Raw genomic sequence first — 60,948 nt, 5'->3', positions numbered from 1 at the left:
AAATAACTATAATTTTATAAATTTACTCTAAATAATATATTTATTCACAAATAAGGCTCTATATTTTTACTCATAAATATTATCTTTAAATATTTTTATTTTCTACGCATATTAATAATAGTACATCGAAGTTAAATTATAATTTAAAAAAAAAAAAAGAAAATGTCATTCATTAAAAAAGGAATATAAAATTAGGAAGTATATATATATATATATGTATGCACTAATATACTGTAATATTTAAGATGTAGCGTTCAGGATGAGATCAGATAGCGGAGCGACTGCACATTCACAGGCTCGCAGCAGTTGGATCACCAAACTTGCGCTACGCTGCTACCTCTACATTTATGACCTCAGGGATTTGACCGAAATAGAAAACCCTCCTTGGAATTTACAGTACAAGCTGCCGAAAAGGAAGCTTTCTCTTTTTTTTTTTTTTTTTTTTTTTTTGGGGGGGGGGGGGGTGGGTGGGGGGGGGGGTGTTGTGTGCGTGGGTAGCGGTAATTCCTTGTTTGGTTGGTTGCTTCTCGTTCGAGTTGGAAAATGAAAATGGACGGACTTGATTGGATTTTCAAATGCATCTGTCTTACTCTTAGGACAAGCAAACATATAAAACATTTATTTATATTAAATGGTCTTTATTCCAAAACAATTACTACTAACTTAATGCAAAAAGGAAAGCTTGATAAGATTGTTTGCCACCGCAAAAATTATCTTGTCCTTATATGTATCGGCTCCAGATTCCCACTTTAAAAGTGCTTTCCTTTTCTCATTTTCATATACAAATGCTGTCTTAGCAGAGCTGCTCTGCTTTCAGTTCGGAGAGAGAGAGAGAGAGAGAGAGAGAGAGAGAGAGATCTGCCTGTCACGATGGGTCTGCAATTGCTGAGAGTGTGGGTGTTGCTATTGTTGTTTGGACTCGTTGTCATTGTTGGCGGCGGAGGAGCGACTGTGGGTGACTTCAATATATGGCCAATGCCCGAATCGGTGACAAATGGGCACAGCAGACTGTACTTGGCTCCGGATTTTCAGCTCATCACTGAGGGGACTAACTATAGCGATGCATCTGGGATTTTGAAGGATGCTTTCACCACAATGATCCGTCTAATTCATATGGACCATGTCCTTGATGCCAATATCTCCGCTTTCCATCCACCTCTCATCCTTAAAGTACTTCAAGTCCTCATTTTCTCTCCAAACGATCAGGTTTTCCTGAATATTTTATATATTCTTTAATTTAAATAGCCCAACATTTTATTCCATTTTCTCGTTATATTGCAAGAGAAAAGGATTTTATTATACTTTTCGTCCCCTTGTTTACTATATCGTCCTCTTTTTTTTTTCTTTCTTTTTTTTTTTTTTCAAAATGCAAAAGATGTTGAATTTCTATAGAAATTTTGGCTTGTACGAGTCACCTTTTTGCCATATTGGGGCCCTTGTTATTAGTATGTTGCTCGTAAATAAATTACAAGTTTATAACGTGTGAAATGAAGGAAAATACAATTTAATAGATATACTAGACAAATTTAATAAACACCTTGAACTGAAAATTCTGCTGCTGCTTTACAACAGTTGCAATATGGTGTTGATGAGTCCTACAAGTTACTAGTTCCTTCACCTTACAAGCCAGATTTTGCACAGCTTGAGGTAAGTGCAACTGTTCCTTTTTCTACTTAGGATTCTTGGTTGAAATGTACTGTATTGTTTGGTGCCTGCCCAACTCCATAATTAGGTTGACGTCTCGTGACTCTGTCATGGTTTGGAGGTGTCAAATTTTATAAGATATTCAGAAAGTAGCAATATGGGAGTATCTGTTGGAAGCTATTGCACTCCTTTTCGACTTAAAACCTTCAAAGCTCTGTAGTTAAGTAGCTGTCCCAAGCTGCATGTTCATACTCTGTATTTAGAAACTAGAGTTGGATGTTATTCGATATTTCTTAAATTAGTAGGAAAAAACTGGCTACTTTTGACATATTTACACTAATTACATTGATTGTGTAGCGATGACAATGTTAGTGGAGGCAGTCTTCAGACTCTTGACCTTCGGACAATTAGAAATATTCCACAAAGGATAAGTTTGCATCCTATTCTAAGATACTGAAGGCATCATATTCACTGCCTCAAGAATTACTATGATACACGTTTCCTGGTAGAATGCTATTTCCAGCTAAAGTAAGATTAAAATAGTCCATATCTTTTTGTATTAATAATTCTTAAGAATCAAATTTCCATGACAAAACCACACTTGACGGTCTTTTTGATCTTCACAAACAAAAATTCGCTTGACCCATTTTCTGACACATTCAATACCTATAGAGCATATTCTACTTTCAATGAAATCTCTCTACAGTATACGCAAGCAAATTCTCTATTAGATTACTTTTGGTTAGCCTAAAATTGGATAACCTATCCATGTCTATATTATGAGTAAATGTTTTCCTCTCCTTTCCTCTCCTCTCTCTCTCTCCCAGACTCTTACAATTGCTATCAAGAGGCACCCTTAGGCCAAAAAAATTATACAGACTAGTGAGTCTATGAGGAAAAGATTACCAGTGGGACATGGTGGAGACAAACCACAGTATCCAAGGGCCTAATCCCAACTTAGCAATTATATCTGATTCAACAAAGCACAGAACAACACAATAGAGTTGCAACGAGGACGATGCAAAATTAAGTGGAGTAATGTGGGATTCTCATCCCACATCGATGAGGAAAAGGGGATATATAAAGTTTATATATAGCTAACTCAAAATTATTAAATAACTTGGATTAACCACTTTGAGTCAAGTGTAAAATGGGTCCAAAAGTTATTTAGGTCAGTTTAGCCAATTTTTTACCCTAACTCAATTTTCCAACTGATCATTGTTTCATGTTCTGACAATATGCCTTCCCTTATGTTGCCCTACATGGACCATTCTGAGATCTTTATCAGGAAATTGAGCTAAGAAGCCCTTTTAATTATCAATATCTACTAAACAAAAATGAAATTGATGTTTGTTATAAGTGTCTTAAATGCATTTTATGTTATCATGATGGATATGTTGGAGTAGCACTGCAGCAGATTGCAAAATCAATATGGAGTTTGGTCTACATTTTTAATTTCTGATTCATACGTAACTCTTTGATCAACTCAGATATTATTTTGTAACATTTCAGGCACGGACAGTTTATGGGGCTTTGCATGGGCTTCAGGTTAAGTGTGATTCTTTAAGACATGAACATATTGCTCGATATTATATTTAATGCCAAATTCAAGATTATCAACATATCAGATTACAATGTTGCAGACATTCAGCCAATTATGCCGTTTTAACTTTGACGCCAGAGTGATTGAAATTCTGATGGTCCCATGGACTATTATTGATAAGCCAAGGTTCTCTTATCGGGGGCTCTTGATTGGTGAGTAGTTTATTTATATGTCTGCGTGTGGATGTGTGTGCATGTCTAACTTATAGAAGGAAATTTCTGCAGACACTTCACGTCACTATCAGCCTTTGCCAATGATTAAGAAAGTGATTGATTCTATGGTCTATGTGAAACTGGTATGTGATGCATAATTAACTAAGGGTTTGTGATAGAAAGTTTTATTTGTATTTCTAGCTCTGAAATAACCACAGATAATCTGTTGTAAGTGTTACATGTAAGAAATAATTTCCAAATTGCCTTCACTGCAAAATATAATGCAGCTTCATTTTTAGCCTTTCTCTTTTACATGACTAGTGAAACAATGATGAAAAAAGAAAGAGAGAAAGAGATTTTGAGAGAAAGATACATGAGTATTTTCCTTAAGCCAATTGGGGTATATATACTACTTACAAGAATAAATTAATTCCCTAATTATAACTTAATCATATCCCAATCATATCACACAATCATATTCCTAATTATGCACACAATCACTGCAAATTTAGACTATTTACAGAAAGTATCTCAACAACTAGTATAGAGTGTAATGGCTGACGGAATTTAGAGTTTGGTTTCAATCCATTTGAATAAAAAGGGAGAGGTGACTAAGTGAATTTGGTTAATGTTTTAGTTGATATGATTAGTAAGTTGAGATATTCTAGAAGGCAAACTTTGGAAAAGAAAGAGTAAAACAGTGAAAAGAAAGCGAGAGCAGAGAAAATTTACATCAGGCATAATGCATTCCAAACCGTATCACAATACTCACAATTATGTTGTTAGGAATCATAAAAGTATAGTCAAGTGCGTAGGCATACTTATGAAAGTGCCAAAGACTATTCATTGTGATCTCATCATTTGTGAAATGCTAAATGAGGGATTCCTTATTAAAACCAAAAATTCAAGCAAACAAAACAAGTAACAACTGTACTTTGTTTAATAGGAGGATCCTAAATAATAGTTAAATAATGCTTGAGATAAAAAGAAAGGTCTAAATTTTCAAGATTAAGAATTAAATCAAGATAATTTCAATATTTCTTTTTGTTGATTCAAACAATAAGATTTAGATTTTTTTTGGATTATAACAATTTAGTCTTTGAGGAATGACAAAAACACAAATTTTCAGTTGCTTATTTTTAATGATAAATAAGTTGGTTCCTAGGGTGTGTTTTTTGCTAACATAATAGACATTCTATTAAAATTCATCATTAGTGGGTTAAAATTGTAATAAGGTAGTCTATCACGTTTAGCTTTTGTAATCATTTAACTCTGTAGTTTTAATATTTATAGTAATTGAATTCCCTTATTTTGGGTTGATTGCTTTGATTTATGGCTGACTAATGGTGAATTTCTTCAAAAGAACTATTCTGTCAACATATAAGTACCTTTCTAGTTGATTGGGTTCTTGCTTTAATTTCTGAGAAGTCTTCAGTTTCACCTTATATAGGTTGCAACATTGCATTCATTGTTATTATGGGATTACTTTATGCAAAGAATTAAGGTGGTTGTAATATCAACACAATTACGAGTTGTTTTGTGAAAACTTAAGCATATTGGTTGACATACCAATTCCCTGGTTCAGTGTGCTTCATGAATTGATCTTCATGCAGAATGTTTTGCATTGGCACATTGTAGATACACAATCTTTCCCTCTAGAGATACCCTCTTATCCAAAATTGTGGGATGGCGCTTACTCATATTCAGAGAGGTACACTTTTGCTGATGCTGCTGAAATTGTAAGGCAAGTAATTTCTGCTGTTTGCACCTTCCACATGTTTACATACTCATTTTCTCCCTGATTGTATTATCTCTAACAGTGAATAACAATGTTGCAGTTATGCCCAGAGGCGAGGAATTAATGTATTAGCTGAAATTGATGTTCCTGGACATGCACTCTCATGGTAGTAATAATGTTCTTGTTGTAAAGTTAATATTTTCCTCTAATTAATGGTGAATATTTTGTCAATTAGATTAAGGGTCTGTTTTGGCATTTCAGTTGGAATTACTGTTGAGAAAGGTATATTTTTAAATATATTAGTTAGAGAATAATAAAATATATTTTAGACTTTAACTTTGATAAGTTTTAGTAATAAGAATACTAAATTAACAAAACAGTTTTTTCAAACTATTTTTCTTCAACAGCATCTCAAATGCTTTTTTTTTCTTTTTTTTCTCTAAGAAATTGTTTTGAAACCCTAATGCCAAACGTGTACTAAAAAGTTTTTGACTCCAAAATTGACTTTTTTGTAGTAACTTTTTCAGATGGTAAGTCTATAGCTCCTAAGTTGAATTTAGGAATTCAGGCGTTGACTTGTGACCATGGGTGCTGCAAAATTAGAGAACCTTCAATTGAAACAATGGTTTAATAGATTTTTATGGATGATAACAGAGAATTTCTAATCAGCATGTTATAAGTTATAGAAAGTAAATATGTTAATATAGGAAGTAAATATTGATAGATGGATCAGTCCTCAATCTTAGGGATTGTATAATTATAGGCTTGATTTTCCTTCCTGTTTAGTTACCGTCTCTCATGTATAAATAGGTTGTAATCTCTATTGTGATATATAACAACAAAATATTATATTTCTACATGGTATCAGAGCCTTTCTCATAGAGATTTTTTTTTCTCTTCTCTCTTGTAAAGTTTTAAAATTTTTAAATTTTTTTTTGGAGACTTAGGGCTCCGTTCATTTGGGTTATCCATAAAGGGTAACATTTGGATCTCACCATCGCTGGAATCACCACACCGACTCCTTGTCAGATTTGAGGTTTGTTTACCGTTCGGGTGTTGGGTGGAGGTGTTTGATTTGGTACTGTTCATCGGCACTGTTCACGTGATACTGTTCATCGGTACTGTTCACGTGGTACTGTTCACATGGTACTGTTCACGCCGGATACTGTTTTCTGATTCTGTGTTTCCTTTGTTGCTATCGTTTTTGGGTTGGTTGTCCTTATGGCTGGAGTTAAAACCACCACCGTAACTAATGTGATTCCTATGATGACTAAAATCACGGAACACAAATTGAATGGATCTTCCGATCAGGGAATTTTGATATCTGCAGATGAGTATGCACAATTCATCCAATACCAGGCATCTATAAAATCTTCTAATTCCTCCTCTATCACTGCAATTGCCGAGTCAAGTAACTCTACTGCATGTCTTGTGTCTTCATCCTCCAAATGGGTTATTGATTCTGGTGCTACCGATCATATGTCAGGTAATTCTACCCTTTTGTCCAATCTTGAGTCTCATACATCGCTTTCTTATGTTACTCTTGCTGATGGCACTAAATCGTCTGTCATGGGTTCTGGTCATGTCAACTTAACCCCTTCTCTTTCTGTATCCTCTGTGTTATGTCTCCCTAAGTTCGCATTTAATTTGCTTTCCGTGAGTAAACTCACTCGTGCATTGAATTGTTGTGTCTCATTCTTTCCTAATCACTGTGTTTTTCAGGATCTTTCGACGAAGCAGATTATTGGTAGAGGAAGTGAGTCAGAGGGTCTTTACGTCTTGGATCAGCAACTACCTCGATCTCCTCGATCTCTGGTATGCTCCACGCGTTTAACACCTTTTGATGTTCATTGTCGTTTAGGGCATCCTTCTCTCTCGGTTTTGAAGAAGTTATATCCACAGTTTCATTCTTTGTCTATTCTAGATTGTGAGTCTTGTCAATTTGCCAAACATCATCGTTTACCTACACTGTCTCGAGTCAATAAACGGGCTTCGTGTCCCTTTGAGTTAGTCCATTCAGATGTTTGGAGTCCTTGTCCTGTTGTGTCTAAGTCTGGCTTTAAGTATTTTGTTACTTTTGTTGATGATTTCTCTCGTACTACTTGGTTATTTTTAATGAAGAGTCGTTCAGAATTATTTTCTATTTTTTGTGCATTTTATGCTGAAATCCAAACCCAATTCAATACTTCCATCCGTATATTGCAAAGTGATAATGCTAAAGAGTATTTCTCTGGGGAATTTCAATCTTATTTGTTACAAAAAGGGATTCTTCATCAGTCCTCTTGTGTTGCCACTCCTTCACAAAATGGAGTTGCTGAAAGAAAAAATCGACATCTTCTTGAAGTAGCCAGAGCCCTCTTATTCCAAATGAAGGTACCTAAATGTTTTTGGGCTGATGCTGTATCCACTGCTTGTTTTTTAATCAATCGCATGCATGCCTTCCTCCGTCCTTCATGGTGATATCCCTTATAACATTTTATTTCCCACTAAATCTTTGTTTCCTATTGAGCCACGTCTCTTTGGTTGTACTTGTTTTGTTCGTGATGTTCGTCCACAGGTTACTAAATTGGATCCCAAATCACTCAAATGTGTCTTCCTTGGCTACTCTCGACGTCAGAAAGGGTATCATTGTTTTTCTCCTGATCTGAATCGGTATCTTGTGTCTACGGATGTAACATTCTTTGAGTCCACTCCGTTTTTTCCGCCATCATCTGTTTATAACACCCAGGAGGAGGAAGATGACCTCTTGTTATACACTGTTCGCTCTTCGTCTCCTCAGACTACTACACCTTTCGCTCATGTGCTAGGTCGCCCTCCCATCTTTCATGTGTATTCCAGACGCTTAGAGGACTCTGACTCCATTCCGCTACCCGCTTCTTCATCGACCGATCCTGCTTCTATTGATCCTTCATTGTCTGATTTGGATTTGCCCATTGCTCTTCGCAAAGGTAAACGTACTTGCACTTATCCTATTTCATCTTGTGTCTCTTATGATCAATTATCCTCCTCTTCTCGTTGTTTTGTCACTGCTTTAGATTCTATTTCAATTCCCAAAACTGTTATTGAGGCTTTGTCCCATCCTGGTTGGCGTGCTGCAATGGAAGAGGAAATGATGGCCCTTGACACTAATGGTACTTGGGAGTTGATGTCCTTGCCCCCAGGAAAGCGGGCTATTGGGTGCAAATGGGTGTTTGCAGTGAAAGTAAATCCTGATGGATCTATTGCTTGCCTCAAGGCCCGTTTAGTGGCCAAAGGTTATGCACAAACTTATGGAGTTGACTATTCTGATACATTCTCTCCAGTTGCCAAGCTCGCATCTGTCCGATTGTTTATTTCCTTGGCGGCTACTCATGATTGGCCTTTGCATCAACTGGATATTAAAAATGCTTTTCTTCATGGTGATCTTCAGGAGGAGGTTTATATTGAGGACCACCTGGTTTTGTTGCTCAGGGGGAGTCAGGTAAGGTTTGTAGACTTCGAAAATCGCTTTATGGCTTGAAACAGAGTCCTCGGGCATGGTTTGGCAGGTTTAGTGAGGTGGTCCAACAGTTTGGAATGAAGATGAGTAAGTGTGATCACTCAGTGTTTTATAGAAATTCTGATAGTGGAGTAATTCTGCTTGTAGTATATGTGGATGATATCGTTATCACAGGAAGTGACATTGCTGGCATCACATCCCTAAAAGAATTTCTTAAAACACAGTTTCATACAAAGGATTTGAGTTCCTTGAAATATTTCTTGGGAATCGAAGTTATGCGGTGTAAGAAAGGCATCTTCTTGTCTCAAAGAAAATATGTTCTTGATTTGTTGGCAGAAACAGGAAAATTGGGTGCTAAGCCTTGTAGTGCCCCAATGACCCTTAACCTTCAACTTACCACAGAAGACAGTGAGTCATTTGCAGATCCTGGAAGGTATAGAAGATTAGTTGGCAAGCTGAATTATTTGACGGTGACTCGTCCTGATATTGCATATTCAGTGAGTGTGGTAAGTCAGTTTATGTCTTCTCCTACTGTTGCCCAGTGGGATGCTCTGGGACAGATTCTTTGTTACCTTAAAGGGGCCCCAGGGCGAGGCCTATTCTATGGTAACCATGGGCACTCAAATATTGAATGCTTTTGTGATGCTGATTGGGCAGGCTCGAAAGTTGATAGGAGGTCAATTACTGGGTATTGTGTTTTTGTGGGAGGTAACTTGGTCTCATGGAAAAGTAAGAAGCAAAATGTGGTCTCCCGTTCCAGTGCTGAATCTGAATATCGAGCTATGGCACAAGCCGTTTGTGAAATCTTGTGGGTACGTCAACTGTTGGAAGAAGTTGGGTTCACAAATTCGGTGCCTGCTAAGTTGTGGTGTGATAATCAAGCAGCTATCCACATTGCCTCCAATCCAGTATTTTACAAGAGGACTAAACACATCGAGATTGATTGTCATTTTGTTCGTGAAAATGTCCAACAAAAGATAATATCAACAGGATATATCCGAACTGGAGAACAATTAGGAGATATTTTCACTAAAGCTCTAAATGGGACTCGAGTTGATTATATATGTAACAAGTTGGGCATGATTAACATTTATGATCCAACTTGAGGGGGAGTGTTATAAGTTATAGAAAGTAAATATGTTAATATAGGAAGTAAATATTGATAGATGGATCAGTCCTCAATCTTAGGGATTGTATAATTATAGGCTTGCTTTTCCTTCCTGTTGAGTTACCGTCTCTCATGTATAAATAGGTTGTAATCTCTATTGTGATATATAACGATAAAATATTATATTTCTACAGCATAAGTAACAACAAACCATTAACCCTGGTTTCAGTTTGGGCTAGAACGTAGAAAGGTTTTTTAAGTGCCAAAAGAGGACCTTAATGGCTTAATTTTTTATCCGTTGTCAGTTTCTCATCCTTGCAATTAGCATCAGTAAAATTTATACAAAGTAATAACTGACAAGGGTGAATGATTTGCAGAAACAAACATGACAAGCAGTTAGTCTCTGTCTGGTTTTATTGTTAAAGTCTTAGGTCTGATACAAAGTTCACATGCTGGAAGGCAGTTAAATAGTTGTATCATACATAAACATTGACAGGGTAGGATTGTTCATATCACATACTTTGCAATTGAACCTTAAGCAGATATTGCTCTTTAATGGCCATCTTAAAGTGGGTAGATGATCTAGATTGGCACAAGTTAAAGGCATTGATTTCAGAAAACCCTATGGCACTTGGAATTTGGAAAGACCCAAAAAAAAGTTGTTTATCTTCTTCTTTGTATTATGACCATTAAGGTATATCACATACAAGATATTCAAGTAACATAATGGCAATTTTTCTTTTCCTTTATAGGGGAAGAGGCTATCCTTCTCTTTGGCCATCAAAAAATTGCCAACAGCCTCTTGATGTGAGCAATGAGTTTACATTTAAAGTGATAGACGGAATTCTTTCAGGTATTGCCTCACTGCCCTCACAAACATGATGGAATTTGATGTTATCATCTTATGAAGACATTAGGAAAATAAAGTGTCAATGAAAATTTTCTTGTAAGTGTGCTTAATTCGGTAAGGTTTGTATTTTTCATGTTTCAGATTTCAGTAAGATCTTTAAATTCAAATTTGTTCACTTGGGAGGTGATGAAGTCGACACAAGTAAGTTTAACACCTACATTTGAGCCCCTCACTATCAGTGGCACTCAACATATATTGTCCATTACATATGCCTAATCTCCCCCTAGCTCCTAAGGCCTCTAATTTTTTTTTTCCCTTTTCAAGGTTTAATGTGATAGTCTTTGTGATTGCAATCTAAAGTTATCTTTCTAAATCTTTTGGGATAAAAATTTGTTATGTAGTTGCAATGACTACTGTTTATTTTATGGGTCTTAACCAGTAATCAAATCTTGAAGCAGGAATAATTATCTTGAAGCTTAGCTTCACAGATTCTCAAGCCTTTGTGTGTTTTCTTAACATTCTTGCTTATTTAACTTGAGTGTGACGAAGCCACTTGCAAGGTGAGAAATGATGCAAGAAACTTTAGTGTAGGAAAGAGAAGTTGTAGAAAAATGTGGAGGTGGACATATAAATTTCAGCAATGGTCACAAAGGGTAGTGATCTCCTTTAGGGATATTAATCTTCCATCTGTTTTTCTTTTTCTTTTTTTCTTTTTTCAATTTCGATTACATGATTTTCACCACTCCCTTATCTCTTATGAAACTGAATCATACAATTGCATTATTCATTTCAGGTTGTTGGACGTCAACTCCTCGCATAATAAACTGGTATCAACCATTCGACATTATTATGGTTGCAGTCTATCCTATGATATTATGTTAGAAGTCACATCCCAACTGTCATAACATTTTGTGGATATTATTCATTAGCTCTACTTGATAGGCATCCACTTCTTAAAATCCAGTATTGTTTAAAGGATAACTCTGTTGTGGAACCCATAATTGTTATTTTTTAAACTAACTAATTTGTTATGTTATATGTTTTAGTTACACTTATTATTCCAATTCCATGCATGCAAGAGAGCACGGAAATTCTAATAATACAACATTTTGAGCCTTCACTGCCAAGAAAGCCTATCACATTCCTGACTGCCCTGAAAACCGCAGGTTAAAAAAGCATGGTATGAATGAATCTGAAGCTTATCAGTACTTTGTCTTGCGAGCACAGAAAATAGCATTGTCCCATGGATATGAAATTGTTAACTGGTAATTTACCTTACGGAAAAAGTTCAATATCAGTTACTTAATTTGGATCATATCTGATCATGAATGTAACAGGGAAGAAACCTTCAACAATTTTGGCGGTAAATTGAGCCGAAAAACTGTGGTGCACAACTGGTATCTCCTTCTATTTATTACTGTAACCTAGACATTTATGCTTTGGGCACAATGACATATAGTTACCATGTTATAATGCACCTTCTCTTGGTTCACTGCATCTTCTCTTGGTTCACTCTTGGGTATTAAATAAATATATACTAAAATCATATGCTTGTTATCAAGTTATTTTTCCATTACACACATTTGGTTGACTAACTTGTAATATTTAAAAAGCTTAGGCAAAGATTATAAATAAAACTTGTGAGAAAAAGAAAAGCATCATCACCATTTTGCTTTGCTTTAATTTTTGAATTTTGCTAGTGTTAATGGTTCTTTAAATCACACACACACACACACACACACACACACACACACACACACACACACGCACGTATATGTGTGTGTGTGTTTTATAATCCCATTGTCTTCTATCACAGTTGCTAACACCTTCCATTTTATTTGGGGTTTACAGATTTACTCCACTATATTCAGCTGAAACTCTCATGTTCTCCATCTTATAGTGGAATGACCAAATATCCTAAAATATATATGTGTGCACCTAAAAGTTTAAAATTAGTAGGATTGAAGAGAAAACATGAGTTATTAAGTTGTTGTATACAACAGAAACCAAAAAGGTCCTTGATTGTTTCTCTCACTAGAAGAATGTATTTTCTGAAATTAGAAAGTTATTAACACCTAAGAATACCAGTTTAACTTTTGGCTCCTTTTGCAAAGTAAATACAGCAATACTGGTCATTTTAAAGGAATTACATGAACGAAAATGTAGCTTTGATTGCATTCTCATGGATACTCAGACAGCGTTGTCTTTAAACATTTCGGGAGAATCTGCTTTCCACTTTAGCATGTCATTTTCATTGTTCCACGGTGATGCTGAAAACAAACTAAGGCACTTGTGAAATCTTCTCCATTCATTGCTAGTTTAACTTAGGATTCCTTGCAAACTCCCTGTAAAATGCTTTATATTTAAATTACACATTCTTTTCATGTACTCAATTCAGGTGTTAAGTGTTACACTTTTTTTTTTGGGAAGTTGTAGAGTGCACTGTTTTTATGCATTGAAACTCAGAGAAGATCCTTGCAGAGACCACAGGGATATAACTCTTTTGTACCCTTTCAACTTACAAGTTCCCTTGCAGGCTTGGTGATGGTGTTGCTGAAAAAGTGGTTGCTGCTGGATTGAGGTGCATTGTCAGCAACCAGGACAATTGGTATTTAGATCATTTGGATACTACTTGGCAACAATTTTATATGAATGAACCTCTCACAAACATCACAAACACTGAGCAACAAAAGTTGGTTATTGGAGGTGAGGTATGTATGTGGGGAGAAACAATAGATGGATCAGATATTGAGCAAACAATATGGCCACGGGCTGCAGCAGCTGCAGGTAATCAACTATTTTTCATGTCAATTCAAATGAAATTTCTGATATAGTGCTCCATAGATCTCGAGAAAAGTCTTGGATTTATGAATCTAAACATTTTGAGCAATTACCTATGCATTAATGAAATCACCTGTAAACCCTGAAGAAAAGAACGCATGGTATAACTGCTGTTAATGAATGAGGGATGTGACTGGCAATCTCATTTTAAGAGGTGCCAGGAGATTATTTGTGTTCAGTTGACTCATAAAACCAAACTTAGAGGCGCTCCAACATGTTGAGTTTCTTTTCTGAATCTAATGTTGCATTTAACTGACATATTCTTTGTTACTCTTAAAAACTCTCAAATTGAAGAGCGGTTATGGACAACTTATGACAAGCTTGCTAAGGATCCAAAGCGAGTTACTAGAAGATTAGCACACTTCAGGTGTCTGTTAAATCAAAGAGGAGTAGCAGCAGCTCCGCTAGCTGGACCTGGACGAGGAGCCCCTCAAGAGCCAGGTTCTTGCTACTCACAGTAGCAATTATATATTCAGGCACATCTCCTATTCTTATGGGTGGAATACAGTCTGTTTCTATTAATCATTTGTGATGACACCATAATAATGCATCATAATAAACATCAGATTGCTACTGGTTCCAACTCACAAAGTTAAGTTTCCTTCATCCTTGAAAAATGTGTGGATGCACTTCAAAAATAATAGGTTGAATCAACTGAAAATAGGAAAAATAACGCGTCCATTTCAAAAATGGAACCACCTAACTCTCAAAATCATGCTGAATTGATATTAGTGAAAACTGAAATTCAGCGAACTGAATTGAGATTATAGTGAAAACTGAAATTCAGTGAACCGAAATAATAACTATGCTAACAAAAATCTTGAGGCTCCACTTCAAAGTTATGTAAAAATGCGCAATATCAATAATGCCCTCCAAACCAAGCAAAAACAGTATATTTTTGTGTTTAGAGAATAAGAAGAAAAGGAGTTGGACGCATTTACCTCAAAAGGGGGGGGGAAGGCGATGAAATGTGAAAAGCGAATTTTGTTAAAACAAAAAAGAAGGATCAAGAAATTGGGGGGGGGGGGGAGAAAGAACATTAGGAAGGCCAAAATTTTTATTGGAAAAAAAAAAAAGAAATAAAGAGGTAGGTGTGCTCCAAACCGATTAGGTCTGTGTATAGTAAAAATCTACATATACTTGAAAGAGAGTACATAATAAATATGTAAAACAGCAAGTTTCAGGGAGCCTCACTCCCATATGTATGAAGCATTTTATAGGTTCTGTTGTTCTCGAATGTGTATAATTTTAGTTCTGGAACAAAACTCACAGGAATATGGGGTATGCAACAAAGCTCCATCCATGGGGATGAATTGTATGATCAGAAGTTTTCAGGGCTTCCAAGGTGGAGGTGGTGGTGGGCTTTGAGGGTAGAGTGGTGGAACTGCTGAGAAGATTGCATTCTTATCAATGCCAAAGCCGCCGCCGCTAGTCAGGGAGACAAGTGCAGCAACTAGACCTGCATTTCCAGCTAAGGTTGGTTCGGTTTGGTTAAAATTAGTACGCACATCGTGGAAGTTGTCAAACCTATCAGGCCCTCCAACCATGGCTCCTGTAATGTTATTAGGATTGCGATTGCGGCTGTCACGCCACTTCCATCCACCCGTGCAAGAGTACCTCTTGTTGTCATGGGGTATTGATGCTCCACGGTGATGCACATGTCTGGGGAACTTACTGCCATAGCCCACCACGTAGCTCATATTCATGGGATTTTTACCTAGAATGTAGTCTATCTGTATCAAAGCAGATATACGCAGATGATCAGATCTGGCACAGCTATGAGCTCTAGCTATATACATATACACAAACACAGAGGGGCCTGGATATGAAAGGCTAAATATTTGTACTAATAGACAATTAGGTTATCCCTTGACCTAATCCATGCAAACAATCTCATTTAATTTCATTTTATGTTAGTCACATCATATTATTGTGCTTTGTTCTGCTATGAATCTGGTGTAGTCAAAATTTTCCCTTAACAATTGTATCCAATCGCTCTAATTTTGGATTTAAATTGTCAAACCTTATCTAACCATCAAAATATGAGTAGATTGCAGATTTTGAACTGTTTTTCATCCACAATGAAGTGCATTGAGAATAAACATTTTTTGGCCTTTTTAAAAAAAAAAAAAAATTCAAATTTTCTCCAATTGATGTAAACATTTAAATGTATATATATAAATTGTTTTTGATCTTAAAGGTTTTGACAATTTAATTTGAACTCTTAAATTATAGTAGAGTAAGACAGATTGTTAAAAGTTCTAATATTTGATCAAGATATTCGTTAATTAATTAAATCTTCAACTTTATTTTCTTGAATTATTATTAAAACTATAATTTTACCATATCTAGTCATTTTCGTAACTATTTAAGTGTCAAATAGTGATAAGATATTAAGTGACTAAATAATTAAGAACTGAGTTTGGATGTAGTTGATCAACTAGAAAATGAAGCGCAAGAATATGTTAAAAATATAATAAACTATAATAATATTTTATAATTTCAAAAAATTTGGATAAAAATTTTAATAGAATTTTATTGAATCATGGCAAGAATTGAACGGTTAGATAGATTATTAAATTGTGGAACGCTCAAAATGATTTAACTTATTTTCATAATTAGACTTCTATTTAAAATTAAAATATATATTTAGATATAATTAATTGTGTATGGACATAAATGTTTGGCATTAAAATGAAGATAAATTCGGCTATATAGTTTCACTACTGTAGCTAATCACTGTATATACCTTGACACTAGAAGTATTGATGAAGATGAAGAGTGGGTACCTGGGAGGTGGCAAAACTCCTAAGATCATTCAATGAAACAAACTTGGGACCGCAGTTGATTCCTGGAACGCTACTGGCATTCAAGTAGTCAACAAATAGTGATGCCAAGAAGGCAGCATTAGCTACATACTGAAGAGGTTGTGGCTTTCCCTGGTTCAGTTGGATCATTCCCCCTGCAAATTTATTTAGACGTGCAAACTGTTACTAAATAAATTATTAAAATATTTGATCATCATCTCCAAGTTAAACTGCCATTTATTTGAAAACCATTAATATTACAACAACTATTGTATGAGCAAATTAATGAAGGACATGCTATATATGTACGTACCTTTGGTCCAGTTGAATACATGGAACTGTTGAAGATAAGAACACATATTAAGACCTGTGACATTGTGATACATCCTCAACATGTCCTCGTAAGGATATCCCGGACTCAAGAATATCCTAAACCTGGTTAACAAAAGCATGGCCGCAGGCAACTTATTATCCCAACTCAGCACACTCAAATTTGGAGTCATGTAAAACGCCCTGGAGTTCTTAGGGATGCCTGGGTTGGTTGCCAAGCTAATATAGCTGATATTTCCAGTGGCGTAGTACAACCACGCAGCACCCCACATGTACTCATCATAATAGCCAGTGGAGTTGTAGAAGGGTTCAACGTAAGGTTGTCCTCGAGAATATGGTCTGCGTTTTCCACCTTCCCTGGCAAAATCAAAGACAGTTACTGCGCCTTTTACAAGCATTTTAGAGTAGGCATTATTGTCTCGGAACACTATTGAGGCTGCTGCTAAAGCTGCCGCAATTTCCCCTGCAAGGTCAGGGCCTGCATTTACAAATATGGAAGGGCGCCTATAATCCATGTCTTCTGGTCTTTCCCAACAATAGTGATCATCTGGAGTTGTAGAGCCGTTTAAAGATCCGCCCACCTGGCGAATTAATAAATCAAAGTTGTAAAAACACAACTCCAATAAACGGAAAGAACACAATAACAAATATGTACAGTGGAAACCATACGTATATAATTAAAATAGGTAAGATCTATATGTCTATGTCTTGAGTGAGTGGTGTAAGTAAGCTTTTTCCTCGATTAATTATACCTGGCAATAAATTTTGTCAATTTTTGTGGCACTGGAGTTGAATGTTAAGAGCAAGTAATCAGTACCCCACTTAATGAGATCTCGCATATGGTTATACTCGCCAATGGCCTTGTATTTGTGATTGTATTCGATGAGACTCCAGCTCAACATCGTCATGGTAAATGCCATGGGAAAATGGAACTTGACATTATCTCCAGCATCATAGTATCCTCCAACAAGCCCTCCCTTAAAATCTGTATCATTGCCGTCCTGTAGCCCTGAATCCCCTCTCCATGGTATGCCATTATTCTTGGGCAATTTACCAGCTGCATGCACCACTTCATTTGATTAAAATTTTAATCTGAACTATGTTTTATTTATGAATTTATTTGGAATTTTTATACATGAAAACAACTAAATTATACTTGAGTTATCATGCATGTACACAGATATGTAGTTCCCACGACTGGTACAATGGCAAAGATTTTCCTTTACATATGTACCAATCCATTATCTAATTTCCTTCATGGACGTCTACATTTCTTGTGTATACGAAAATAATGGAATTATTGGCATTCCAAGTGATGAATGCGTTAGTTCAACGACCTAGATAACAACATGTTCATAATGTGTATCTATATATGTGCATGATTTTAAACTTTCGAAACAACACTATATGATCGTCGATTTAAAGTTTAAAATTGTAAGTTTGTCTAAATTCAACCGATTTGAGATTTTTTTTCTTTAAGCAATACTGTAATGAGAAAAGGAAAGTTCCTTTTTACCCCTCTATTTAGAAAATTGCCCATAACATATGCATGCATGAGATGAATTTTCTCATGACATATGTGTCATCAATTTGATTCGTTGAATTAAAATGGCAAAAATAATTATTTATTTACTTTTGTTACGCACTATTTGACTTCAAATTAGCAGGTAAGATTGAATATTTATTAGAGACAGAAAATTAATTAAGGTATGTAATGTATAGGTGACTTACATTTCTGGGCATTGAAAAAGAGGAGGGCCTTGTGGAGGGCAAGCGTGTAATTGTCAGGAGGAGGAGGAGGAGACTTATGATCGGGCAAAGTCTTGACGATGATGGTGGGAAGTGCAATGACCATAAACACAACGACAAGGGAATATAGAGTCCACTTGAAGGCCTTGGTACTGCAAACTATGCATCCTAAGTCCACATACTTCTTCTTCTTGGTCTCTTGAGGGTAGAGTAACCAGCTCTGTTGTGTCTCATCCAGATTACGGTAGTGCTGTTGAGAATGAAGGGCTCCCCTATCCCATTCCATGTTCCGGCTCCTATCATCGTCTGTTGTCGATTCTGCACCATTCATAATCTCAAACGATCCTCCCCAGTTATTCCCCGAATGCATTTTCTCCCTCCCTTTCTTTATTTTCCTCTCAACAGAGAATAGAGGGGGGGCTTAGCGATCAGAAGATGAAAGAGAGAAGTCGACTCTACCGAAGACAATGGCGATCAAAACAATTGTCTAGTGGAAGAAGTTTGTGGGAGAGAAAAGAAAATGGCGTTTCTCTCTCTCTCTACGTCTTAATTTGTATTTGGAACTGACCATATAGCATTCGGAGATCGAGTTGACTTGACAAACCGAGTATTTTTCTTTAGATTATTAATTAGCATTTAACTTTAAACTTTAATTGTATGTAAATTCCCCAAGTTCTGTCTTAGGCTTAGCTAGGGACATTAGATTAGCTGGCGATGGAGGAGATATGACCTTCTACTACTATATATTTAATCCAAGTTTTTCAAATTTCCAATGGAAAATTTACCAAGTCAACTATCATCATGTAAATTACGCGTTTTGGGCAGGGCATGTGTCCATGTCCTTATAATTTATTTATTTATTTTTACGACTTTAATATCATTTAATTAAAACTTTTTTTTTCATCTTTACTTAATTTAATGGATAAAAATATATTGCTTATACGAATTATTTAAATTTGAATTATTATATTTTAATTTTTAATTAAAAAAATAATTTTTTAATTAAATTACTCATTTAATTAAAATTCGTTAATTTATTTCGATTTGTTTCCTCCTCTCGTTATCTTCTCACCCGCTTTGACATTTTCTATAATACATTATTAAGTAAGAAGACTGCGAATATATATATATATATACTGCTGGGAAATGACATCAAAAATGCTTGCACGATTAGTTATGAAAAACTATATATAAAAATATAAATAATGTTTTTCAAATACATATATATAATATGAGGGCATGGCATGTGTGAAAAAAAGAATATTTCAAACCAGAGAATATTTTCCATCTAACAAATTCTTCTACATAAATTGGGATGGTTAGTTGTAAACTAGGAGTGATTGACGCATGATAAAATGGCCGGAAACTGCCCCACTCTACTATTGATTATGGTCAAAACTACAACCTTTCCTTTCTGTTCGGTTATTTTTCCCCCCTGAAAGTCCATCTTTCTTTAAAATGATGCTGGAGTGGAAGTTTATTTTATAAGCTGTACAGGATACAGGAATAATAATAATAATACATTTTGCTTTATTTACTGATTAATACAGGTCTTCTAATGATTTTTTTTTTTAAAAAAAAAAAAGCAAGCCTTCAGAGTTTAGATGATGGAAAAGATAAGTCAGCTCTCCACATATGGTGTGAAGTTCTTAAAGAAGTTGGACAAAAGAAAAAAAAAATAAAGTTCTTAAAGAAGGGATGACGAATGCATCGACGCAAACGCACCTTCAATTGATGTCTACACCCCAACTAACTAATTCTGCTATTTTCTAATTTTTTTCCCTACGCCAAATTACTTCCCTCATCTACCATTATACTAACCTTTTTTAAATGTATAATTTTACTAATTTTCTACATATAGTTATTATGATAATACATTAACTTTCAATAACCAAGCATTAAGTAAATTTTAAACTATATAAATAATAAAAGTAAAATGAATATGTTTTAAAAAAATAGTCTAATACAAATTAAATATATAAAATGAAAAATACCTCAAGAAATCCATAATGCTGATGATGAGAGGAAAATTATTAAAAATATTAGTTTAAATCACATCATATAATAAAATAATCTTCTTTTATCAGCAGAGGCATATAATAATCTTTGAATAAATTGAATTATTAAAATTTTATTTTTGATATGTGTAACTTATTTTTAAAGGAAATTTTTTAAATATAAATGTATATAAAAAAATGAGTGCATAAATAACAAATACTATAAAAACTTGTATTAATAATTGATGATATGAGATCCAGAAAAATGGGGTTTTACAATGAGTTCTGTAAATCTGGAAAAACTTAGACCTAGAGGAGAGAATTTCTCCTTTTATATGTTTCCTTTTATCCGCTAGTGACGTGTAACAGAACGCGTGTCATTGGGCCACCTGTCCCTGCTACGTTGATACGAATGTACGAGGGAATCAGATTTCTGCTCCATGCGTAACGGCCCCCTGATTCTTCCAGGGCACGCATGCGGGTGGTCCCCTGTGACGGATGGGTAGGCCTCCCTCCCGATCCTGAGCTGGGCCGAAAGGTAGAATCAAGACTGAACCCAAAGAGGATCTGTTCGTTGGGCCGACAATGCTGGGCCGGCCTGGTTGAAGAGACTAACTGGAGTCCGGACTCAAGGCTGGCGGACTGGCGGGTTGGGCTTGAATCGTAAGGAAGACTTGAGGACCTCTAAGATCTGGGCTGATGTCATGGGCTTGGCCCCGGACCGGGATGGAGAAATCCAGCGGTCATCAATTGCCCCTTTACCTTCTCGTCAGTTATTGTCTGGCTGATGAGGGGGTAAATACCGAGAGTAATAATGACCGCGCCGCCTCAAGGACAAAACTGTTCAAAACATCTTTTCAGCTCTTTATTGTTTCACATTTTGAATTCTCTCTGTCTTCTCGGAAAGCTTGCTCTCTTCTGCTCTCTGTTCTCCTTCGCCTTCTTCTGCTTATCCATCTTTACTGTGTTTTAGGTACGCTTTCTTATTCCTCCATGGAAGGTCCTAAACTTTCCGAAGTTTTTGATCTTAAATCATGCATCACTCCTTCTTCCATAACTAAGTTCATTTCTCGAAGGTATTTAGATACTCCGCTTTATTTTATTCGAGCTCCCCTCCAGAATGAGAGGATAGTTCTTCCAAATCCTTCCCCTCCTGGTTTGATAGATCCCCAAAAGGGTCGTAGTATAGTCTTTTTCCTCAAGCAACGGGACCTCGGCCTGACTTTTCCGTTTACCCCTTTCTTCGTCGAGGTTTTTCAGTACTTCGGGATAACCCCCAGGATGCTGTCTCCAAATTCCATTTTGTTCATGTGTTGCTTTGAATCTATCTGCTTGAGCTGGGGTTTTACGCCCACGGCGTGTCTATTCATTACTTTCTTCCGTCTTGTTAAGGCGATCTAGAATTTTTACTACTTTGCCCCTCGTGGAGGGCTGTCTCTCTTCACGGGCTATAAGGACTCAATAAAGGGCTGGGTAGAGAGTTTCCTTGTGGCAGAGTTGAAGAAAGAGACCGACCTGTCGTGGGGAGTGGGGCTCGACTGGGAGGATGTTCCCCTGGGCTGCAATGACCTGCCCCAGCTGAGCCTTGCCGAGCAGGTGGGGTTCCTCTGACTGACTTCTGTCGACAAGAAGTATGACGTCGAGAAGTGTATGTTTGCGTCTAACCTTAGGGATATCCGGACGTGGGTATTGCGCTTGGTCCAGCAGTTCTTTTTTCTTTGTGGCTGGTACTGGAAAGTATGCTAACCTTTTCTGGTTTTGTGTTTTTTTCAGCTTCTGACGCCAAGATGGATCAAATCAAGCCCCCGAAGAACTTAGTTTTGTCCCAGGAGAGCATGAATGCCGCGTTGGATGCCCTCCGAGCTGGACGTCGCGTGTCTGAAGCCACTGAAGAGGTGGCTCAGGTTATTTCCTCTAGGACGGTTAGCCGTCCTCCTACCAAAGCTTCCTCTCGAGCCCCTAAAACGAGCTCCCGCGGTTCCAAATCCTCTCGGCCATCTAGCCGTGGCAGGTCGATCTCGGTTCCTAAACCTACTTTGGAGTCTAGGTCCAATAAAGCTTCTATAGAGGAGGTGAGGGAAGCTCCTCGAATCATTATGAAGCAGGCGGAAGATATTGAGCACGTGAGGTTGGATCCGGTTCTTCCTCCCGAGGAGGTGCCAGGGGGGAGGTTTGAGTCCCCCATTGTTGAAGAGGAAGCCCCGGAGAAGAGGATGAAGGTTATTCTTGTGAAGGAAGATGTCCCGGAGGCCTCTACCGGGAACGCCTCTACTGCTGTGGAGATTGAATCTGAATCTGTTGACAAAGGCGTCATAGAGAAAACTGGGGACAAGCGTCCAGCCCCTCCTAAAATATCTGCTCCAACTCCTGCTCGGAAGAAGTTCAGGGCTTCCTCGGGATCGGCTCCAGCCCTCCCTCCTATTAGGAAGGAGAAGGGTGTCCCCGTGGTACCTCTGTTGTTTGCCCCAGACAACGACATTCTGAACGCGGAGGACATCACCCACCAATCTCCGGCTAGTGTGGTCGCCGAGATCATCAGAGAGCGGATGTTTGGTGGCATCATAGAGGCTTCAGACCCCCGCTTGCTCGCCCTCACTGGTCTTCTAGCCAGTTCCACTAAGGAGCAGGCAGCGTTCCGGTCTCGACCTCGGGGGGAGCTCGGAGATATAATTAGGGAGATGCTCCTGATGGTAAGTCATCTTTTGGTTTCCTTTCTGGCTTTCTTTATTTCTTTCTTCTAATGGTTGTCTTTTTGTACTAGGTGACGGGCCTCTTCATGGAGGTGGATGCTCGCGACCACTCTCTCCGGGAGTCCGTGAATCGCCAGATTGAGGAGGCGCGTCTGGAGGAGAACTTGTCTGCCACCAGTGATGCCAGAGGCAATCTTGCAGCTATTCGAGAGAACTCCGAATCCCTCCAAATCGAGCTACATACAGCTTTGGAGGCCCTCAAGAGGGCTGATGGGAGGGCGGCTGAGGCGCAGGAACATGCTAAGTCCCTGGAAGCAGAGTTGTCTCGCACTCGAGGGGTTCTCAAGGAATCTGACGAGAGGGCAGCTGCAGCTGAGGTCCGCTGTGAAGAAGTGTTGAAGCAGCTGTCCTCCATGGTGGGGACCCTTCGTGAGAGAGATGAGGCCATAAGTCAGAGGGACGAGATCCATCGTCAGTATGAGGCCCTGAAGGCTGATTTCGAAGGAATTCAGGCTCATCTTGATAAGGTGAAGATTCAAAAGGAAGGGGCCCTAGCTCGGGTGGAAGTTCTCGAGCAGGAGCTGAGCAGGAGTTCTGATCGTATCAGAGACCTGGCTTCATTGGCGGAGGAGTCCAAGCTTCATAATCAAAAGCTCAGCCATGAGGTCAGGACTTTGGAGCATAAATGTTTAGCCCTGCTCGAGGAGGCCAGGCATGCTGAGGACAGAATCCAGCTGGAGTGTGAGAAGCGTTTGATGGAGTATAAGGATTCGGCTGAGCTAAAGAGGGAGATTGAACAGGCCTGTGAAGCTCATCTCCAAGATTACAAGGATTCTTCTGAGCTGAAAGCAATCATAGCTGAGGCCTGCCAGTCACAACTTGCGGAGTTTAAAGCCTCTGATGAGATGAAGACTGCTATTTGGCAAAAAAGCTTCCGCATGTTCATGTCTGGCTTCAATCGGGGTTTAAGAGAAGCCAGACTTGCTCCTGATACCCCTTTAGCAAAGCTCTGAATTGCTGAGGTGGACTCTGATGGTGAGAACGTGCTATATGGGGAGGATGATTTTCCCTTGCCCAGAGGGACCTCTCACACTGCAGCTGAGTCTTCTGAGGAAGAAACCGAGCTGCACGAGGAAGATGTGGAGGTCCTCGGACCTGAAGGGGACGACTTTGGGCCTCAAGAGGAGGATGTAGAGCTAGGAGAGGAAGGTGCTAGGCCTCCAGGGCTGGAGATTGTGCCTCTTGTTGGCATTGAGGGGTCTGAGCCGGAGGATGCTAGACCTCTCTAAGATGACAATGTAAATGTAGATAAAGATAATGTAGGTGATGATGTACCTAGAAGTATAAGTCCCTTAAGGACTGTTTTTCCTTCGACCTTAGCAGATAATTAGAATAGATTGTAATACATTTTTCTTTTAATGACATTGTACTTTCCTTTACTTGAACTACTTCTTGTGTCTCATTCATTTTTGAACTTACCTCTGCTTATCACGAATGAAACACTTAAACTGCGCGCCTCGTAATTTTTTTTTTCTAAGGGATCCCCTGTGATGTTTTTCCTTTTTGCCTTCAGGCCTGTCAGAACCGTAAGCCTTTTCCGAGCTAGACTGACTGTACCCGTGAGTTCTATTTTAAGGTGATGAGCAGGGACTAAAACTGAGGTTTTATCTGCTCGTGCCATTGGATTTCTCCTCAGGTTGCCCCTTTACCTCCTCAGCATTTATTATATGAGTGGTGAGGAGGTAAATCCCTAGACTTCATTTGTAATCGCCTGGTTTTTTTTGTTTCTTTTTTTGTTTTGTTTTTTTTTTTTTTTTGAGCAGGGCTTCCTACTGCCCCTAAGTGTTTTATGTGCTTGTCTGCTTCCAAGCATTTTACGGGCTCTTTGCTGCCCCAGTGTTGAGCTCGCTTTCTTGAGGTCGGCATGGTGCTTTTGGCACTTTGGCACCTGCGAGCCCTGCTTTAGTAGGTCGCACTGCTATATGATACAGACGTTGAGGTTCCTTGGTTTAATTTCATTATGTGCTGGTTACTTTGCGAGATCGGGGCCTTTTTGTTAATTCGAGCCCTTTTGGAAGGTCGGATTTGAATTTTCTGTTTCAGCATCCTTTTGAGGTCAGCATGGCGTTTTGACGCCTTTGGCAGTCGAGATCAAAGTCTTTTTACCTTATGACTCGAGCTCCTTTGGGAGGTCGGTGTTTTAGCTTTTTATTTATGATCTCATGCCCTAATCTTTTATTTATGATCTCCGTATTGAAACGGGCGACGTATTCCCTGAGTGATTCATCTCTCCTCTGTTTGACCGTCTCCAGGTAACTCGTCTTCCTATCTGCGGGCACCCCGGCGATAAACCGGCTGATGAAGCGGGTGGCCAGATCTCCAAAGCTACTAATACTTCCTGCCTCAAGGCTATTGAACCACGCCCGTGCTGGCCCCGAGAGCGTCGTAGGAAATACCTTGCACATTAGGGCATCTGACAAAGTTTGCAGCTCCATGAAAGTCTTATAGTTCAAGACATGCTCCCTGGGGTTCCCAGCCCCATCGTATGCGGCCATAGGCGGCATCATAAACTTCTTGGGGACAGTCTCTTGCTGCACCCACTTCGAGAAGGGTGAAGAGGTGGGTAGGAGGGCCTGGTTCTGATCCTTCGTTCCTAGCTCGGCCAAGAGTTGCTCTCTCATCTTTTGCAACTTCTGGTCTATACTTTCTTCTTCTCGCCTGGGCTTCCTCTCTTAGCAGCCCTCCTCTTCCCATGTCTCGCTCCCCACTCTTCCGGTGGTTCCGGCGGAGTAGCTATCGACTTCATCGTTCTCTATCAGCTCCCTCACCCTCCTTCCATGAACTCGAGCTTCCGGCTCTTCCTCTTCTCCGGCTCTCCTCCTCCCGTCTCCAGTTTCTTGGCTGACAGTTCTGGGGTGGTTGAAGGTAGGCTGAGGTTCGTTGGTCTGGGGTTCTTCTACCACTGGTGAAACGTTTGTGGGGGTGCTAAGGCCCCGTTGCTGCATTATCTGCCCCAACCAGTGGGCGGTGCTTTGTAGTTGGAGGGCCATGGTTTGAAGGTCTTGGTTGGATAAGGTGACAGCGGAAGCATTCCCCGTCAGGCTTGGCGAGGGGTTGAAGGGGATTGGTGTTTGGTTGTTTGGCGTTGTAGGACTAGAAAAAGAGAACTGCTGCCCCTCTTGGGCAGAGCTTAAGTCATTTGGAGTGACGTTGTTTTCGTTGTGGTTAGCCATTGTGGATCTCAGTGGGTATTTGTGAGAGTGGAACTCCGGCGATGAAAGGATCTCCTTCGTTCCCACAGACGGCGCCAATTGATGATCTGAGATCTAGAAAAATGGGGTTTTACAATGGGTTTTGTAAATCTGGAAAAACTTAGACCTAGAGGAGAGAATTTCTCCTTTTATATGTTTCCTTTTGTCCGCTAGTGACGTGTAACAGAACGCATGTCATTGGGCCACCTGTCCCTGCTACGTTGATACGAATGTACGAGGGAATCAGATTTCTGCTCCATGCGTAACGGCCCCCTGATTCTTCCCGGGCGCACATGCGGGTGGTCCCCTGTGACGGATGGGTAGGCCTCCCTCCCGATCCTGAGCTGGGCCGAAAGGTAGAATTAAGACTGAACCCAGAGAGGATCTGTTCGTTGGGCCGACAATGTTGGGCCGGCCTGGTTGAAGAGACTAACTGGAGTCCGGTCTTAAGGCTGGCGGACTGGCGGGTTGGGCTTGAATCGTAAGGAGGACATGAGGACCTCTAAGATCTGGGCTGATGTCATGGACTTGGCCCTAGATCGGGATGGAGAAATCCAGCGGTCATCAATAATTTTTGAAGAAGTTTCACTTTTTCCTATTATCTATCTATCTATATATATATATATATATATATATATTATTTGATGTGTTAATTTTTTCTTATTATAATTTTAATGTATATTATTGTGTAATTTTAATAAAAAAATACCATATGATTTTTTTTAAAAAAAATGCTACTATGTATGAAAAAAAATTCATTAATATGATTTTTTGTCATAAAAAATGTTTAATTCACTTAAGAAAAATCTATAATGATTGTCGTGTTCATAGCCCAAATCCAAACCAATTGATAATTTAAATAATTTTATTTATTGGAGTTTGGTTACAACAATTATTCAATTTAAAATAGAATAATTTTGGAATGGATTGATTTGGAGTAAAATTTTATTCAAACGGATGAATGTACACGCCTAAATAATAGGCATCTAAAGTATAACATATATGTATAAGGAGTGGCAAAAATACATATGTTAAAATGAATGCTAGTAACACAATAATGGATAAGATTATTAAACGAATGAAATATATATTATATTATCTAAATTCTAGTCCAAATTAATTCAAGTCTAAAATGAAAACCCTAACCTAAAGAAAAAATGAAAATATTTTATGGATACTTATTCCACCATCAATCATCGGAAATTCAACATTTAATTAGGAGTATCTTACAAATCACGGAAAACCATATACTATAAATTATTGCTCCAATAAGAAAAAAAATATGTACGCTCAAACCCCACAATTACAATGCCATAACCAGAAAGAGAGGTATTCAATGTCAAAAAAACATAAAGAAACTTAACTATAGTGCCAAAATGGCCGGAAAACAAAACTCCAGTTCAAAGAGTTTCACCATTAGCCATCTTCCTCCATTGTTGCATGTTGGAAACTCTAACATTAGAGTAGCCATGCTTTCCTTTAGAAAACTTGAGCGTTAACTAAAGAGATCTGATATCAAATAATAAAAAAAAAATAGAGAAAACAGATAGACAACAACCATAGGGAGATGGTGGACAGGACTTCTTTCACTCATATTGGTGTTGAGGTCACTATATTGGCATTCAAGTCTGATTCACAATCTAAAAGATACCCACTGTCGCAGGTTATAAGACACAACTCCCTCTCAATAACCACATATTATAACAAAAACTAAAAGGATCTATTTACACAAATACCGATAGTAAAGATCTCATAATCAATAGAGAAACAGGTTCTGGTAGTTCAAGAAAGACAAACAAAAAATAATAAAAAAATCTCTCTAAAAATCTATAGAGCACCAATCATTAAAGAATTCTAAGAAGTAAGAGATCAAGGAACAATATAAGATAATCGCTAACAATAATTTTGGCTAGATGTAATATAAATTAACAAAGAAACTTGTTTTATTTTATTTAAAGGTGTGCAATTGGTCGATTCAATTTCATATTAAAAATTAAAATTTACTTTTTAAAAAATCAAATTAAACTTCATGTTCTGAGATCCAGAGAATAAGGTTTACAGTGCGATTGTAAACTTAGATAGAGAGGAAGGTGTTCCCTTCCTTTTATTATTTTCTTTTTGTCCACTAATAGCGTCTAACAGCCTCTCTGCTTCAGTACTACTTGTCTCTGTCATGCAGGTTCATACGTACGGAAGCGTCAGAGCTCCTCCACACCAGACGACCATTTAATTCTCTCGGTGCATATGCGGACAGGGTTGCGAAATGACTGGGTCTGCTATTCTTTACCACGTCACATCACCGGGCTGGATTTCTTGTTACTGGACCTGGGCTCGCGGTTGATCCGACCTGCTCCACGTGTTTGGGTTAAGACTTAAGACGTTGGGCCGGCTTGCTGAAATAGACTTCCGAAATTTTGGGCCTGCTTCGTTTCTTTGGGTTTAGCCTCCCCTAGAGTAAATGAGACCCAACGATCATCAGAACCAAACTATAAAAATCAAATAAATTAAATCAATCACAATAAATAAGTTTAGTTAAGTTCACAGATAAAATTTTTCAATGCTTTTCACATAATACAAATCCAAATAAAAAAAATAACAAAAGCATGTTATAAATTTCAAGAAAATCTCAAAATGTCAAATAATCAACAAAATTCAACATAGTATAATATAATAGTTATAAATATACCAAATTACACTTGCAGACTTAGTCTTGTGGTAAATGTATCTAAGTAAATTTGAGAGATATCAGGTTTTACTTTCCAAATTTTCATTTAAAAAAAATATATCAAGTTATTGTATCATTTTTAATTATAAGTATATGATTATATTTATAATATATTTAATCATTTATTAATTACATTATATTCTATAATTAAAGGTTATATATTCTACAAAAACTAAATTATATGATGAGAAATTTACAATTTAGTTTCTTAATGTTAATCATATTAATGAATGGATTCTTTAATTTTTAAATTTAACTATTTAGTCCAACAATTTTATTTTTAATAAAGTTAAAGCTTCTCTGTCAAATCTACCATTAGTTTGGAATAAAAAGATAAATATGCCCTTAAATAAATTAAGATTATTTAAAAAATTCATTATCTCATCCAATTATTTTAAAATAATTGTTCTTTCTTCCTAAGATGACATCTTCTAAAAATTAACTAATACATCTTTATCTTTTAAAAGATGAACAATTTTTAACAAATTTATACTTCTCCTTGAAAAAAAATTAATACCCTTTCTATTTTTGTAATATCCGGCTAAACTCCGGCGTCAGAATTCTCACTTTTCGACGGAATCTCTATCAAAATCTGGAATCTTGAAACTGAAATTTTAAGAAGGGTAAAATAAGATTTTCATAAAATGAACTTTTAATTGGTTTTATTATTTGGATTTGTGTTAAGAAAAGAAAAGAGAATCAAGTTTCAGAGGAATTTCCAGATTCAGTTGTTGAACCTTCAAGTTCGGCCGCCGAAGGTGGTTCCTCCAGCCGCCAAAGGTGGTTTCTCCAGCCGCCAAAGGTGGTTCCTCCAGCCACCTATAAAATGCCTTCAGTCCGAAAATGAGAGAGCTTTCTCTCCATTTTCGAGCAGAGTTAGGTCCATGCCGTTCCTTTGATGCTCTTATTGAAATTCCTTCAAATTTCTCAAAAAATTTATGAGTTTTCATTTTTTTTGAATATTTGAGTTTGAATCTAAAGTTTTAAATCTTGGAGACCTCCGGAGATCGATTTCCCTCATCTCCAAGTTTGGGTTGCAATCACCTTTGTGTCTCCAAGAGATAAGTTTAAATCTTTATTTTTCTTCTATTTCCTAGAAGTTTTCAGCAAGTTTTAAAGGGGGTTAAGGGTTGTTAATACATGCAATGATTAAATCTAAAGTTTTAGGGTTGGGTTAGGTTGATAATGAATGCTTCCTCTTGTGTTTTTGTAGTTGCTTGATGGAGATTAGACTAGTTTTTATGTCCCTTATGCATGTTGAGTGAGTATGGATGTTTATGAGTTGTTGGATGTGAGGATCGGAGTATTTGGTGGCTGTATGCGTAGGGCAGAATCGGGTTCTGTCTTGTTGGAGAACCCAAGTTCTGCAGCCGAACTTGCTTGTGGAGGCAGCCTTTTGGCCGCCTAACCTGCCGCCGAAGGTTCCAACCTTCGGATCCGTGTGGGCTTTAGGTCGCCGAACCTGCCCCTGAAAGTTGCTGACTTTCGGATCTGTGAAGGGTTTAAGCCGCTGAACTTACCCCTGAAAGTCACTGACTTCCGGATCTGTGAGGGACCTTCGGTCGCCGAACCTACCGCCGAAAGTCCCTTGTTCAGCTTTCCCCTATTTGCTTTCTAGGCATGTTTTGTAGTGTTTTAGGGGTTCTTAGGGAGTTGTTTAGAGTCTTGTAAAGGTTATGTTTGGTCCCTCATTTGAGTCCATCTATGTAAGATCGGACCTGGGAGACCGTAGAGGCCTGCAGTGAAATAACTGCGTCAGTGTTAGGCGAGCGTTAGCCAGAGGTGAGTAGAACTGAACTGATATATTATTTTAAAGAATTCAAACTTTTTGAGCATGCTCATGCATCACGAATGCCATGTACATGTATTAGGTTGTTTGCATTAGAATTCACAAATATGATGCATTGCATAATTTAGGTTGATATGGATGGATGTTGGATGATCCACTAGCCCTCGAGTATGATATGTTATGACGGATATAGAAAGACCAAGACTGCCCATTCTACGCCCCTGACATTATGAATATGTTATGATATGTTTAAGAGGAAGTCCTGAGGAGCACCCGTCGTGGGTCGGACACTATTGGAATTTGTAGAGGGTTACTGGTGACAAATCCATCTTGATGTAAATTGTTTGTGTTGTGACGCATTTCATTCGATCATATGTTTATTGAACTGGTTTTATGTTCTGCTCACTAGGCTCTTGTAGCTTATCCTTTTCCCCTAACCCCAGGTTTGCAGGGTCAGAGTTAGCTCGGGGAAGTCAGCTGAGTTGCTAGTATAGCTTTTTTGTAATAGTATAGATGTGGACATGTATTATTTTATGGTTTTAGAAGTGTGCTTGACCTTAGTTTTTGTCCTTGTAATCCCAGTTTACATGATCCTTATGTAAAAGTTTTAATTATGAGTTATGTTTCAACTAAGCTTGAGGCATGTGATGTTTATCATATTGGAGCATTTGATGAGGGCTCTACTATGAATTTTATGTTTTTAGATGAATTTTATGTTTTTAGTTTTGATACATGCACAGGTCGAGTCTTGGTTCATGAAATGTTTAAGTTTTTATTTTTGCGTGATCATGTAATTTTATCAGGTGTAACAGAATGTACAGTAGGCTTGCTACAGGCTCCGGCGACCTTAAGTCGTTCCGAATCCTAATGCTGATAGCGGTCCGATTTCTGGATCGTTACAATTTTTTTTTTTTGAAATAGGGGTTGGGAGAGTCGAACCTTAGACCTTTCAAGACTACATGATGCACTTTCCACCAGACTAAGCCTTGGAGTGCGGATCGTTACAATTTTTAAATGTTTTAAAATATTATCCATCTTATATTTTTCATTATAATTAATATATAAATCTACTATTATAATTGTATTAAATATTTTTAATATAATTTTTTATTTTTTTTTATCGACTAGTATTTAATTTAAATTATATGTTATTAATAATAAAATAAATTATATTTTAGTTCCTAAAATTTTAGCATAATTAATGGATCTATCTCTGCTCTTTATAAGCGATCCATTCAAATTTCTCTCCATCTATTTTTATTGTTAAAAGTGTAAAAAATTATTTATTATCATTCTTAAATGGATAAATTACACTTCAATCCTTAAATTTTAGCATAATTAATAAATCAGTCCTATATTTTTAAAAACATACACTTAAATCCCTTATAATCAATTCGTACTCATATTATCCTTCATTTTTTATTTAAAAAAACACTTAAATTTCTATTAATTTTATTTATAATATCTCATTTAACTAATTTTATAATATTTTATATTTTTTAATTTTTATTTATTAAAATACTTTAATAATTATAATTTAAAAATTTTCAAAAAATACTTACAGTTTTATTTTTATAAGAAATTTAATTATCCATTAATTTTGAATTAATGTGTATAATTGATGAAAAAAATTCTAATTTAGATGGTTTAAATATGGAAAGATTTAAAAATTTAATTTTAAAAATATATGAAATTGATTTATCACTATTAATTACTCTAAAATTTAAAAATTAAAATATAATTATATAATATAAAACTATATATTTATATTAAAAAAATAGTTAAAGTTCATAAAAATATTTTAGATATTTAAAATATTTATTAATTATATAGAGATTTAAATGTTTAAATTTAAAAATATAAATATTGATATTTTAATTATGTTAAAATATAAAAATTAAAATATAATTTATTTTTAATAATAACTTAATTATTTTAATAAAATTTAATATTTTATGATGAATATAATTAAAAGTAACAATGGACAAAAAATAATGGTATGTGTGTGGAATATGACAAGAACAACAGTGCAAAAGTAAAGAGTATATTAGGGCTGTTTTACCGTTGTCATTTCCAATCCCTCCCTCTCACATAGCTCCTGCTAAAGCCCCAAAATGAGCATGTTGGGTTCATCAGTCCGAGCGGCGCGGAAGCTGTGTTCCTCTCTTATCACTGCCAGGTACCGTAATTCGAGCTTGTTGCTTGGCGAAGGAGATAGTTGTCCTTTCGTTTTGAATAACGTGTTATCTTCTCCAAGAGGAGCAGCAGCTAAAGTAGCAACTCCCTACTCCTTTACTTCAATTGCAAGTGGTGATAATCGGCTGACGGATGCATATTCGGCAATAGAGTTGGCACTGGACTCTGTGGTCAAGATATTTACAGTTTCCAGCAGCCCGAACTATTTCCTGCCATGGCAGAACAAGCCTCAGCGCGAAACTACGGGTTCCGGTACCTACGCTTCTCTTTTGTATTCTATTAAATTGTTATTTTCAAGTACGTTTCCATCATGAACGACCCATCTCTTGAAAGTTTTTCTGCCAGAATTGCCATTTCTTGTGTGGATCATAATTGGCAATTTGCCAGACATTGTCTCCATTGACGTGAATCGACCTCTTCTTTAACTGAGAATTGTAGTTTTCACTTCTCGTTCACATGCCTTTTTTGGTCCAACGATAGGCTTTCATGGTACTGGTACTGTGTTCCAATAAATCATTATGAAATGTATCCTTTGTTAGGATTTTTTTTTTTATCTCTAATTTGGAGCCCTTTTAATTTCTTTTTTTTTTTTTTTTTTTTCTTCGTGGAATAGAATTTTAAACTATTATTGAACGCTTTGCACGTGTTTTTTTTTGCTTGTCTTACTTTTTCGTGTCTTGGCTATCTACATTTTTTCTTTTTATTTTCTATATTTATCCTTGCATCAAATGCTAAACCTAATCTAATCCCAATAAATTGCTGAAATATACTAACATATGGACCTGATAGCATCAGATTACAAGTGAAAAAGGTTACTGCTTGAAATCAATTTCTTTTATGTGTAGCAAATTGATAGTTTCTTCTGAGGTGTGCTGAAGGTGCCTATATCATGTTTTAGCTTCAAAATATTTCTTGCCTTTTGAGTTTAAACATTTGAAGTACAAATAATAAAGTTTTAATTTAAACCCTGGAATATCAATGATTAAACTAATAAGCGGATAAATACATCTTTTTTTTTCCTCATTTTATTCTTAAGTTTTTGTATTATGCAGGATTTGTTATTCCTGGAAAGAAGATTCTCACAAACGCTCATGTAGTGGCTGATCATACATTTGTGCTTGTGAGAAGACATGGGTCTCCCACCAAATATAGAGCAGAAGTTCAAGCTGTTGGTCATGAATGTGATTTAGCTATTCTAGTTGTTGAAAGCGAAGAGTTTTGGGAGGGCATGACTTTCCTGGAACTAGGAGACATCCCATTTCTGCAAGAAGCTGTTGCTGTAGTTGGATATCCTCAGGGTAAAAAAAAAAAAAAAAATTTACATATCGCTACTTTGAACACTAGTTATATAATGTTATAGATGCTTTAACTAAGGAGTGCTACATTGTGGAAAACATATCTATGGACAACTTGATTTTCTGAAGTCATGCTAGATTCCAGGTCTTTGCAAACTGATGTCTTTCTGTTCTTTTCTTTTCCCCATTTGGTTATTGTATAGCTTTTTGTGTATTTGTTCCAGTTGTCTTCCCTGTTTCTGACTTTTGGTTGGATTAGAAATTTGTTATCTTTAAACCTTGGGATAGGAAAACAGAGAAAAAGAAGTATATCAATCTTTTTGTTTGGACAAATTTAAATGGATAAGCAAAGATCCCATGTTTAGTATAGAACTGCAACAAGAGCTAAGCCTTAATTCCATGTTTAGTACAAAATGGAGTAAGAACAAACATCTAGATCAAACATCTAGATCAAATAGACAGTGTAAAGTTTACTTCTTTATTGTGCTAGTGGAAATGTGCATCTAGATGTATTGCTTTGTTTTGAGCTAGTCTTTGAAATAGAAACTCTTGGCAAAGTTCACTATGAAGTATGAACCCATCGTACAATGCATAATGAGATTTATGAATTCTCTTTATTGTAAATGTAAATTTAAGACATATTGTAATGGTTCTGGTAGGTGAGAGCGTGTTAGGACTGGAACCCTAACAAATGTTATCTTGATAGAAGAAGAATTACAGAAGAGAAGAAATAGAACTGAAATAAAGAATTAGAAAGAGAATAGGAAGGGACAATATGGAGAGAGAGAGAATGGAAGATTTCTTTGATAATAATCTAGGATATCTTCTACAGAGACTTACAAAATTCCCTAGGATACTCCAATTGCCTATCAACTTGCTCAACTAATAACAACTTTTCCTTGCAACAGGAATTAACTGATCCAATTCACCGACTCTAGCAGACTTCCTTAGCCGTTTCTACCTCTTTCCTCTATATGTAACAGTACCCCTCTCCTCTAAAACATTCTTGTCCCCAAGAATGTCGAGAATCTAGAATCTGAGCTTGAATAAAGCTGTCTTCTCAAATAGCATATTGTGAAGACAGATCCATCCACTGTGTCCATCCCTACTGGTAACTCTTGTCTGCAGAGTCTTTTCTGGAGCTACCACCACATTAGCCTCCAACATGTCGGGGAGAATGAGGTGCTATATTATCTCCAAGTTTCTGTTTAAGCGAGGAAACATGAAGATGAGATGTATAGCAGAACTGGAAGGTAACTCCAGACTGTGGGACTTTCCCAATCCTTTTCAGAAGAGGCCCATAGAACTTAGCAGCTAGCTTCAAGCACTTTCTTAAACCAATGGACGTTTATCTATAAGGCTCCATGCAACTTCACCCTATCTCCTACTTGAAACTTTACCCTATCTAAATCTCAAGTTGCTGCACCTCAAGAATTCCTGTGACCTGACCCTTTTGATTAAGCCAATAAACAGTCGTTATTTTTCCCTCAATCGTACGCTGACACCTTAATTCAATTTTCAAATCTTGGCCTCTTTTTAGCTTGAGATCCGAACCCTAAATTCCATCAATTAGTCAAGTTTTTGTCTCTATAAAAGCAGGATCAAGGCCTTCAACAACTTCTTCATCTGAAAGATTTTAAGGGAATGGTTGGTGGTTCTGTTACTCTACATATGACATACTATTCTTTGTAGGTCTGTTAGGCGTGACTATTTTCTGACTTTACATAAAGTGAAGAGATGTGATATGAACTCTGTCTCTATCCTTGGTGACAGGTGGTGACAACATTTCTGTAACTAAAGGCATTGTCTCTAGAGTTGAACCCACACAATATGTTCATGGTGCAACCCAACTGATGGCTATACAAATTGATGCAGCCATAAATCCTGGTAATAGTGGTGGCCCTGCAATAATGGCCAATAAAGTTGCTGGCATAGCTTTTCAAAACCTTTCAGGTGCTGAGAACATTGGGTGAGTTGTGGTCACTAGCTTTTGCTTGGATGACGAGACATTACTGATATCATTATTTTTTAATATATTTTATTGATAGGGTGATGAAGTTTGGAGTTAACACCTTTCATGCTTGATTGCAACCTAATTTCATTCCAAATAACTTGGAGGAATTCTAGGGATAACATATTTCATTCCAAGTTCGGAAAATGAACAACCGGTCTTCTTTCCATGACATAATTACAATTTATATAAAGATCAAGATAGTGAAATAGATTAGACCTATTTTTAATCCACACTTTTTTTCCCTTTTTCCTTTCACAACTCATTTTTGCTTTTTTGTTTTTAATATATGTTTCTATATATAAATCTAACCTGTAATCAATAATTTGTCCCATTTTTGTAATTTCCAGTTACATAATTCCTGTTCCTGTGATTAAGCATTTTATAGCTGGTGTGGAAGAAAATGGAAAATATGTTGGATTCTGCACTCTGGGCCTGTCATGCCAACCAACCGAAAATATTCAACTAAGAATGCACTTTAGGATGCTCCCTGAATTGACTGGAGTACTTATCAGCAAAATTAATCCGCTATCAAATGCACATAAACTCTTAAAGAAAGATGATATTATCCTTGGATTTGATGGCATACCTGTAGCAAATGATGGAACAGGTATACTCTTTCTACTTCTTTATATTCACTCTTGTGTTTTAACATTCTGTCCCATCCAGTTTTTATTCTTCTATTTGTTGTATTTCTAACGTATGTGGTTTCCCCTTGTGTTTGCATATTCTCATTATTTTTTTAGGGTTCTGTCCCATATAGATCTTTAGTCTTTTCATTTGCTGCATTTCTAACGTATGTGGTTTTCCCCTTGTGTTCATAATTTGTTGCAACTTATAAACCATGCAGTTCCTTTCCGCAATAGGGAGCGGATAACTTTTGATCATCTGGTGTCTATGAAGAAACCCAATGAAAAAGCTTTATTAAGAATTTTGCGGGACGGTGAAGAGAAGGAAATCAGTATCACGGTCAAACCAGTAAGTCAAGGTTCAAATTCTCCTTATTCTTTTGTTAATTGATAATTTCATTACCATCAAAGATTTAATTTTAAAATAGCATTTCTTGAATCGACATAGAATCCATTCAGCATTTATATCTTTTACTTCTTTTTTTTTTTTTTCTTTTCCCAAGTCCCTTCTACTAGGGGTGTAAACAAAGTGAGTTATTATTCGAGACCCAGTTTGAAAAAAGCTTAATTCAGTTCAGCTAGCAGGCTCCTAAGCGAACTTGTTGATGGGCTTGTTTCTAAGCTCATGAATGGGCTCAATAGTAGGCTCATGAGCTAGCTCATTTGAAAACGCATTTATATTATTTTTTGTGTTCTATGAAGTTGTAAATGTATTTAATTTAGTTATAAAATATAGTTATTTGTGATTTAAATTTAAATTTAAATTTTTATTGGAAAATCAAGTTAATATGAGAAATAAAAATATATTCAAAACATTTATACTTATAAATTTGAACTAAGAATGGTTTGACCACAATAAATATATTACAAATAATATTATTAAGCATATTACAACTGTTCAAGAAACTTTGTGTATGCTTTATAATGTCTTTGTAGAAACTCATAACAAAGTAGAAAATGTTGAAATAGAAGTTAGTGGTGTTAAAATTCAAAGAAAATGATCTAGTTATAATGTTAAATTTTCTTAATTTTATACATATATTATTTTTGTTTGTAGTTATTTTGTAAACATATATATTAATAACTATTATTTGAAATTACTAATTTTGTCATGATTGAGTTATATAAAAAATAACAATTATTTGAAATTATTATAAATCTTCAAAAACATGAACTTTTTCTAAATTTTAAACATTTTAAAAAGATTTAAAATTCAGATCTAACTTTAAACTATGTAAATATTACCATTATTCTTTTTCTTTCTGAACTTTGAATCTTTACAAGGTCTAGAATTCGGGTTTTAACCATAAACTATCTGTCACTATTACTTCCTCCCCCTATCCCTTTTTCCCCATCTCCCTCCCTTTTTTTTTTTTTTTAAAGTTTATAAGGTTAATATTAAGTTTAATACCAAGATATCTAACCATTACTATTCCTCTCTCTCTCTCTATATATATATATGTATATCTTTAACTTAAACATTTAAAATGATAAATTTAAGTGAACCACTACTATTTATTTTTATCTTTTTTTTTTCTATGCCATTTAAGGTCAAGATTTGTACTATATTGTACATTCTAATTCTCAATTATATAATTTAATTGAATCATATGGAATAAATTGTATAAGGTATTAATTGCATAATAGAATCTAAAAAAGTTAAATACTAAACTAATTGTTATCATTTTTATATATAATTTAATTGAATCATATGGAATAAATTGTATAAGGTGTTAATTGCATAATAGAATCTAAAAAAGTTAAATACTAAACTAATTGTTATCATTTTTATATATATTAAAATGATAAAAATTACTTTTTCCTTTAATTCTAATTTATACACGATTACAAGTTAAAATTAACTTATTATTCTTAATTTTTATAAATCTTAAAAATGTTTTCTTAAAAAATGTTAATCAAAATAAATATTATATATTTCTATCATATAATAGCTTACATTTGTATCATAGTATACTTTTTATAATTAAATATTTTTCTAAGGAAGAACTCAAAAAAAATAAAAATAAAAAAACTCTAAAAAGAAAATATAAAAATTAGATAAAGTTCACTCTCACCTGCAAATAATAAGTAACTTTTGACATTTTAATTATATTTAATATATCATTACATCTTTAATATAATAAACTATTTATATAATATAAAAATCTGAATTAATACTATTAATAAAAGACTGAAAAAAATTAAAAATCTAAGGCAAGTGATGTTAGACTTTGTCCCACATTGCTTATGAGGAGGGAGGAAGAGTTTCTTCTTCCCTATGAAAAGTGAAGGGCTCCCTCCATCCATGTTTCTGTACAATGGTTGTGCCAGCATGTGGAGCCCTCTTGGTCCTACTAGTTATTATTTTAAGTTTAATAAATATTTTTTATATTAATTTTATATTTTAATTTGTAAAGTATTTTAAATTAAAAATATATTATAATTTAAATTTATGACTGAGATCATGTATGTAAATAATATAAATGATCTTGATAGGTGCCCAGCTTGAACCCGGTTAATTAATACTGTAAATAAGCTGGATTTGAGCCGAGCTTGAGTTTGGTTTATGTATAACAAGCCAATCTCAAGCTTTTCTGATAAAGCTTAAGTGAACCTCGAGCATGAAAAAATTATAACGAGCTCGGTTTGCTTCAATTACATCTCTGCCATCTGTAAAACAAAACTATGAAGTAGTGGAGTTAATGGACAAGGCTTATTGAGTGGGAAGTAATTTATATTCCCGTTGTTCTCAAAACAAGGATATGGGTAAGTTGATTTTGCATCATTCCTTGGACACTACTCAAACCTCTAATCTTCTGTTGGTTTTGCAAACTTTGTGATCCTTAAATCGGCCTAGGTGGTAATAAGTTGACTTACTTGGATTCAGTTTATCTAATTTGGATATACTGTGATAATTTACTATGAAGGTTGTGAATGAATAAAATTTACAGTGGGAGGGGAAAAATGTAGTTGCAATACAGAAAACATGATTGTTTATACTCTATATCTCATTCTACAAGAAACATAAGATCTATGCTTGTGACGCTTTGGATAGTTACTGAATATGTTGGTCTATTTGTTTATGGCTTTAATTCTTTGTGGATTTTGCAGTTGCAGCCACTAGTTCCAGTTCATCAATTTGATAGGCTTCCCAGTTATTACATTTTTGCTGGTTTGGTCTTTGTTCCACTCACACAGCCATATCTTCATGAGTATGGAGAAGACTGGTATAATACTTCACCTCGTCGAATGTGTGAACTTGCATTGAGGGAGCTGCCTAAAAAGCCTGGTGAACAACTTGTGATTCTTTCGCAGGTATGCATGTGTTTTGGACAGCTTAAGTGTGATTTGTATTCATCGAGGAAACAATTTACCAAAGATTCGCTAATCTGAGGTCCCAAAGGATAAAAGAAAAATGAAGGGGAAAAAAAAAAGGAAAGAAAGCATGTCCGCAGTGAAGTTATCTCCTATTAATTGAATTGCAGTTATGGAAGGAGAATTCAAATTTGTCATGTAAAGGGTTTGACTACACATGGATTTTACAGCTTATCATTTAGTTTCCAATTTTGAGGCAAAAGATGAGTTGGAAATTGGGATAAGGCATACAGTTGAATTGTCGCAACTATTTTGACACCCAAATATTCTTGTGATTATTAAGCAGGCTGAGCAGCTCATCCTTTTAACCTTTGCAGCACTATGCATGCATATTTCTTGTTTCAGTGCACCACCAAGATCTTTTCTTACTGTGCATATTATTGAAATTAGTATATCATCTGTACTTAACAAGTACTCATCTGGTTCAGGTGCTGATGGATGATATAAATGCAGGCTACGAGCGTCTTGCAGAATTACAGGTGCCAACATCTTTCTTTTATTACAAATGGACATTTAGTTATGATAGATGTGTTGCTCCGCAATGACAAACGTGTTTGAATTGCAACCATGAAGAGTGCATATTTAATTTTTGAGACTGCGCAATTCTTGTAGAGTTGTCAAAGGGTGGAATTCTAAAAGTAGGGGTGTGCATGATTCTTGGCATCCTGAACTAAACCAAAAAAACCATAATAATTTGTTTAGAACCATATCGAACCCACCATATTTTATGGTTCTGATTCCTCGTTAGGAACCATACCTTATCCATCCCAGAGCTGTACTGGACCCGTTCCAGAGCCATACTAGAATTGAATCAAGAATCGATTTTATAACATGTTTTTCTATGATTTTTTAAGTATATATTATATGCTTTGAACATAATTATATAAATTTATATGCACAAATATTATAATTGTGTATGTTACAATTATTATATTATAATTATAAACAGTTTTACATACTATTATTATCTTGTTCATCTACATTTTCTTAATAATTTCAATTTTGAAAATAATAAATTACTTTAACATTTTGAATTGCAAGTGTATTACTATATTTATAATATATTTAATTATTTATGTTAAATTTGGGCCAGATCTAACTCCCAAAAGCTAACTCAAAGGGAGGAGTGCCTATGGCTCATATAAGGGGTACATTACCCCTTTTCGCAACCGATGTGGAATTCAACACACCCCCTACGCTCATAATTTTTAATTGTGCATGACATATTTATAAGAGGTCCAATATTGGATGAGAGTCTCTAATACCATGAAAAATTTTGGGTAAATTTAGAGTATTCTTGTATTTCATCTACATTACTTTAACATTTTGAATTGCAAGTGTATTACTATATTTATAATATATTTAATTATTTATGTTAAATTTGGGTCAGATCTAACTCCCAAAAGCTAACTCAAAGGGAGGAGTGCCTATGGCTCATATAAGGGGTACATTACCCCTTTTCGCAACCGATGTGGAATTCAACACACCCCCTACGCTCATAATTTTTAATTGTGCATGACATATTTATAGGAGGTCCAATATTGGATGAGAGTCTCTAATACCATGAAAAATTTTGGGTAAATTTAGAGTATTCTTGTATTTCACTCTTAATCTTTATAATTGGTCTACATGACTATTTATACACAAAGAATTATATTTAAACAGGAAGCAAATTGTAATAACCCGGAAACCGGACCGCTACCGGCGCTAGGATCCAGATCGACTTAAGATCGCCGGGACCCGTAGTAAGCCTACTATACATCCTGTGTACCTGATAAAATCCTATACATGATCATACATTTTCATAAAAACTTTAAACTTTTCATATACCAAGCTTGACCTGTGCATGCACCATAACTGTAAACATAAAAACCCCTTACTAGAGCTCTCATCAAATGCTCTAGTGGGTCAACATAACATACATCAAGCTTGGTTCAACATAACTCATCATTAAAACATTTCATAAAGATCATGTACCAAAAGGGATTAACCATACATTAGGGCCAAACACAATACTAATCCTCATTACATTACTTTACATTACATTATTTTACGTATCATGTCCACTACTAAGCTATTACATAACACAACCTTCAACCTTGACGACTTCTCGGTCTATCCTGAACTTGCAAACCTGAGGGTTATGGGAAAGGGGTGAGCTACTAAAGCCCAGTGAGCAGAACAGTAAAAACGATTCATTAAACATATGCCATCATGAAATGCATCTCATCACAAACAAATCACATCAAGGATGGACTTTTCACCAATGACCCTCTACATAATCCAATCGTGCCAGGGGCGTAGAATGGGCCTCGACCTGGACTTCCATACCATATCATATCATATCAAGGGCCAATGGGTCATCCAACATCCATCCACATCAACATCATATTATGCAATGCGTCATATTCGTGTATTCTAATGCAATACAACCTATCACATACATGGCATTCATGATGCATGAACATGCTTAAAAGTTTAATTAATTTGAAATAAAAAGAGTTGTGTTCTACTCACCTCTGACTGACCCTGAACTAACTCTGAAACAGCTATCTCACTGCTGACCTCCTCGGTTCCTCGGGTCCGATCCTACACAGGTGGACTCAAATGAGGGACCCAACATACTTTAACATGACTATAAACAACTCCCCAAAACCCCCCTAAAATATCATAAACATGCGTGGAAAAACATGCAAAGGAAGGCTGAACAGGGGACTTTCGGCGGCAGGTTCGGCGGCCGAAGGTCCCTCCAGAGCCGAAAGTCCAAACTTTCGGGGGCAAGTTTAGGCGGCCTAAACTGCCTCCTCTGGCAGATTCGGCGGCCGAACCTTGCTTCGGCGGCCGAACCTGGATCCTTTTGGGTGGCAGAACCCGATTCTGCCATCCCCATCTTGCCTCCCAAAACCCTCAAAACTCATACTCAACACTCAAGAGCATACATAAACACATTTTCAAGCATATAGGGGCATAAAACTAGCCTATACCCCAACAAACATCAACATAGCATCACATAAACATACATTTATCATTTAACTAACATAAACCCTAACATTTTACAAATAGCCTAAACATGCATCAAAACTCTTAACCCCTTCTTAAAACTTACTTAAAACATCATAAAAGGCATGGATCTACACTTACCTCTTGAAGATCGAGAGGAGATGTGACCCAAACTTGGAGATTGGGAGAAATCGAGCTCCGGGGGTCTCCAAGCTTCAAAACTTTGATCTTTGCTTAAAATCTTCAAAAACAAAGTAAAACTCATCAAAAACTTGAAGGGATTGAAGAAAAACACGAAATCAACCATGGGAGGGCGAAATCTCACCTATGCCCGAAAATAGAGAGAGAAAACTTGTCTATTTTTGGACATGGGGCCTTTTATAGGTGGCTGGCCAGACCACCTTTGGGGGCCAAAGGTGCTTCCGCAAGCTATCCATGTTCAGCGCCCGAACCTGAGTTTTTCCCTCCTTGGTCTTTTCTTTCAAAACTCAATTTCTTTCTTCGTTAAAACCATAAAAACATATAAAAACATTTTAGAAAACTTTATTTTACCCTTCTAGAAGGCTCCGACATCCGAGAATTCCGGATTCCAATGGAGATTCCGCCGGAAGGTAGGAATTTCGATGCCGGGGTCTAGCCGGGTATTACACAAATAATCAAATAATAATTACAGAGATAACTAAGGATCTTAATCAAATCAAATCATATCCCTAAAATCAGCTAGAATTATCCCTAAGTCACAGATCCCTTTAGCTTCTGCCATCAAGACCCTTTTACTTTCTGCCATGGTAAAGATTTATGAACCGTGAAAGAATAGGAGGTATCCAAGGTTGTACACACAAAAAAGCCCAATCGATTCACCAAAAGATCGGATAGCAGTACGGAAAGGATGGAAAGATGGTCGGAATTGTCACCGGAGTGATCGGAGTAGCGAAACAGCGTCAGGCGATTGGTCACACGCCGGAAAGCGATTGGTCACGTGCCGAGAAGCGATGGGTCACGCGCCGGAAAGGGAAGGAGCGTGAGCCTCATGCGTGGGCTTTTCCGGCGTCGGAGCTGGGCGATCGGCCGGCGACAGTCCGACGATTCTCCTGGTGCGGCGGTGAGAGGAGGAAAGGCTCCTAGATGGGTTAGTACTATAAAAGGTAGATCTAGGGTTTTGAAACCCTAAAGAGGAAAAATTGAATTTGAATCCTAAAATCAAGAAAAGGTTCTGAAATCGTGTTAAATTTGGGTCAGACTTAACTCACCCCAAAAGCTAGCTCGAGGGGATAGCTCAAGGGGAGGAGTGCCTATGCCTCGTATAAGGGGCACATTACCCCAAGGTGCGATTCAACACACCCCTCACACCCAAAATTTTAATGTTGCGAGACATATTTATAGGAGGCTCAATATCAAATGGGAGACTCTGATACCATGAAGAATTTTGGGAAAATTTAGAGTATTTTTGTATTTCATTCTTAATCTTTACAATTGGTCTAAATGGCTATTTATACACAAAGAATTATATCTAAACAGGAAGCAAATAATCAAATAATTACAGAGATAATTAAGGATTCTAATCAAATCAAATCATATCTCTAGAATCAGCTAGAATCAGCAAATAAGTCAACAATTTACATATCCTTTTAAAAAAGATTATATAATAAAACGGTAAGTTTTTTTCCTAAAGACAAAACCAACAAATGGTAACGGGGCAAGTGATTACAAACAAAGTTCCCCTTAGCTAGGAAAGAAGAATCACACAGAAATATTGCAAAAAGAGTGCTACTTTGTTGCAATCTCTTCGAGCAACATGGAACCTGACCATATGTAAACTAGATGAAAGGTCATGTATGTCTTGAAGAACTACAGGGGCAACAATAGAAAAACTTCTTTGATTGATTGCCTCGACCACCCTTGCAACATCATCTTCACCAATGCTCTGGAGACCCTAATTGATCACCATCTGAATGCATGCCTAACTTTCTAGCACCCAAGGATCCTTAATTTCAGGCCATAGCTTCTATGACCAAAATAATACTCAACCCTGATGATCACGACGAGCAATCACATCCGAAGCCCTTGATTCCTTTCGCGGTCAACTGCTGGATCAAATTTTATATATTAAAATGTAAAATTTATTTTATGTATGTAATTTTTATTGATAACTTTCAAACTTAAATAGTAATTCAAGTATGACTTTTCATTAAAAAAATTGCATAAATTTGATTTAAGAACTAAGAATCAAACCAGAAGCGAAATAATAGAGAACTGATCTGGAACCATACCGAGTTCAGCTTTGGTTCCTAAGTAGATTATGAACTGGAATCAGAATCGCATACACCTACTTTCAACCCTGCACTTAAGATGGAGCATGGCTTCTAGCTGGCCTCCTTTTTCTTCTTCTTCTTCTTCTTAGCTTTTGTACTCTGTTATGGGAGGATAGTATAAAATAAGGTTTAAAGTATGATCTTATAAGGTAAGGTCTTTCATGGGTTTTAAATGTTAATCATTTTTATTGTTTGGGAGGAAGAGAAGGGTTTGTATGGTATTTGGAGGTTTTTAAGAGAAAACCTTATCAGTGGGTTGAAATTGAAGGGTTTTGGAGACTTTTAAGAACTAGTGAAAACCTTATTTTAAAAAGTTCTCTCTCTCAAACACAGATTCAAGGTTTGTAAACCTTGAAAGATCTTTTTTTCCCAGCTATGTTCGGTTCAAGGCTTGTTTAAACACACAATTCTATACTAATTAAATTCAGCTGTGATGTGCAGGTTAAGGAAGTCAACGGTGTAGAAATTGAAAATCTGAAGCATTTGTGCCAGCTTGTTGAGAATTGTGGTGAGGAAAGGTTGAGATTTGATTTGGATGATGATAGAGTAATAGTATTGAACTATAACTCTGCAAAGGTAGCCACCTCCAGAATTTTGAAACGTCACAGAATACCTTCTGCTATGTCCAGTGACCTCTTTGATGAGCAGCAGAAGTTGGAAAGTGACCCGGCCTAAAGTCTAGTGTTCCTCAGAATATTTCTTGATGGATGGTTTTTGCTACCAAACTGGTTGGCCCTTCATAAAATTTTGACCTGTATTGTATCAGGTTCAATGAGTGAGACAATTTATTATTGGGTACTTCAGCTAGTCAGATGATGGTACATCCCAGTTGTATGATAGCCTATGACCTTGCAAAATGTACTATAGAATGCATAAAAAAAAAAAAAAAAGTGATGTGCATCACGCTGGCTGTCCTAGGCTTCCATTACATGGCGCTACTAATCTGCTTTTAGCCCACTGGGCTCGCAGCTGACTACTCTGAATTCATTGGCCCATTCAGCGTTTGTTTGGAATTCTTTAAAAGAAATAATTTTTTTTTAAAAATTGTGTTTGTTAATTTTTTTAAATTCTTGTGAGAATTGATTTTAAATTAAAAGTAAATTTTATTAAAATTATTAGAATTTTATTAAAATTATTAGAATTTTATTAAAATTATAAGAATTTTATTAAAAAATTATTTTATTTAAGGCTATTTATATTAAAATTATTTAATTAGTTTTTGAATTTTTTTTTATTTTTTATTTTTAATTAATAATTATTTTTTATAAAAATTATTTTAATTTAATATTGACTATTAATATTTAATATATTTATAATTAATATTAAAAAATTTATTATATTATTTATTTAATTTAAAAAACAATTTTATATTTTTAATAGTAAAAAATTATATAAAATTCAGATTTTAATTGTTATAAAAATATTAATACTAATTTTTAATAAATGTGATAAAAATTATTATTATTTATAAAAATGAATATTTATATTTAATTTAAAAATAATAAATAAGTTAAATCAATTAAATTTATTACTAATTTATTTAATATAAAAAAATTTAATTGAATTCTATTAACTATTAAATTTATTTTAAATAAATAAATTTTTTATGAAAATAAATTAAATTCTATTAATAGAATTTAATTAATTTCTTATAAGAAAAAAGTACCAGTAGATTTCATAATGGCCTCAGAATCGGAGTGCTGAAGGAAAAAAAAAAAAAAAAAAAGTTAAATTGCATATTAAATGGGCTGGCCGGATTGTTTTTTTATTGGCTTTCTTTATACCAAAAGATCTGCCCAAAGACGACAAATGTATTCTCTGAAGAATCTGGCCTTTTGCTTTCTACGTTCTTAAATTAATAATAATCGATTCCATGACTAGTATTCGGCCTTGTGTCTTCTTGCAAGTTAGTCACGGTCCTTGAAATTGCCGGCCTAAATTCCACATGGCATTCCCTGTTGCATGCATTACATTACATATATCGGCACATTGCTGCTTCCGCCATTCATCTCTATTCCTATAACAATCAGTACCTCTATAGGAAAGAAAAAGCAGGTGACTCCAAATTAAATCAACGAAAACTATGAAAGGTAGTGAGTTTTCATTGAATGGACGAAAGGACAGAGATGAGGACCTCCTCCTATTCAAGGAGTTGCATAAACGTGAAAAAGACCGTCTTGTCAGCCTCCTTCAGCCCGTCTCTGATGAATTTGAGCCCAGCAGCGGTACGCTTATTCACATGAACACACGCACACACGCACTATATTATTTGTGTTGCCAAAGATGCCCTTTTGATCCTTGCAATCGTGAGGGTACCCTTTTGTTTTTTTTTTTTTAATGAAAAATCGTTCCAGTGTAGAAGTCCCTGAAACATTAGCAAGAAGATCCTTCAAAACACGCGGTGGATCTTGTAGAAAAACAATAACATTGTACACTTTGTAAAAAACTTGGACAATCATCCCCTTAAAGGTGCCTTCTTGAGTGGAGTCAAGTCCAGTATCAGTATATTGAAAGAATTAACCTTTTTATTTCAAATTTGTGTTACCTGCAAAAGTATAGTTATCTAAGTTTCATGCTCCAAATTCCAATCTTGATCATGAGGGAATGTGCCCTGTATCAACCAAAGACATGTTTTGAAGGTGGAGTTAAATTCGATTTATTTTATAAACAGGGCAGCCGAGAAGTGAACTTGTTATTATTAAAATGCAGGGAATTGTGTACTCTACAAAATTGCATCTTCGAAGAAAGGATCTGGATATGAATTATTTGGTGAAAAGGGCAAAAATGATTATGATTGGTAAGAAATTTAGTTTCTATAATTTGTACTTTTAGTTTGTTTCCAAGTTCTATCAAACTCTGTAAGGGTCAATTTGAGCAACACTTGCTAATCTGTGATGTAATAATTGTTATATGAAGGTTAAAAACACCGCCAGCTACTCCTTTGTTTCCTTCCCTGGAAATGGAAGCAAATGCCCCACAACTAGTGGTTCAACGAGAGATATCCATTGTCCAACCTCTTTCACGGGTATGTTCAAGGTTACTGTGATAATGCTTCATAACCATGTATACAACTGATAAACGCTATTTTTTCATTATATTGGATAAATTATAACATACATACATACATATAATTTCTCATTAGAATGACTACTAATTACTCTTTAATCAGTTTGCAGACAATACAAAGTCGTTGAAGGGTAGTATTGAAACACCAAAATCTCCAAATTCAAAACCAAATATCCCTTTGAGATCTGTGACCCCAGCGAGCCGAAGATCCAGCATCTCATCAACTGAAACCAGGAATGTCAAAGTGACATCTTTGCTTTTGAACCAAAAAAAGGCCCAATCAACTGCCGATCGGAATAAAAGGACAAATATGGCCACCAACACACCAAAATCCACCAACCAAAAAGAAACTCAAACCAATTTATTGGCCAAGAATATCACACTCTCAGCCACAGGACCTGATTCTAATAAAACCAAGCCTTTTAGTAGAGGCCGTGTTTCACCTTTAAGGTCAATAGTTCCAAATCAAATTCCAGGATTTTCCAACGACACACCTCCCAATTTAAGGACAGATCGTGCAACTTCTGCTACCCGAGGCCGACTTGTAGTAAGCAACTTAACACTAACACTATCCGTACATCAAAAACCAGAGCCCACTCTAAGGTCAAGGAGGCAATCCTGCTCACCGAGTGTGATGAGGGGTCGAAAAGAAAGTGAAGGAAAGTTTATTACCCAGAAAGGTAAAACTGAAACAGGAAATAATAACGGAACTCAAATTGTTGGAAGTAGAATAGTGGAGAAGGTAATGAATATTAGAAAATTGATCGTAGAAGAAAGAGAGGCAAAGGCGCCAAAGCCTCAAACTGCTCCCGCTGCTATTACGAGTAATGGAAGTAGCAGTGGTTTTGGAAGGATAATTTCTAAGACTTCGGGCGAAATGGCTCACAAGCATATGGTATGATTCTTTCTATCAAATATCTTTTAGTAGTTGTGTGTTTTCGTTCCTTCGTTCCTATGTCTTTCACTGTGTCTCGAAAGTCCCAAGAATAAAAAGTCTTTACCATTTTATTCTTGAAAAAAAAAAAGCTTTATTATTTTATTTTTTTGAATTTCTATAAAATTATTTGATAGAATTAAATTTTAACCCAAAAATCTTAAAACTAGATAATTTATTTAAACTTGGGCCTATTAGGTAATATAAACATTTTGGTGAAGTCATAAATTTTAGATTATTAAACGGCTAAAAAGCTAGCTTTTTATATCTAAATTATAGATGACAAGTAATTAACCTCCAAACTACTATTAACATGCTAAATAAAATTATCATTTATTAAAATCTAAAAATTTAAGTTATATTCTATTCGATTTATTTAATTTTAACATTTTAATGACAATTCAAAGCCTTTTTTTTTATTAAAAAATGAACTTTAATATATTTTTTATTTTTTATATAATTTAGTGGTAAAGTTAACCTTTTTTAACACATTAAATTATAATTTTGATATTAATCACAATTTTAATTATGAGCTAAAATTAATTTTTATCAAAATTCAATTTGATTTCCTATCGTTCATTTTGATTTTTTTTAATGTCTTGAAAAAAATTATTATTTAATTTATGTTATATGAAAAAAATTTATTAATTTGTTCATTAATTTTTAAAATATATATTAAAATGTCTATGTTAATTAATTTTTATATTAATATTTAATATGAAAAAATTAATTAATAATTTTAAAAATTTTAAAAATATTTTAATATATTTTTTTAAAATTAAAAAGTATACTACTAATAAATTTTCTTATATATAGACTAAATAGTCAATAATTAATAGTTAAAACTTTTCAAGAAATTAATTACTTAATTTTTAAATTTTTTTTTTCAAAATTGATAAATCAATAAATAAATTTTCTCTTCTCACAGATTAAATATTAATTTTTTATTTTTTAATACCTTTTATTGTTTGATAGAACAATTCAAATACTTTTACGAAATTGTTTTAACTTTTAAATTTTAAATAATGTAAATTAAATTATTAACACACCTATAAATTAGTTAAGAATATGCAAATAATAAATTTAATTTCGAATCCAATTGAAAAAATTAAAAAAATTAAAATGCTTATTTTTTATAAAGCTGAACCAAAGTAAATAAAAAATAACATTTAAATCAAATTAAATCCAATTGATTTTTATCGTTTAAAAACCTATCAGTAAATGAATCACCATTCCGGAGAAACTTCCTAAAAAATTATGAGTAAAACTCTCCCTAACTCATCAATATCAATAAGTTTTACAATATAATCTGATCAGTTAATCAAACCTAATCACAACAATAACCCAATTAATTATAAAAAAAAATATTAAGTACAACAAATGTATCTTTATCTCCATCTCCTCTACTCAAGCTATCAAGTAATGTGGCCTTTGACCTCCTTTATAATGAAATCAAGAAAAGAAAAAGTTGCTGAAAAAAAATGCAACAAATAAGAAAGAAAAGAAGGGATGAGTTGCAATGGTGGCTTGATGCACCTGCAAGTTCAGTGAGCATGGCTGCATGGGAGCACACTGCAAGATCGAGAACAGACATCCAACGGTGGCCTTATGTGCGACAATGGCTTGGTCTACATGGATCGACAGATCATCTATGCTCTCTGGGCTTTCATCCTGATAGTGGGTTATTAGGGATTTTTTGGTAGAGAACGGTGAAAAGGAAAAGAAAAAGAGATAGAAGAAGGGGGTTCAAGGAAGAAGAAGACGAAGAAGATGATGATGGTGATAAGAATGGGTAAGAGACAGGACAAGGGTGAGGGTGAGGGTGAGGGAGGCTGAGGAAGACTCAATAAGGGACGCTAGGATTTTAAAATCTCAGGCAGGTGGAGCATGAAGGGCTGGGTCATTGGGTTTTAGTTTGATCCTGGGTTGGGTTATGGATTTAAGGTAGAAACACTTAAATATTTCAGTTTTTCGGTTTATGGGTTTTTAAGATAAATATACAGGACCGAATGAAAAATTAAACTCTTTAAAATAAATAATCAAATTAAACTGTATAAGCCGAAAAATCGAACTAATAAGACAGTTTCAGTTAGAATTTAATTTTTTAATTTAAATCGAAATTTACGCTTTTAAAATTATCGTCATATCTTTAATTAAGATATCGATAAAGTAAAAAATTAAATTGATTACTGATTTTCTTGACAACTTCATCCAAAAATAAATAAAATTTAAGCAAATAAAGTATAGAAAGATAAAAGGGTAATCAGTGAAGAAGCTAATTTGAAAAAAAGAAAATGATCAAGACGAGATAGCAAACACTAAAAAACTTATTTGGAGTTAATTATAGGTCTTACAAATGGGATAACAAGTTTTTGAATATAGGTGGGATTTTAATGTTTTTTGAGACAATGGTGAGAAAACATACTGTAATAAATTAGGTTTTCAATTGATTTAGGTATTTTAATTTGGATATTTAGGAGGCTTTGACTAAAGTTTATCCATGGTTTAATTGTGATAAATTTTAAATTACAGTTTGTTGTTTAAAATTTTAAGTTTAGGATATCAGCATGAGTTTGCAAAAATTATTGTATTATTTTGTTTAATTGATAAAAAAATAATTAATTATAAAATAATTTAAAAAATTAATGAGATGATAGGTGTTAAAATTAAGTTTTAGTCAAATTTGATCTGATCTTAAGGTTAAAATTATAATTAGTGTGAAAGTTATATTTTAATTGTTTAAAATTAAAAGATTATGAACTACTGTTTTAATTATTTTATTCAGTCTTAAATTTAGTTTAATTGAAAAGTAAAAACAAAAAAAATGTATTTTATTTTTATATTTATTTATTTATGTTTACGTTTCAACACACCAATGAAATTATTTATTTTTATATATTTTTTTTTAGAAAATCATATTTTTAGAAAATTTAGAACAATGAAATTAACTTTTAGCGACAAATATATCTACTTACCGAAAACAATACGACCTAACAACAGTAAGTGATCTGTTTCTATTTATATTATTCATTACATTTCTAATAAATTTTAGCGACATATAATAAAATCTGGATGTAAAAAACCGTCGCTAATCAACATATTATTTCATCACTTAATGCATTTAGCAATAAAAGGCTATTTCATATTATTATGATTATGATATTAATTCGTCACTTAGCAATTTGCGACCATGTACCCGCATTTACATCTCTAATAATTTTAATTTATATTATTATTATAATTTATATAAACTCTAATTAAATTATTATAGTAAAATTAATAAAAATTAAAAATGTCAGTATTTAATTTAAATAAAAATAATTGATTGAATCGATTAATTTCAAAAATTTAATTTAATTTTATATTTTATTCAATTCAATTTTATTTTTAAATTTATTAACCATCAATAATTTCAGTTAAATTTGATTTTGAGCCTAAAAATTTTGGTTAGACTAAACCGAATAAAATTAATACCATCGTCGTTTAACAGTTTCCTAATCTAAAAGAGTCCCATCCGCCATCGTTCTTTGACTTTTTCCACGCAGTCACATGCATCTCACTCTCCACTCTCCTCTCCACGCATCGTCGGGCCATCGGTGTCATGAGTCCTCTACAGCTCACCAATGACTCCACGTCCACGCATCCGGCCATCGGTGTCGCTCGTATCGTCGCTCTCCAGTCTCTCCATGCATCGTCAGCGTCGCTTGCGTGCGACTCCTCTGCCCTTTCCGTCATCTTAATCAGCTTCTCACCACTCAGGTCGCGCTTCCACTCCGTGGACTAATCTCCAAGACTATGCTTTGCTTTCCTTATCGGCTCTCGCGCCTCCAGCCCTCTAGTTTTGTCTTCGATTCGTTGTTGAAAATTTACAAATCTATTATTTTGCTGTGTTGTGTGCTGTTGATTAAACCGTAGAAGTTAACTAATTTTTTTTTCTTTTAGATAAATTATAATTTAGTCCTCTAGTTTAATAAAATATTTACTTTAATTCTTGTATTTTTAAAAATCTACAATTTAATCTTTCATATTTAAAAAAACTGTAAAATAGTCGCTGCTATCAAATTTTCAAATTTTCAATTAATTTCAAGTTTATTTTAAAGAAAATGACTAAATTACCTTTAAATAAAAAAAATCCAATCAAACACTATATTTGACTTCCCAATCAGCCCATTTCACTACCTCTCCTTCCCGATCTTCTTCTTCCTTTTCTCCTCATCCTTCTCTTCCGAACTGTGCTAGAGTTGTTGTTTCAGATCTCATAATTAACCACAGATGGAACGAGAGTTTAATTGCATAGATATTCAATGAAAGAGACAGAAGTTGTATTTTGAACATTCCTCTTAGTCTTTCATCGTGTTCTGATGCGTAGTGCTGGAAATTCGAGTCCAAAGGTCACTATTCGGTTAAGAGTGCATATGGGTTCCTGGTTGATGGCTTTCGTCATAGGGAAGGGAGCGAGATATGGAAAAGGTTCTGGAAAGCTAAAGTTCCCCCAAAAGAGCTTAATTTCTGCTGGCGGACTCTAGTTAATGTTGTCCCTTGTCTCTCGTCGCTTCAGTCTAAGAAAGTCCCGGTTGATCCTTCATGCCCATTGTATCATGTAGCCCATGAGAATGTCTTGCATATTCTGATTCAGTGCCCTTTTGCCTACAGCTGCTGGTTAAGCTCACCGTTGGGTTGGCCTGCGCCTTCTGCATCCTCTTTAAATGAGTGGTTTTCTTTAGCCTTCACTTCTGCTTCTGTGGAAAATGCCTCCCTTATGCTAATGATATTATGGACTTTGTGGCAAAATAGGAACAATGTTATATGGAAGGGCCAGTGTCAGACTGCAAGTGGTGTGTTCTTCATGGCTCTGAATTTTTTGCAGCAATGAAAAGCAGTCCGTATCGTTTTCTCAGTAAGTACCATTGTCGACTCGGCTCGCCCGGTCTGGTCTCCTCCGCCCCACAGTTAGATCAAGGCGAACATTGACACCTCTTTAAGCTTGCAACGAGGTTCAGTAGGCTTCGATTGTGTAATCCGGAATGATGATGGGAGTTTTGTGGCTGCTAGAGCAGGCAGATGGATGCAAAGTGTGCTGAAATTATGACATTTCGTGAAGTATTGAGCTGGATTAAAGAGTGTGGATGGGATCGAATCCTTTTCAAATTGGATGCTCAAGTACTTGTGATGTCAGTTAATTATGTTTTGTTGGATGTCAGTTAATTATGGTTCCTCAAGAGCGTTATAAATCTGCGAATGATGTCGCTCATATTCTAGCAATATTGGCTCATTCTGAGTTAAGGAGTTTGAGTTGATGTTGCTCCTCCTTACATTGTTTCTCTGTTCACTTTGAATTAATGAAATTTTCTTGTCTTTCAAAAAAAAAACAAAAAGAGTATATTACTGGTTACAAGTTTATAGTTTTCTTCAAAGAAATGCCGATAATGCTAAAAGTATGGCTTTAGAAAAATGAGATTTTATTAATATATAAAACAAAAATGATCTTTTATTTTAATATAAATAAAAATAAAATATTTTATATTCACAAAAAATTTCAACTATAGTAAATTAAAAAATAATCTTTATCGAACACATTAATAAAATAATTAGAACTTCAATTGAATTTAACTAATTTCAGTAAACAGAATAAACTAAATTAACAATAATTTCACAATATTGTTAAAATTGATGAAATTAAAATTTCAAATGAATTTGAAAAAGTGCTTAGAGCTTTTCTCTATTGATTAGACCTACTTTCACTGAATTTTGATTTTATTTATCTTGTTAATAACAAGTTTAAAAATAACTTCTGTAGAAATTATTTAGATTTTATTTAGAAAATATTCATTTAAAAAATAAAATTTCATTTTTATATTAAAGTATAATAATATATCATAATATATTTAACCATTTCAAGTTTTTATGTATTTTTTTTTGTCAGAAAAATTTTATGCATTTAATTATGTTTTACATTATTATGTAATCATCTTCACAAAAGGTCTCCTAGTAATTAATATCTTTTAAAAAAAGTTATTCATAGATTAGTAATAAAAGGTCATTATAAAAATTTGAAAGAGAATTTTAAGAAATAGAATTAACAAAAAAATATGTGATTCTAACTACTATATGACTATATGAGCCACTATATTAATTTGTGTATCGACTCAGCAAATGGAAAAATCATTATTTCAATCTAAAAAGATTTTATAATCGGAAATAATAAAATATTCTTTGGATAATAAGTATTATAAAAATTAAGAGTATTAAATAACAATTTTAAATAATTTCAATAAACATAAATATTAAGCATTAACGCTAACAACTAAAATAAAATCCGTTCAGTTATTAATTGAAAAAATATCTATTAAAACGTCACATTATCTAAAAATAAATGCGCCTGATAACTGTCGGGTCTCGCACCCCTTTGAGCTAAATCGAGGCCCACGAGAGTAAATCAGGCCCTGAGCTCGGAGCGCCCCTAGACAGGCCTGTCCAGTGGCTTTGACCCGGGATCTAACATGAATGACAGACCGGGTCGTCCGCAAGTCCAAGCCCAGTAAGTAGGAGGCCGGCCCGAGAAGGAGACATGGGGAGAAATGGGGAAGTCTCGTCCTTTCGCAGCCCTATTCGCATGTGCACTGGGAGAAATTAAATGGCCGCCTGACATAGGTATGGCACCTGATGATACAGGCCCACCTGACAGAGACAAACATCACTGTAGCAGAGAGGCCGTTGGGCGCCACTGGCAAGCAAAGAGCCTGAATCCTGTTCAAGACCTCAGTGAGGTAGGTGACCGGGCTTCCAAAGTGACCCCGGCACCACAAAACCGGTTGGGATGATGAAGCGACAGTAAGGCCAAAGAGCCTAAATCTTGTTCGAGATGTAATATCCGGCCAGACTCCGGCATCGAAATTCCTGCTCTGCGGCGGAACTTCGGATGTCAGAACTCTCTAGTAGGGTAACATATGTTTTTACAAAATGTTTCTCATGTTTTTGATGGTTAATTTTGAGTTAAAGTTTTAAAGAAAAGAAAAGAAAGAGAATGAAGGAAGAGCCCAGGTTCGGCCGCCGAACCTCAAGTTCGGCCGCCGAACATGGGATGCATGCGGAGGCACGTTAGGCTCCCGAAGGTGGTCTGGCCAGCCACCTATAAAGGGGTCCCTTGTCCGAAATGGGCAAGTTTTCCTCTCCCTATTTTCGGCCAAGGTGAGTCTCCGCCCTCCCTTGTCGATCTTGAGTCCTTCCTTCGAGTCTCTCCTGATTTTTATGAGTTTTTAATTTGGTTTTGAAGATTTTCGAGCAAAGAACAAAATTTGAAGCTTGGAGACCCGGAGCTCGATTTCTCCTATCTCCTAGTTTGGATCGTCTCCCCTCTCGTTCTTCAAGAGGTAAGAGTAGATCCTACCTTTCATTTATGTTTTATGAAAGTTTTGAGGGGTTTTTAGAGAGTTTGTTGCATGATTAGGGTTTATGCTAGTATTATGGTTAATGTATGTTGTATGTGTTGCTAGATGTGTTGTTGTTGGGGTATAGGCTAGTTTTAAGCCCCTAAATGCTTAAGGATGTGTTTATGCATGTTTAGGAGTGTTGTGTTTGAGTTTGGAAGGTTGAGAGGCAAAAATGTGTATAAGAGCTGAGTTCTGCCACTTCTGGAAGAACTCAGGTTCGGCAGCCGAAGGCACTTTGGGCCGCCGAACCTGCCTATGGAGGCAAGCTTTTGGCTGCCGAACCCTGCCCCCGAAAGTTGGACTTTCGGCTCTAGAGGGGAGTTTCGGCCGCCGAAGGTGCCGCCGAAGGTGCATGAGTTTCGTCTCTGGAAGGGACTTTCGGCCGCCGAAGGTGCCGCCGAAAGTGGCTGAGTTTCGGCTCTGGAGGGACTTTCGGCCGCCGAAGGTGCCGCCGAAAGTGCCCTGTTCAGCCTTCCTTTGCATGTTTTCTATGATTATTTTAGGATGTTTTAGGGGGTTTTTGGGGAGTTGTTTAGAGTCATTTTAGTGTATGTTTGGTCCCTCATTTTAGTCCACCTGTGTAGGTTCGGACCCGAGGACCCCAGCAGTGAGATAGCTGCTTCAGAGTCTGTTCAGAGTCAGCTAGAGGTGAGTAGAACTGAACTATGTTTTAAAATAATGCAGTTTTGAGCATGTTCATACATCATGAATGCCATGATATACTTTAGGTTGTTGCATTAGAATCTCACGAATATGCTGCATTGCATTCTATGTTGTTGATGTGGATGGATGTTGGATGATCCATTAGCCCTCAATATGATATGATGATTAATGAAAGTCCAAGGCTGCCCATGTCCACGCGTCCTGGCATTTATTATGTATGATTTACGAAAGTCCAGGGCTGCCCATGTCCACGCGTCTTGGCATTGTGTGATGTTTAAGAGGAAGTCCTGCGGAGCTCCGTCGAGGGCTGGACACATTGGCTATGTAGAGGGTTATTGGTGACAAGTCCATCTGTGATGTGAATTGTATGTGTTGTGATACATTCCATTGAAGCATAATTTATGAATATGTTATTTTTATTCTGCTCACTGGGCTTTTTAGCTCACCCCCTTTCCCTTAACCCCAGGCTTGCAGGTTCAGGATAGACCGGGGAGTCTTCAAGGTTGAAGTCAAGTTAAGTGTAATAGTTAGAGTGGACATGTATTGTAAAATGATTTTATGCAAAGTAATGTAGAGAATATTTTATAGTTTAGCATTGTGCTTGGCCCGAATAGTAATGTAAATTTCCTTGTACATGATCTTTTAATGAAATATTTTTATGATGAAAAAATGATAGTCCAAGCTTGATGTATGTTATGATAACCCACTAGAGCATTTGATGAGGGCTCTAGTTTGAGGTTTTATGTATATGATTTTAGTGCATGCACAGGTCAGGCTTGGAATATGGAAAGTTTTTACATTTTTATGAAAATGTATGATCATTTATGGGATGTTATCAGGTATATAGCAGGTATAGAAGGCTTGCTACGGGTTCCGACGGCCTTATGCCTGTAATACCCGGCTAGAGTTCGGCACCGGAATTCCTGTTGTCTGGTGGAATCCGGGGTGTTGGGATTCTATTTAAGGGTAGGAATTATGTTTTCTAAAGTGTTATGATGTGTTTTCTGGGTTTACAGTGTGATAGGTTGGAGTTGAGTGAACCAAGGCAGAGGAGCCAAGTTCGGCCGCTGAAGATAAGTTCGGCCGCCGAAAGTGCCCAATGATCGGCTTCCGAAGGTACGTTCGGCCCCCGAATGTTGCATGGTTTTGCATGCGATTCGGCAGCCGAAACTGAGTTGGCCAGCCAGCTTTTGAGCCATCCTTAGTCAGCATTGTGGACAGGTGTTATGTCCAACTTGTTGCCAGAAGTTGGCCACGTCTCCCTTGGTTTATTTGCTGAGTTTGAGCAGCTCATGCAAGAGTTTGCTCGTTTACCAAGTTGTGAGGGTTTGAAGCAAAAAGTGAGTTTGAGAGAGTTGGAGAGTGTGAGAGGAGGTGATCCGTTTTCCCTTGTTCAGAGTGTGTAGCTTCTTACTTCCGGAGGTAAGTGATGTTCTTGCATATGTTTTCTGAAGGGTTAAAGGAAGGAGAAGCATGAAGTTTTGATGAGTTATGCATGGATACATGTTTATGTGTTATGTTTGATTTGTTGTTTGGGGTTATTAGATAGTTTTGGACCCCTGTGATCATATACTTATGTATATGTGTGTTGAGGAGTTGGTATATGCGCATGTTTGGAGTTGTTGAAGGGAAGGAGGAGATGTTTGCCGTTGAAGCTGAGTTCTGGATGAACTCAGGTTCGGCAGCCGAAGGAGCATTCGGCCGCCGAACCTCTTGCATGGTGACTTGGTTGCCACAGCTTGCCCCCAAGTGTTTTTGCATGTTCGGCTCTGTTTGGGGGATTCGGCCGCCGAAGGTGCCGCCGAAGGTGCTTGAGTTTCGTCTCTGGAGAGGACATTCGGCCGCCGAAAGTGTTCTGTCCAGCTTTTCTTTTGCATGTTTTGCATGAGTTTTAGAGTAAGATTAAGGGGTTTTCTTGGGGAGTTTAATAGAGGTATTGATACAGTAGTTTGGTCCCTCATTTGAGTCTATCTGTATAGGTACAGACCAGAGGAACCAGAGAGAGCAGCAGTGAGTACTGCTCCAGAGTTTCAGAGCCTGCAGAGTCAGTCAGTCCAGATAGCCGGAGGTGAGTGGAACTAAACTTATGACTTTTAATTGAACCACAAATTGCTTTTAGCATATCTCATGCATCATGTTTATGCCATAGGGTGATTGCATTAGTATCCACGAATATGTTACATTGCATTATTATTTGATGATGTGAGTAAATGCTGAATGATCCAATAGTCTCAGACAGGAAGTCCAGGAGCCTTTGACTACGCCCTGGCACGTATAGCAAAGACCAGGAGCCTTTGACTACGCCCTGGCAGGTATATAGCAAAGTCCAGGAGCCTTTGACTACGCCCTGGCAATGGTAAGTTCACAGGTGTTATATACACATATACATATATGACAGGAAGACCAGGTGCTCGATTCTACGCCCTGGCACAGAGTTACTGGGACTATGTGGTGACAGGTTTACTCGTGATGTGGTTTGTCTGTGATATGGTGCATTCCATGAGATCATATGTTACTGAGATGTTTTACTGTTCTACTCACTGGGCTATAGAGCTCATCCCACTCCCTTAACCCCAGTTTTGCAGGTTCAGTGTACAGGGACAGTCCAGCAGAGTACAGGAAGAGTAAAGAGATTTGTAATAGCGTAGAGTGGACATGTAATCTTAAAGAGATGTAATAGTTGTTGCTTGACCTAGTGACCTAGTGATGTATGTTTTGTACATGATCTGTATATGTATATATGTTTTCCTGTATGTGAAAACCAGGCTTAACAGGTATGAGATAGCCCATCTAGAGCAAGCTCTAGTCAGGGATACAGAGTACAGAGTACATGAGTACAGAGTACAGAGATAGTGCATGCACAGGTTAAGCCTTGGTTCAGAAAAGAGTTTTTTTTTCACATAATATGTATGATCATGTATGAGGTTTACAGGTACACAGAGAGTATAGCAGGCTTGCTACGGGTTCTGGCGGCCTTAAGCCGACCTGAATCCTAGCGCCGGTGACGGTCCATTTTGGGGTCGTTACAGATTGGTATCAGAGCCCTAGGTTCATATGATCGGACCTATAGAGACAGTGTTGGGCTCAGATAGGTTAGCAGTGGTCAAGCACAATAGGAAATCATGTCCACTAGGATAGGGTCTTGAGTCCTATCTGCTATGATATGCCATGAGTGATGTATGTGTATGATTGATATGTGATGTTTATGTGCTAAAGTGGTATGTTATATGTTGTGTTTCCAGAGAGTAAAGATGCGAGGAACTCGTCGATCAGCTCGATTGACTG

At 36.0% G+C, this 60,948-nt stretch overlaps 5 protein-coding genes across 7 annotated transcripts; 4 read left to right on the top strand and 1 right to left on the bottom strand.

Annotated features, from left to right (window-relative positions):
* The first annotated feature begins 564 nt into the window (after window positions 1–564).
* On the top strand, window positions 565–14,820 carry LOC110628351 (beta-hexosaminidase 3). Of its 2 annotated transcripts, XM_043948806.1 has the most exons (15): window positions 565–1,206; window positions 1,573–1,647; window positions 3,157–3,192; window positions 3,288–3,399; window positions 3,472–3,542; window positions 5,013–5,143; window positions 5,238–5,303; window positions 10,476–10,576; window positions 10,715–10,774; window positions 11,367–11,400; window positions 11,740–11,838; window positions 11,911–11,970; window positions 13,110–13,360; window positions 13,709–13,890; window positions 14,687–14,820. In XM_043948806.1, exons 1-14 carry the CDS (start codon window positions 871–873, stop codon window positions 13,873–13,875), a joined length of 1,599 nt encoding a protein of 532 aa, XP_043804741.1. In that variant the 5' UTR covers window positions 565–870; the 3' UTR covers window positions 13,876–13,890; window positions 14,687–14,820. The 2 variants fall into 2 exon arrangements, with proteins under 2 accessions (XP_043804741.1, XP_043804740.1); XM_043948805.1 differs by lacking the exon at window positions 14,687–14,820 and having other exon boundaries at window positions 566–1,206; window positions 13,709–14,020.
* On the bottom strand, window positions 14,457–18,953 carry LOC110628418 (endoglucanase 12). Its single transcript, XM_021775067.2, has 5 exons — window positions 18,283–18,953; window positions 17,304–17,608; window positions 16,535–17,132; window positions 16,204–16,376; window positions 14,457–15,147 (listed from the first exon to the last, which is right to left on the bottom strand). Exons 1-5 carry the CDS (start codon window positions 18,668–18,670, stop codon window positions 14,746–14,748), a joined length of 1,866 nt encoding a protein of 621 aa, XP_021630759.1. The 5' UTR covers window positions 18,671–18,953; the 3' UTR covers window positions 14,457–14,745.
* A 3,131-nt stretch (window positions 18,954–22,084) lies between these two features.
* LOC122721362 (uncharacterized abhydrolase domain-containing protein DDB_G0269086-like) lies at window positions 22,085–24,000 on the top strand. The gene is made up of 2 exons (XM_043948932.1): window positions 22,085–22,987; window positions 23,125–24,000. The coding sequence occupies exons 1-2, from the start codon at window positions 22,085–22,087 to the stop codon at window positions 23,998–24,000; spliced, it is 1,779 nt and encodes a 592-aa protein (XP_043804867.1).
* Window positions 24,001–32,818: 8,818 nt separating this feature from the next.
* On the top strand, window positions 32,819–46,609 carry LOC110628751 (protease Do-like 10, mitochondrial). Of its 2 annotated transcripts, XM_021775549.2 has the most exons (8): window positions 32,820–33,200; window positions 34,001–34,246; window positions 36,017–36,212; window positions 36,605–36,864; window positions 37,105–37,232; window positions 39,995–40,198; window positions 40,687–40,737; window positions 46,012–46,609. In XM_021775549.2, the coding sequence occupies exons 1-8, from the start codon at window positions 32,867–32,869 to the stop codon at window positions 46,243–46,245; spliced, it is 1,653 nt and encodes a 550-aa protein (XP_021631241.1). In that variant the 5' UTR covers window positions 32,820–32,866; the 3' UTR covers window positions 46,246–46,609. The 2 variants fall into 2 exon arrangements, with proteins under 2 accessions (XP_043804934.1, XP_021631241.1); XM_043948999.1 differs by lacking the exons at window positions 40,687–40,737; window positions 46,012–46,609 and adding an exon at window positions 40,199–40,654 and having other exon boundaries at window positions 32,819–33,200; window positions 39,995–40,110.
* A 677-nt stretch (window positions 46,610–47,286) lies between these two features.
* LOC110628871 lies at window positions 47,287–49,675 on the top strand. Its single transcript, XM_021775693.2, has 4 exons — window positions 47,287–47,795; window positions 48,280–48,367; window positions 48,487–48,595; window positions 48,740–49,675. Exons 1-4 carry the CDS (start codon window positions 47,654–47,656, stop codon window positions 49,535–49,537), a joined length of 1,137 nt encoding a protein of 378 aa, XP_021631385.1. The 5' UTR covers window positions 47,287–47,653; the 3' UTR covers window positions 49,538–49,675.
* The last annotated feature ends 11,273 nt before the right edge of the window (window positions 49,676–60,948 follow it).

The sequence above is a fragment of the Manihot esculenta genome, chromosome 12 (genome assembly GCF_001659605.2).
Source record: "Manihot esculenta cultivar AM560-2 chromosome 12, M.esculenta_v8, whole genome shotgun sequence".
In the NCBI taxonomy this organism is placed as follows: Eukaryota; Viridiplantae; Streptophyta; class Magnoliopsida; order Malpighiales; family Euphorbiaceae; genus Manihot; species Manihot esculenta.
This window is presented reverse-complemented; position numbering and strand designations above follow the sequence as displayed.

Excerpts from the sequence above, each read along its gene's own strand:
- LOC110628751 (XM_021775549.2), top strand. The coding sequence starts at position 32,867 with ATGAGCATGTTGGGTTCATCAGTCCGAGCGGCGCGGAAGCTGTGTTCC. Across the intron at positions 36,213-36,604 it reads TCAGGTGCTGAGAACATTGG|TTACATAATTCCTGTTCCTG; the intron begins GTGAGTTGTGGT and ends TGTAATTTCCAG. Across the intron at positions 40,199-40,686 it reads AACTTGTGATTCTTTCGCAG|GTGCTGATGGATGATATAAA; the intron begins GTATGCATGTGT and ends CATCTGGTTCAG.
- LOC110628418 (XM_021775067.2), bottom strand. The coding sequence starts at position 18,670 with ATGCATTCGGGGAATAACTGGGGAGGATCGTTTGAGATTATGAATGGT. Across the intron at positions 17,133-17,303 it reads TTGACAAAATTTATTGCCAG|GTGGGCGGATCTTTAAACGG; the intron begins GTATAATTAATC and ends TTAATTCGCCAG. Across the intron at positions 16,377-16,534 it reads TGTATTCAACTGGACCAAAG|GGGGAATGATCCAACTGAAC; the intron begins GTACGTACATAT and ends ATAAATTTGCAG.
- LOC110628871 (XM_021775693.2), top strand. The coding sequence starts at position 47,654 with ATGAAAGGTAGTGAGTTTTCATTGAATGGACGAAAGGACAGAGATGAG. Across the intron at positions 48,368-48,486 it reads GGCAAAAATGATTATGATTG|GTTAAAAACACCGCCAGCTA; the intron begins GTAAGAAATTTA and ends TGTTATATGAAG. Across the intron at positions 48,596-48,739 it reads TTGTCCAACCTCTTTCACGG|TTTGCAGACAATACAAAGTC; the intron begins GTATGTTCAAGG and ends CTCTTTAATCAG.
- LOC110628351 (XM_043948806.1), top strand. The coding sequence starts at position 871 with ATGGGTCTGCAATTGCTGAGAGTGTGGGTGTTGCTATTGTTGTTTGGA. Across the intron at positions 3,400-3,471 it reads TTATCGGGGGCTCTTGATTG|ACACTTCACGTCACTATCAG; the intron begins GTGAGTAGTTTA and ends AAATTTCTGCAG. Across the intron at positions 3,543-5,012 it reads CTATGGTCTATGTGAAACTG|AATGTTTTGCATTGGCACAT; the intron begins GTATGTGATGCA and ends ATCTTCATGCAG.
- LOC122721362 (XM_043948932.1), top strand. The coding sequence starts at position 22,085 with ATGGATCAAATCAAGCCCCCGAAGAACTTAGTTTTGTCCCAGGAGAGC. Across the intron at positions 22,988-23,124 it reads TTAGGGAGATGCTCCTGATG|ATTGAGGAGGCGCGTCTGGA; the intron begins GTAAGTCATCTT and ends GTGAATCGCCAG.